General features: G+C 46.9%; 3 long non-coding RNA genes across 7 annotated transcripts; 1 reads left to right on the top strand and 2 right to left on the bottom strand.

Annotated features, from left to right (window-relative positions):
• Positions 1–12,567: 12,567 nt before the first annotated feature.
• LOC122215000 lies at positions 12,568–18,011 on the bottom strand. Its single transcript, XR_006200184.1, has 3 exons — positions 17,606–18,011; positions 17,117–17,202; positions 12,568–12,999 (listed from the first exon to the last, which is right to left on the bottom strand). It is a non-coding gene; the product is annotated as an uncharacterized LOC122215000 (long non-coding RNA).
• A 21,709-nt stretch (positions 18,012–39,720) lies between these two features.
• LOC122215919 lies at positions 39,721–40,748 on the bottom strand. The gene is made up of 2 exons (XR_006200612.1): positions 40,661–40,748; positions 39,721–40,550 (listed from the first exon to the last, which is right to left on the bottom strand). It is a non-coding gene; the product is annotated as an uncharacterized LOC122215919 (long non-coding RNA).
• Positions 40,749–41,511: 763 nt separating this feature from the next.
• LOC122215918 lies at positions 41,512–65,161 on the top strand. Of its 5 annotated transcripts, none has more exons than XR_006200608.1 (4): positions 41,512–42,163; positions 45,332–45,426; positions 53,729–53,887; positions 64,376–65,161. It is a non-coding gene; the product is annotated as an uncharacterized LOC122215918 (long non-coding RNA). The 5 variants fall into 5 exon arrangements; XR_006200609.1 differs by lacking the exons at positions 53,729–53,887; positions 64,376–65,161 and adding exons at positions 44,569–44,793; positions 46,081–47,501; XR_006200610.1 differs by lacking the exon at positions 45,332–45,426.
• Positions 65,162–66,042: the final 881 nt, after the last annotated feature.

The following is a 66,042-nucleotide window of genomic DNA, read 5'->3' as shown; positions in this document are numbered from 1 at the left end:
CTGATGCATTTATATATAATATTCACCTAGATGTGTAAAACACAAAAGTCAGTTTAGTTCCACAAATTTCTATTAAATATCCACTACTGCATAAGAAAAAATAAATATATAATATGCATGCATGCTGAGAGGACTTAATGGACATCAGAGGACAAGGTAAGTTTCAAATGTAGTTACCATTCACCAAGGAAGGTTTGTTGCAAGAGGTATATCTTTGAGTTATGAAAAATATAATTTCATGATGGAATGAGCCCATCACTCAGTTTCCACACTTAACTTCCTCATACTCTTCCAGATTCTTCTGTGCCATACCTGGAGGAAACTTTCAGTCTTTTTTTTTTTCCTGAGAAACTCAATCAGATATCATTTTGTATTTCCTCGTCCTTCCCTTCTCTCCCTTCCTCCATGCCAGGCAGTGTTCTTGGTACTGAGACCAAATCAGTAAACCAGGCAAGATTCCTCTCTCACAGAGCCTATATTTTAGTAGTGGAAATAAATCATCAATGCTTTAAATTTTTTTTAATGTTTCTTTATTTTTGAGAGAGAGAGAGAGAGAGAGCATGAGTGAGGGAGGGGTGGAGAGAGAGGGAGACACAGAATCAGAAGCAGGCTCCAGGCTCTGAGCTGTCAGCACCAAGCCCGATGCGGGGCTTGAACCCACAAACCGTGAGATCATGACTTGAGCCGAAGTCGGACGCCCAACCGACTGAGCCACCCAGGCGCCCCTCATCAGTGCTTTTTAAAAATAGCTCACAGGGGCGCCTGGGTGGCTCAGTCGGTTAAGCGGCCGACTTCAGCTCAGGTCACGATCTCGCAGTCCGTGAGGGCTGTGAGTTCGAGCCCTGCATCGGGCTCTGTGCTGACAGCTCAGAGCCTGGAGCCTGTTTCAGATTCTGTGTCTCCCTCTCTCTGACCCTCCCCTGTTCATGCTCTGTCTCTCTCTGTCTCAAAAATAAATAAATGTTAAAAAAAAATAAAAATAGCTCACAAATAAATGTAATTGCAAATAGTATTAAGTACTGTGATCGGTAGCTTTTCTGAAGATCTGGCATATCCTGGTGTGTTTTCTAACACTTCCAAGCAAGTCCCCAGTTTCCAGTGGCCACTGAATGGGTGTCTTACAAATTTAACTCAGTTCTGACACCAGCTACCCAAAGATACATTAGATCCCACAGGTAAAGGAGTCAGCCCCACAAGACTGCCCCTGCTTCAAACACAAATCTCAAGCCCAGGTTGCCACCTGTACTTCTTGTTTTTTTTTTTTTTGTTTTTTTTTTTTTTGTTTTTGTTTTTTGTTTTTTTTTAAGTAAGCTTCATGCCCAGTGCAGAGCCCAATGCGGGGCTTGAACTCACAGACTATGAGATCAAGACCTGAGCTGAGATCAAGAGTCAGGACGCTTAACAGACTGAGCCACCCAGGCGCTTTGTCACCTGCATGTTTAGACAACTGGTTGAAATCAGGGTTTTCATCACCCACCACCCCCCCATCTTGGGCCTGATAACTTTCTAGAATCGCTCAAAAAGCTCAAAGAAACACTTACTTACCTTTACCAGTTCTTTACAGAGGATGTTATAAAGGATACAGATGAGCAGCCGGATGAAGAGGTACACAGGGTGAGATCTAGAAAGGTCAAGAGCACAGGAGCTGCTGCCCCTGTGGAACTAGGCCATACCACTCTCCCAGCATGCAGATGCATTTAGCAGCCGGAAAGCTCAACAAATCACATTGTTCAGGAGTTTTTACAAAGCTTAATGTGGGGCCCCCAGCCCTTCCCAGAGGTTGGCGGGAAAAGCTGGAAGTTCCAACCCTCCAACGAGTTGGTCTTTCTAGTGACCAGCCCCATCCTGAGGAGATCTTGGGGCCCTACCCTGTCACCTCATTAACGTAAACTCAGGTGTGCTCAAAAGGGGGCTCCTTACAGACAACAGAAGACCCCTTTGTCACTTAGAAAACCCCATGGGTTTTAGGAGCTCTGCACCAGACACAGGGAGAAGACCATGTATATTTAGTATAATTCACAGGATCACGTGTGTCCCAGAGGAGGCGGTGCAGGCTGGAGTAGAGGCCGCAGAACGAAGTGACGGCCTGGAGAGATGATCTAGAAGGTAGAGTCTGTCAATCCTGGCACTTTGATTAGAAGTTAGAGTGGCAGAAAGAAAGATGGAGGTCACTTGCCAAGCCATCCACGGGCAGGCGTCTGATGAGCAGAGAGGGAAGGGTCTGGAGCACCGGAGAAGGGATAGAGCTAGATACCTGGATTGGGGTGGGGAGGGCATGCAGGTGGTATCTGAAGCCATGAGGGAGAATGATATCTCTCAGGAGAGGGGAGTACGTTGAGTGAAAAAGAAAAGACCTATGAGGTCCAGTGACATTTAAAGGACAAGGAAGGGGGGGGGGGAGGAGGAAGGGTCTGAAGGACCAGCCAGAGAGACAGAATAAGGATAGGTAGATCCTATCCCCAGAGGTCAAGGATAGGTAGTCCTCCATGGGAAGGGAGAGGGGGGATCAGCAGGGTCAACTCAGGGCAGAAGAGAAGTAAAGACTGAAGAGTGTCAGCTGGATTTGGTATAAGTGAGATCGTTGGTGACCTTGGCCAGAACAGGTGCATTGGGTGGGGGGAAGGAAGCCACGGTGGGGGGAGGGAAAGGATCTGAGTAGGGGGCCAGGCAGTGGGAAACAAGAGGGAAAGGTGTGGCCGAAGAGGACGTGGGGCCCCAGGATGGTTTGGTTTTGCATTGAGATGGGGAGGCCTGGGCGCAGTTGACTTCTAATGGGATGGGGGAGTAAGTGAAGACAGAGGAGAAAGCGTAGATGTTGGGGAAGGTGATGCTAAAGATGCTGAAAAGAAGCCCTGGGGATGTAAGAGATGAGAAGACAGGAAGAGGAAACGATTCGTTTCTTCTGTTGTAACAGGAGGGACCCAAGAACACATCGGTGTCCATGCAGATCGATAGGTCCATTTGATGGTAGGAAAGCTGTAGATAGAATGGTGCCTCTTAACAGGGGTAGTACCTACTGATGGAAAATGTGCAGGGGCTTTCTCAGTGTGTCTGTGTGTGTGTGTGTGTGTGTGCGCTCATGACTGGGAGATGACCCTGGCATTTATTGCATGGAAGCCAGGGATGCAGGGTGACCTACAACGGTTGGGACAAAGGGAAACGGTATTTCAGATAAAACTATGCCACCAGAAGCGACGCTGTTACCGGTACGGCCGTTGCCCATGCAGCGCACTGCTGCTAGCAATCAGCGTGCTCAGCTCCTGATCCTGATTGCCAAATACTGCTCTTTGCCGGCAAGGAATCTGGACTCACTGGAGAAATGGCTGCTTTGCCGGGAACGGACAAGATGAACTTGGGTCCCCTTGTGCCAGTGGCTTATTGGCCAAAGACGCAAGCCAGCAATCCCGTGCCTGAGTTTTTACCCAAGAGAAATGAAAATTACATCCAAAGCAAGACTTTTGGGTATGCAAACTTCATAGAGCTTCATTCTCCCGAAGCCCAGACTGGAAACAACCCGAGTCAACAGGTGAACAGGTGAACAAACTGTGGTGTATCCGACAAGGCAGTGCTGCGCAGAAATAATAAGGAATCAACCACGAGTTCACCCAGCAATGGGAATAAATCTCCAACACCCTATGCGGAGTGGAAAGATAACAGACGCAGAAGAACCCGCACTGGATTCCAACATTTATGTGAAACTCGAGAAAGACAAAACTGACCAATGCTGATCAAAGCAGATAATGCGGGCGCGAGAGAAGTTTGTGGGTGCCAGAAACTGTCTCTGTGATGGTGGCAGAGGCCACACAGATATACACCTTTGTCAAAGCTGCTGGACTCCACAGGTACCATGGATGCATTTCATTTTCTGTAAATACTATTACGGTGAGGTTGGTTTTTTAAAGACCAAACCGGGAAGTTAAAAGGACAGAAAAGGCACCTGATGGGCTTTCTCTGGTCAAACTGGGACCATTTGAGCGTGTGTGTATGTGTGTGTGTGTGTGTGTGTGTGAGAGAGAGAGAGAGAGAGAGAGACAAAGAGAGAGAGAGAAGCTTATCTTTATTTAGGGATCCATATGTAGGATGGAAACATACAAAGAAATGTAAGGACATGCCTGTCAGTGAAGTCAGTGGTTGTGGGTGAAGGAGGGAGCCCAGGGTGGGGGGCTTTGGGGGTGCTGATAAAGCTCCACTTCTTGATCCAGGTGGTGATTATATCTGCTCTTTACTTTAGAAGGATCTGTTAAACGGCACACATCTGTACGGATGTTATATTTCACAATACAAACTGCAACCTCCGGGTTCCGAGAAGCAGCCACAATCCAAGTGACCCTTCTAAAAATACTTTCAGGCCATTGATTCCATTTCTCTAATCAAAGCGCCTATTAAGTCTAACAAGGAGAGATGCGTGCATAGTTAAAAATAGAACTGATTCTTCCACAAATGTTATGGAGAAAGCCATTTTCAAAAATAGAGATAGGGCCTCTTAAATAACCCGAGATGAAAAATACCAAGTTGCTGAAAGAGCATAAGTGCTGAAAGATAATAAGTGCTCTCTCCTCATTCGAGCAGGCTTCCCAAATTCCTCCAGCTGTAAAATGTCTACTCTTTTCTAAGAATGGAAGGATGAAAGGGAATGGAGGGCCTCCCTCGTCTGCATGAGCATCCCCCTCACTTGGGGTCTTCAGCGGGTTGCTTCCTCAAGCTCCCTCTGAAAGTACTGATTAAGTTATCAGAAGAAATTTGATTTTCATAAAAAAGGAATCTGATTAGAACCTCGAGGAGAACTGATTAGGGTCTAATACTTTCCGAGGGTGGTGGCAGGGGCTCCGGCGGCCCCTGCTTGGGGCTAATTGATGAGCAGCCCCGTTCGTTCCTTGTGGCTTCCTTTTCTCCCCCTCAGGGCTGTTCTTGTACTCCCCTATCATTACCTTGATAATAAAAGGCCGAGTGATCAAAATTGAAAATAACAGGCAGATCCGATCTCTTCCAGCTCAATCTTGGGTGAAAACCTTTTCATCTTCCGGTGTTTCCTGCCCCTCCCCCGTTCATTTTAATACATTTATTCCGCTTTGCCCAGAAATATTTTGGTCTCAGACAACTCCTATTTATTCATTCTCATGGATGAAAGCAGAAGCCTGGATAATGCAAAATGATACAAATCCAGAAACTTTTTATATTTGACTTTCAAATGTGGGCTTGTACTTACATTTGATTATGTGTATGTTTAATATTCGGGGGATTTAATTCAGACAAAATAAATGAGTCACAGGATAAGCATCTAGCTGGAAAAAGTGTTCCAAGCCCCGTTCCTTAGCCAAAATCTAGCCCCAGGGGACAGGTGGTCTGACTTCTGACAGAAGACAGATGGAGAGCCGTTCACACGCACAGACTTTCTAGCCTGAAGCTGGGTTCGGGGAGTGCTGGCTTCCTCGGACATCCCCAGTGTCCTGCTCACTCCCCCATGCTGTTCATTGTCTTAGGTCAAGTATAATACGTGCTGCTAATATCTAGAAAGGAGGCTTCACCGCCAGAGAGATTGCTTTACATGGGTGCAAAGAATTGCTTTTCTAATCTTTCCTTCCCAGCCGACCCTGAGTTTCAGTTCTTGGCACGGGTCCCACTCCCACTCAAGGGGGGCAAATTATACACCACGAGGCAAGGATCGTGGGGGGCCCATCCTAGAGTTTGATCACCGCAACGATTATATGTATAACCAGTCTGTCCACCATAGTGGGCAAATTATTACCAAGTGGCTAAAGCGTGCACAGTTCCAACGGTCACACCGTTGGAAGCCACCTGCCCCGAGGGGCATCTCTGGGTCTTCCCTCCTGAAGTCTAACTGCATTGTATGTCCTCGACCTGACTTGGTAAACTGGGATCTCTGTGAAGACGCTCACCATGGTCCTTCCCAGCTTCCTTCTCCCCTGTGCACCTTCCTTTATAGACGTCCCAGAGCCAATGGGCACTTTCTTTGGAGCAAATGTTTGTGTTGGGGTTTTACCACTGGCAGAGAACGCGGGGACCCTGGCGGGAAAGTGACATGATCAGAAGTGGTCCAGAGAAGGGTCAGATTTTACATGATAAACTGAAATTTGAAGGGGGGGGGGATAAAAAAAGGGAAAGGAGGAGGGAGGGGGAGAGAGAGAGAGAGAGAAACAGGGAGGAGACAGAGGGAAGGAGGGGACAGGGGAGAAGAAGGGAGGGAGAGAGAGAAGAAACGATGGAAGCAGGGAGAAAGGACATTTTCTGTAAACAACTACCTGTTGTGTCTTCTCTTCTCACTGATGGAGAGACCACAGGGGAGGGGAGGAGGCAGATTCTGCCTGACCAAGTTGAAAATGTCCTTCTAGCAGTTTCTATCCTTTGAGGGCATCTCCCTCATCCCTCCGAGTTCTGAAGACAGTGTCTGGGCCCAGGGAGCAGCCAAGGTCCCCTCCCCAGGGTTGCCAGGAGAAGCCTGGGGTCCACACACTTCCCTCTGTGGCTTCGCTAGCATGTCACTCCTCAGTGTGACCCAGGCTGCTGGTCACTGAGGCAGGCCCTCCGGTCTACACTCCGGGTGTTGGCCAGCAGCAGCTGCCCAAATTCATGGCCTGATTCAGCCTCCTCTCTGACACCCTGGCACTCGGAGACTTTCTCCTCTCAGCCCTGGGGCTCGTTCCTTCCGGGGTCCTCAGTTCCCTCAGGCCTCTCCTCTTCCCACAAACTATGAATAGGGACCAGGGGCCAACCCTTGCCCGGACTCCTGCCTTCCCAGGCTGTGCTCAGTGGACAGAAGAGAGATCTCCCCCGTCCAGTAGTTTCCTCCAAAGCTGTCGAGAAGTTTTAGGTGTGGGTGAATTAACTCCAGTCTTACCCAGAATCTCGACTTTTGAACCCCTGCCCTGCCCTCTCTCCTATGAGCTCCCCTTCCGGCTCCAGAAGGACTCCTCTGGAGCCCCCCAGTGGGAAAAATCTCATGTCCCAGTCTGCCCCTACTCTATGTCCTCAGCAAACCCTGCTCACAACTCTCGATTGGCTCTTGGTTTGCAAGGGAATAGAATTTTGAAACATAGAAGGAAATAAAAAACAAATAACATTTTTCTTTCTCCCTTCAGCCAGGTTTATAAGAATATATTCTTGCCACATATTTAAAATATCTCATTTGTCATGCAGACCCGAGCACGTACCCCTTTTCTAGGGAGTTTTTAGCCTCCCTCTCAAGCTCTGAATGCCACTGATTCAATGGAAGGAAAGCCTACATCACCTACGTGAAAGGAAAAATGCATCTATTTAATATCACGCAGAGATTATGCCTGCAGAATTCTTCAGGAAGATCACTCAGGATGCAGTACAAGAAATGAATTAAACATGGGCAAGATAGGAGACAGGCCATTTAGGATGTTATTGCAAAAACCTAGGCTAAGAATGACAATGGATTTAACCCAGGCAGTAGTCACGGAATGGAGGAGACACATTAAATAAGTATTAAGACATTAACATTAAGATCAACATAGCAAGGCTTCATCTGTGACTGTTTGTTCCGGGAGGAGGTAGTTTTTATATGGAAAGAGGGAAGGGGAGAGAGCAGGAGCATGGCTGGTGCACTACAAGGGCAGTAGACCAAATGGAAGGAATCAAAGATTCCATCAGGCTAAGCCGATTAACATGGGGAATTAGGGCTTAATGTGTCAGCTAGGTGTCCCAGGCTGGATTTTCTAGAAACAGATGCTGATGGGGCTTGGGGCGCAAGACGTTCAACCGAGATTTTCATTGGCTGAACTGTGTCGTCCCTTCCCCCTCAAATCCAATTCCTATGTTGAAGCCTTAACTCCTGGTACCACAAACTTGACCTGTATTTGGAGTTAGGGTCTCAAAAGAGGTGATTAAGTTACAGTGAAGTTATTAGGGTGCCATCTAATCCAATATGACTGGTGTCCCTGTAAGAAAAGGAGATTAGGACACAGACACACATGGAGGGGAGACAATATGAAGACACAGGAAGACCACCATCTATAGCCAAGGAGAGAGGCCTCCTGAGAAACCATCCCCGCTGACACCTTGATCTTGGACTTCCACCCTAGAGGACTGTCAGAAAACTTATTTCTGTCACTTAAGCCATTCAGTCTGTGGTATTTTGTTATGACAGCCCAAGCTGACTGATAGTGGTCAACACCTGTGAAGGGGAGGAAAAAGTATCGGGCAGAGGAGAAGCCCAACCACCATGCGAACCCCCCACAAGTCTTAGCTAAGCTGACAGGGAGCTTTGGGGCAAGAACAATTCACCAGAATCACAGAATACCCGTACTTTCGTGCTCCACCTCATTCAGTCGCCAGATGAGGGCTCTCATCTGTATGGCTGTGACCTCAGGCTAGGTGGCTTTCTGCAGCTGAGGTGGACTATCAAGGAGCTGATTGATGAGCAAAGGCTGTCTGCACCCCGTGCTCCTCACACTGGGCACAGATGGTCCCATGTAGGAAGAGTCATTCCCCATGTCTATCACAGTCCACCCCTTGCCCTGCCCAGAAAACATGCTCTCCATGTATATTCAGGGAGGAGTGTCTTGCCAGATTCTACTGGGCCTCTGTCTCTGTGAGAAAAAGTACACTCAGAACCACACTAATACTTCCCACCATCATCCCTTTCCTCCACGGACTCAGTAACGCCTACAGTTAGTAAGGGTAAAGTCTCAGAATGCCCGGATGGCCCATAGTAAAAGAAGTTCATAGGCTCAGGGAAGTGACTAAGTTTGAAAGCATGGATTCCGTGCAACCCACACATCCATCTTTTTAGCACACTCCCTGGGAGGGTCTAAGGGACACTCTCCTCGCCACAGCGTAAAGAAATGGGCCGTCAGCACCCCTGGAGGACTCTGTGGTGGTGTCCTCTGTAGGCTAAAGGTCAGGGTGGGAGATACTGCAATAGAATAGGTTTCCCGATCTTAATGGGAATAATTGGGAGCTGGACAGTTAGAGGCAGATGACACTGCAGTCACACTCAGGGATGGTCCTAAAAATCACCGGTGAAGGGAATCGCCCCACAGTGGGCAAAACTTGCTGCTGTCCATCGGTGCGGAAGAAGAGATCTGGATCTACACTGACTCGTGAGCTGTGACTCACAGAGGAGTTGCCGGTGGGGGTTGGGAAAGAGGAAAATTGAAGAACCGGTGGAAGGAGCTCTTACAAGAATGTGGTAACCTCTTGGAACGTGGCCAACCTCCATGGAATGTGGAGCGATTTAAGTTCTCTGCAAATCCTCACAAGAGTCATTCACCCAAAGTAAGGTTCTCCACGATCAGTTGTACAAGATGACGTGCTCTGTAGCTGCCAGCCCTTTCCCCACCACCCCATACAATGACCATGTGGCCGGGTGGCAGGAATGGGGATTATGTAGCATTCAGCCAGAGGGTCTTCTCTTCACCGACAAGGATCTGGCTACTTCCAACATCAGAGGCCAACATGGAGCCCCTGATATGTCACTTGTTCTCCAGAGAAGCTACCTTTGAAGAGATTCATTACACTGGCTTCTTTCACGATGGAGGAGGCAGTGATCTGTCTTCAAAATGATAACCTACACTCTGAGTATGGATTTGCCCTTTCTGTCTTCAGTGCTCTGCCAGAGCCCCAAATGTGGACTTGAAGAACTCCTCATTTGTAGTCATAATAACCCTTACAACTTTTACTCCACCCAGGGCACATTTTCCGATGATGGCGGTTCATGAAGTGGGCTAGTCTTACCCCATGGCCCACCACCACCCAGAAGCGGCATCAATAGAACAGTGGAATGGCCTCTTGAAGGCTCAGTCATGGTAACAGATGGGAGGAATACCCTGAAAATTATTGGAAGCCGTCCTATAGGATTTAGCATGTGCTTCTGACCTATGGCTAATGTTTGGTGGCTTCTCCCATTATCCAGATCCATGTGTCTAGGGATCAAAGGTTGGAGATGGCAGTGTCCCTGAGTCTCTTATACCTAATCCCCCCAAAACCCATTCGGAGACTTTTCCATCTTATCCTGTGATCTTGAAACTGGTGAGGCTGGAAGTCCTAGAACCCAACAGAGGACCATGTCACCAGGGAACAGTCATAGCACTGTTAAATTAGAATCCAAGATTGCCCCCTGGCCACTTGAATCTCCTCATGCTATTGAGTCAAAAGCCTACAAGAGGTCACTGGGCTGAGCAGAGTGACGGATCTCAATTACCAGGGAAAAATTGGATCATCGCTACACAGCGGGTCAGGGAGGTTTAGGGGGTTCGCCCAAGGGATTCCTGGAGATATAGCCTCTTGGTACTTCTCCCCAGCTGTCCTCATCCAAGGAAAGCTGCAGTGAAGTCAAGGACTCCGGTCATTCAGGTATGAGGGTTTGGGTCACTATCACTTATCAGAGAACCTCCTCATCCAGCTGACCCACTGGTGGAGAGGAAGAGGGACATAGTGTGGGAAGACAGGCAAGTCGCGTAATAATGCCACTTACACCTCATCATCACAGCCACGGAAAAGGATTATGCAGCAGATCTGTTTCTGTTCATTGTTTTCCTTCTCCCTCTTCCCCATCACCTACGTTTCAGTATAGGAAGAGCACTGTTAGGGCGAAAATGTTAGGTTTCCCATTGGTATATGGCTGAATTGACTTCACCTACGGTGATAACACAACTGATAAAATTGTGCATGTCCCCTCTGCAGAAACCATGATTTTTCTTTTACACAAATGACAGACAAGAGGGGATGGACTGTCTAGGATATTTTCCTTTGGCCGTCTAGACCCACTTTGCAACTCTCTCCACCCTGCTCTGCGTTGGGGAGGCGTCAACCAGGCCCTGTGCTCTGGCTTCTAGGTGGGATCGGCCAATGGGAGGCAGCCACAGGGACTGGCCAGTGGGCTGAAACTCTCCCCTCCCTCCTCCACTGAGAGGTCCCTCCCCCGACGGCTCCTGTCTGGCAGTCTTCTCCACAAAGCTGCTCCTCTCAGGCTCTGGAGCATCCTTCTCCTTCGCCTCTTCCAGCCCCGTGGTGATGGCTTCCCTCCATTGCTAGCCTCAGGCCAGTGTGCTGGCCTTTGTTTCCTTCTCTAACCTTGGCCACAACGTGGTAACTATCGGCTTCTGTAAACTCTCCTCAATGACCCAGTATGAGGGTCTCTTCTATTTTCTGCTAGATCCCAGCTTTTTCCAAGTAAAAAAGCCACTGGAACTATGTTTAACTTATGAAATGTAACTTACATGAAGAAAAAGATACATGGCATTTATCTAACATTGAACACGGAGTTATAAATTGAATACCTATTTGTCTGGGTTCCCCCAACCCAAATCAAGAACTCAGGAGGAGGCCATTCCCCCCAGAAGCCCACCTGACCTTGTATACTTCTTGCCCATGACAGTCCCCTTCCTCCATTGACAGATTAGTTTTTGCTGTAACAAGTTACCATGACTTTAGTGGCTTAAAACAACACCAATTTATTACTGTATAGTTCTGACCATCAAAGGTCTAAAAATGCATCTCACAGGCTAAAATCGAGCTGTTGACAGGGCTGCATTCCTTCTGGAGGCTCTAAGGAGACGATGGATTTCCAGCTCCTAGACGCTGCTTGCAGCCCTGCGCCCGTGGCTCTACATCACTCCAACCTCTGCTTCTGTCTTCACATCCCCTTCCCTGATTCTGACCCCCGGATTAAAAGGACTCTTGTGGTGACATGGTGTCCACCTGGATAACCCAGGGCTATCGCTCCGTCCCCAGACCCTTAACTTACCCACGTCTGTAAATATAATATATTCACAAATTCAAGGGATTAGGATATGAATATATCTGGGGACTGTTATTCTGTCTGCCACACCCACTGTCTGGACTTTTGGGGCACTCATTTCTTTGAATAAAACTATTTTTTAAATTACTTGATTGGGGCTATTCATCACTATCTAGTGACTTTTTTAGTCAGGCCATGCCATGGCCACTGGCCAGACTATGGTGAGCTTTTCTCACGGTGCTGAGAGGTATATTATTATCTGCATTATTAGTCCCATTTTACAGACAAGGGAAATGAGGCTCAAAGATCTGAAGCTTCTAATTGCTCAGTTAATGAATGTCAGAGCTGTAAGCCAACACCCTAGTCTGTGTGAAACCAAACCCCACCTGCTCTCTACTCCATCATGGGCTCCCCGGGAAGAGAAGGTAATTCCTTTTATCTGCAGATAAAAGGAGATTAAGGTGGGACACGCCTGTGCAAAAGCAATCTCATTTTGTCAACACGGCAGCCCCAAGAGTGGACAAAAACGTTTCATGCTATAAGCCATACGTAGATACCCCATGAAGGATCGGTAGCTCTGATGTACATTTCCCTGAAATTTCCATTTGCCCATTTTATTGTGTGTCACCGGGTTCTGCAGAAGGAAAAAAAAAAAAAAACAACAAAGAACAAAATACAAAAGGAAAAAAAAATCTACCCACCAAGTCACCTTAGCAGATGCACGGCTTGTTTCATGTGAGCGGAACGGTCTGTTGGGTTAATGGCTCTAGTAACAAAACGCACGCCAGGGTCATTATTTATAATGGGCAGCGACGAAAAGCAGTAGCAAAGCTGGCACGTAGCGACAGGCAGTGTAAAATTTTAATTGCGAGGCATTTTCTGGAATTTGATTTGAAACATCCTGTGGTTATAAAGCGAAAACAGCTTTCAGGGAAGACGGGCATTGAGACCAGGCTAAGGTTTGAGAACCGTGTGCATGTTTGCTTGGAACATCTGAGAAAGGGCTGCCAGCCAAGTCTCTTCTCCCTGACACTTACAGTGCATTACCAGCAACCTAGAAATCATCTGAGAACTAAGTGCTTAGCCCACTTAAAACCTGAGCAGAAAAACAGAGTTAGAATCCCTGTTCTAAACTCAGTTCAAAAATCCTTGTCCGACACGTGCTACATTCTGTGCCGGGACCGGTGGGTCCGGCTTCATCGTGGCCGCCCATCAGGCCAGGGAGGCAGTAGACCGGTCGTCCTGGACAAGCGAGACTTCCAGAAAGTGGAGAAGAGCTGGGCGACAAAGCGAAAAACAGTGAAAAGGTTAGGGCGAGGAAGCCATGTAAAAGTCGTTTACAGAAGGCACCGCTTTTCAAGTTGTAGATTTTGACCCATTTAATGGGCTAGGGGATCGACTTAGTAGATTTTGAAAAATGAAATAAGACAGAATCGAAAATACCAGAGTGTGTTGCCCAGTGAAGATGTTTATATGCTTTGATTGGGGGGGGGGGGGGGGGGGATTCTTGTGTGTATCAGGTCACAACGGGAAATGTATTTCTTAGCGTGGGTCATAGTCCAAAAAAGATTGTAAAGCCCTGATTTAAAGGAAGCGGCTGTGAGTTGGTTATAAAACTATAGGGCCTATTAATCAAATCCATTATACACATCTGCTTTTCTTGAAAAAGAAATCACCTGATGATGTGAGCAGGTCCGGGAGCCCTTTCTCTGCTTTGCGTCACAGAGTGTGTCCCGGGACACGATAACCTTAACAACGGCTGCCATCTATGGGATACTGACCATGTTCTATATGCCTCATGTGTATTCACTCTTCACAACTGTTTGACTTTACGGGGGGAGGGACACCGGGCACAGAGACGACCACTTTCCCACGTAGCCAGGAAGGGCAGAGTACAGCCCGGAATTCAGTGAGACCCCCAACCTTCTGGTCCAGTTTATATCCCGCTGATCTCTGCTGAGACTGTAAACCCTTTGCAGGCAAAACCTCCTAAGTCACCTGGCGTATTTTTGTTTGCTCTTGGATATGCACCGGCATCATCTGGAAGCTCTGGGTAGGCCTACCCCAAGAGGGAGCACCGGAGGGCAAGCCTTCCAACGGAGCCGGAAGGAAACTGCATGCCTTTGATGATCTGCCCCCAGAAGATCACCTATACGGACTCCGCCTTGCCCTGTTGGCGAAGCAGAACCAAGCCCATCCAGACTGGGTGGGAGGGGACACAGACCGCACCTCTTGAGGGTTTAAAACCACCCCCACGTGACGTTCTCAGTCGTCTTAGTTTCCAACTAGCGTACGAAGAAGGCTTCCTTCTCGACCAAGTGGATTTTCTGGGACGTGGGGGAGCAAGTGGCTCCAATTCCCTGTGATGCACAGGGCCCTTTGTGGTTAATAATCTGTCTCTCATTATAATGATCTGTAGTCTCTATCATAACAAATGGGCTGGAACCACAGATATATTTACTGCCTTAATTTAGTTGCGAGCATTAGGCTTCTTTTGAAGCATTCTCTCTCCATTTGGACTGAATGCCTTTTATCTAGGCTTATCTTCAATGTCAATAAGTTTAGCATTCATCAACAGCTGGAAGCCCCGATATTATCCATCTCTCCTTCTATTAATCTTCTGTAAGTTCATCTTTATTGCCGTGAATCCATTCATCACCCCAAGCCGTCCTTCGCATTTGTCTGGTGTTCCATTTAGCTAAGCCAAACTCTATTTCTTTAGCAGGACTGAAGTTCTTTGTCATTTTAATAGTTTATAGAGCTTTTTCTTAGAGCTGGCACAGAGTGTCGGATTGTCCACAAAGACCAAACGGATGGCAATAATATTCTTTGTTGGGTTCTGTGTTAACCCGAGGGCTCTCGGGTACATTTATTCCCAAGAAGACCCACCAGGTCTGAGTATCCCTAAAATATTCTACATTCTGTAAGAAGACCTCCACGGGAACACATCTCCCCGGAGCACAACTAGACGCTACCTTTCATCTGTTCGTATCATTCTATGTAAACTTCAGTCCAGATTCTCCTCACCTACCTTCTCCCTAATTGATGCAGGCCAAGTACGGGTGGCTCAGTTCGTGAAGCCTCTAACTCTTGATTTCAGCTCAGTTCATGATCTCACGGTTTGTGAGATCAAGCCCCGTGTGGGGCTCTGCGCTGACGGTGCGGAACCTGCTCAGGAATCTCTCTCTCCCTCTCTCTGCCCCTCCCCAGCTTGTGCTCTCTCACTCCCTCTCAAAATAAGTAAATGAACTTAACAAAGAAAAAGAAAAAGAAAGAGAAATCAATACGATCCATATTACGAGCTAGGAAAGGAAGAGATTTGTAAGTGAGGGAAGGGAAGGGGTGCAGAGATGGGAGAAGATACAGAGAGAAGCAAAAGGTTGGTTCTCTCCAGAAAATGGTCACCGAAATCCAGAGCCACACCAGGGAAGCAGACAATGCTCTCCAGGTCAGGACCTAGATTCTAGAGCAAGCAGGAGATGAAGATTAGGAATCAGAGTGTCATAATCAGGGTGACTGGGATGCCCCAGCCCAGGGACACGCCCCTTCATCCTCAGACCCAGCCCTGCCCTGGGGCAGGGCTGGCAGGTGAGCAGATTTGAGCTACTCGGCTAGTTGCTGGGCTGGCCACGGGACATGGAAATCCTGGCCTAGGTGGAACCCTCTTGGGAGAACGATAATCTGCATACATTACAGGAAGCATTCTTTGCTCCGATGCTGGGTTGGGCAAGGAACAGGGTATTATGGGCAGTGCTGGGGCAGCTGATGACAGTCTCTGCTCTCAACACCGTCGAGGCAGACCCACGCAACAGGCATAGCAACTGACAGCGCGAATCACTAACGCAGGACAGGCCCAAGAGCTCAGATGGGGGAGATTTTCTGCTGCCTGAGGTCGTCAGACTTCACAGCGAAAGTAAGGCTTGGAGAAGCAGGAGAGGGCACGTCAGGTTCCACTGACCAAGACCAGTCCGACCGGGGTGGGCGGAGTGAGACTGCACGCGCCCCTTTGGCATCTCAGAGATCATTTCCTGGACCCAGGTCCCTAGGGAAACCCGCAGTGTTCAGGAACTCCGCCGAGGCCTGCCAGTAATCGAGAGAAGAGCCACTTTGTCACAGGTGCTTCTGCTGCCCTGGAAAGCAGCCGTGGGCCCTTTCTGTCGGCTTCAGTTGTGGCTGTGAATCCTTTGTGGCAAATTTTATTTATTTTGAGAGAGGGAGGGAGGGAGAGAGAGAGAATCCCAAGCAGACTCCACACTCAGCATAGAGCCTGACATGGGGCTTGACCCCACAAACTGTGAGGCCATGACCTGAGCTGAAATCAAGAGCTGGATGCTTAACCGGCTGAGCCACCCAGGTGCCCCACGGCCGTGTATCCTTCGGGGCAGCAGAGGTCCTTCTGGGTCTCAGTCACCGGCTCTCCCACTTAGAGGGCACAAGGCAGCACGAATGCTCTGAGCACCTTTTCAACCCTTCTGAACCAGGCACTGAACCTGCGTAAACACCCCCCCCTTCCGGCAGCCCAACGAGGCAGGTCTGAACGACGGCCCTATTTCTTTCTCCCAATAAGAAAACAGGCCCAGAGATGTCCAGTAATTTGCCCGAGGTCACAAGGCTAGCAAGAGGTACTGACTTCAAAGCCGGGCAGAGTCCAGAACGTGCACCCTGACTGCTCCGATGTGCCTACCGCTTAACAACCCCTCCCTGCAAAGCCCGGCACCCAGGGGCGGACTCCGGCTTTGCCACCGGGGAGGTTAGATCAGCCAAGTGTTTAGACGCCCTTGGCACAACTCAGGTCTCTTCATCCTCGAAAGACGCTCTCCTGAGCGACAGCTGAGAATCCACTTCCATGCCGCACTCGCATAGGACTTAAATACTGAGGCTTCTCCCAGGGGGAAAAGGCCCCCAACCGAGTCGTGACTCCCTTGCTGTCCTTGGGCCCCAGAACTCTCAGCAAACAAGAGGGGAACCCAGCAGAACCCTCAGAATCCCATCTACGGGGCTCCCGGGGGTTGCAAGGAACACTTCAGCCCAGCTCTGTAGTTTGTAACCCGTACTGGGGTTCAGGCGGCCGGTGAGAAGTGAGATCAAACCCCCAGAATCCTGTGGGCGCATTTTCCTGGAAGGGACAGGCTTCAATCACAGTTTTCCAGGGGCCTGGGACCGGTAAGGAGTATCTGGCCCTTGCTAGATCCGCAGTGCCTTGTTCCTGCTCCATCAGTCACTGCAGGCCTGCAACAAGGTAGACAACCTTCTCTACCACCGGCTTTGGGGACACTTAGGGCCCACGCCCCAGCCAAGCAGCATTGGTAAGGCCCTTCCACACAGACCTGGCAATAACCATTACTTCACGAATAACCATGAGCTGGTAACAAGCCACAGGCAGATGATACTTACGGAATTATTCTCAATTCGGTAAGGTGGGGTAAGGGTATCGTGATCACGTTCTTTTCAAGTCCTTAGTCTCTGGGATGGGGGAAGAGCTGGGGGATAAATGAAAGAAGAATGGAGAGAGTAGTACCATCTTTGAAGCTGGAGCTGACCACTTAGGGGTTCCTTAGAGCATTTTACTTTTGATTTTTTTTTTTATTCCATAATGAAAAGTTTTTAAAATAAAACTAAATCAAAGCCACTGTTCTTGACAAGATGTAGATGCCTGAGCCAAGCGAAAGTGGTACTTCTCCCAGAAAGGGAAGCCTACCGACTCCCCCGCAGGAGCATGGAGGGGAGCACTCTTGCCTACCCTCCAGCCTGTCCGGTCCCTGGGGCGGGGGGCTCAAGCAATTGGCGCTAAACTAAGCCCGGGAAAGGAAACCAAGTGAGACGTGGGTCCCGAAGGGTTCGCGAGGCTGGCATTCTCCCACCTGGCGTCTTTGGGCACCTCACCTTCCAGGTCTCAGTTTTGCGCTCCACAAAATGGTTGGACGTCCGGCGGGCAGGTGCGTGGACGGAAAGGAGGTCCGTGGGCGCGCCCCTAGAGTTGTACAGGGGAGGCAGAGTCTGGCATTTTCCTGAGATGGCTCGGGGCCGCGGGGGTGGATGGAGGAAATCAGGAGTGGAAAGAAGGAACACGCGCGCGCGCGCACACACACACACACACACACACACATACACACCCCTCCTTCTTCTTCTTCCCCCACCCCCCCTCAAGGGGCGGTCCCCTGGTCCCCTGGGGGAGGTTTTCGGGCCCACGACCCGGGGAGGACGGCGCCCTGGAGAGCTGCGGGCCGGGTTCGCAGGACTGGGGTCTGGGCCGCTGCAGCCGGGTGGCCGGCGCCGCGGCGGCCCCTCCCCGCCGTCCCCTCCTCCTCGCCTCCTCCGCCCCCCCACCCCCCTCCTCCGGGTCCCCGGCAGCGGCGGCTGGAGGAGCAGCCGGCGGCGCAGCGGCCGCGCAGCCTTTGTCTCGGGGCCGCGGGGCGGCGGGGCCCGGCGCAGGCGTAAGTGACCGGTGGCCGGGCCGCCGGGGGCTCGGCGGGGAGCGGGCCGGGGGGCGCGGGCGCTCCCGGCGCGGGTGTCGGGCCAGACGGGCGGTGCGGGCGCGCGGGCGGGGAGCCGGGGCCGGTGCGCGCCCCGCGAGGCGGTGCGGGCGGCGGAGCGCGGCGCGCGGGGGGCGCGGGGGGCGCGGGGCTCGGGGCGCCGCAGCCTTGTGCCCGAGGCCGTGCGGCGTGGGTGCAAATCCTGGCGGCTGTGTTTCTCCGGGCAGAGGCCACGCGGGGACGGAGGAGGCAGAGAGGACAGGCAGTGATGGAGAAACGGGAGAGGAGCCGGCCAGCGTCACCATCACCATCACCGCCACCATCGCCTCCACCATCACCATCACCACCATCACCATCCCCATCCTTGCCCGTCGCCCATCCCAGCTGCCCCGGACCTCCCCTCCCTTCTCATCTCCCCCCTGTCACGTCAACTTTACCAGATTATTTCCTTTTCCTGGGTGATACTTTGAAACGGCGACAGCGTGCTCCAAATTAGGAATAAGTACCTCTGCTGTGGGACATTCGGGCGCCTCTCCTTTGCCCGCTCGCGACCTCAGTTTTCCCATCAGGAAAAGGACCACAGGGGTGCTCCGTTCCTCCCAGTCAGCCTGTGATGGCCGGCAAGCTTTCGGTTTTTCTAATCTGGTGCCGGAAAGGGTTTTAGAGATTACATTTTTTCTCTCTCATATGGTGAGAGATGTTCATATGGTAAAGTGGTATTTTCACTGGGTTAAATAACCCGGAGTTTTCAGTTCTTCTCTCCTTTGATTATTGAATGGCAAAATGCCAGTAGCAAATAGAAGCTAAGGAAAATGAAACTTCGACTAAAATCATACCAAGAATAGAAGCAAAACAGGTATGTCTGTAGGAAAATCACCCAAGACGGCCGAACGCAATGACTTTCGTCTCAAGTGCAGAAAGTGCCCTTTTCGTGGGTAGCGGTTGTAGATGTCCTTATTCGGGATGCATGTAGTGGCCCCTAAGTGCTTTGCACCCTACCGGAAGAATGTTTAAATTGCTGTGTTTCAAAGCTGGCACTCACCTGGTCCAAGGGACTGCTGAGCCGTGGGAGCAAATATCAACCCAGCCAGAGGGATTGTTAGGAAGCCCAGCCCGACAGAGCACAGGGATCTTCTTGTGAAAAGCACCTTACAGAACACAAGATCCTAAACGCTCTGCATTTTGGCCCACTAGGGCGAAAAATGAGTCTTGACCTTTCCGTGTCTTACATTCTAGTCCGAGAAAGGCAGCTAGACGGTCCTAAGTTGCTTGGTAGGCTTGGACAGTCAGCGTGGCAAGGTTCCTGTTAAACAGGGTGATGAACCACATGTATGGTTTGCCCTGGGTCCTCTCCTACTCAGAGAAAAAGAAAAGTGACCGTCTTAGCAATAATGTGGACCCAACTGAGCAGTTTTCGTGGCCCGAGTTAAAATACCTCAAATGTTGAAATATAATTGTACGTCATTAACTTAAACCTGTCTAATTGGTGAAATGGGGCTTTTAGTATATGTGATTCTGTGGAGAGTGACTTTGAAGTTATCTGCCTTTCTAAAAATACTTCAGGGCCTCAAACTTAAGTAAGGCGGAGTCGATTGAAAGCAGTGACATTTTTAGAACAAAGACTTAAAGAACTCCTTCACCATGTTTTTAGTGCTGGATCTTTGGGAAATATTAGCATCCTAAGGAACTTCGATGCCTTGGGTTGTTGCTGAATTCTGGTCTTACACCCACGTGAGCTGTTTTAACCCCTGTGAATTTTGATATCCCCATATGAATTATACCACAATTTTAAAATAATTCATTTCTTTTATTGAAGTCTGATTTACGTATGTGCAATGCATCGCTCTTTACTGTACAGCTTGGTGAATTTTTATCTATGTTTACCCTGTATTATATATGTTTATCTATGTTTACCTTATATTACCTCTGACCTGAACAAAATACAAAATATTTTCACCATCCCGGAGTGTCCCCTCATGTCCCTCCCAGACATAACTGCTTGTCTGACTGCTCTCAACATACAAAAAATAATTTCTTTTAAATTTCCCGCTGTTAAATCTGGTTGGCCTCTTCCTTCAGCAGTGATGACCAAATCCAGGCCCTGGGCCCAGCACTGTGTAGGCATGAGCCTTCTCCTGGAGAGCAAAGAAGGCAAATAATTAAACGAGCAGGGGTAATACTGTATATGCAGATGCAGAAGGTCATAGAAACTTAAGGCAAGCCATAGCCCAGTTTTGGGGCCTGTTCTATTTTGTTTTGTTTTTATGAGAGGAACAGGGAAGGCTTTTTGGAGGATGTGATATTTAAGTTGGGAACTGAGAAATGAGTAGAAGGTAGTCAGCTAAAACATGTAGGGGGAAGAAAAGGAAAGAGTATTCCAGATGGAAGGAAGTATCATGAGCCATGGCTCAGAAATGAGAACGCATGGCGTATTCAAGGAACAAAAACAAGTCGGAGAGGACGGAAGTACAGGGTTGGGGAGAAGCATGGGAGATATAGCTGGAGAGGCAGTAGGGAGCCAGTCGGAAAAACTAAGGCCATGGGGAGGGGTGGGGCTTTGCTCTAAGGTCAAGGAGAGTCGCTGGATAGGCTTTAGTCACAGGTGTGCAGAATGAGATCTGATCTCTCAGCTGACTGTGTGGTGCGGAGATTATAGGAGGGGCCCGGTGGGAGGCTGCCATGGGCATCCAGGTGAGAGGGTGCGGTGGCCTTGACTAGGCAGTGGCAATGAGACTGGGGGGAAATGGATGGACCTGACACACAAGGGTTCAAGGATGACCTTTGGGTTTCTTAGATCTCACAGAATGGGTGGATGATGGTACCATCAGAAATACGGGGAAAGACTCTAGCTTGTGTAATACTCTTCTTTGATATATTTCTTTCCAAATACATTTAATTTCAGTTGCTAGTGAGCCTGTGGAACTTTCAGGTAGAAATATCTACTAGGAAGTTGTAACAGATATTTATCGGGCACTTTCTACATGCCAGACACACTCTGGTCACTTGGGATGCACTGTGAGCACGACAAGGCACCGTGCCCTTGCAAAGCTCACATTATATCAGGCCCGAGCTGCAGCCCGGGGTCTAGCAGATGTATGTAGTTAACTGAAGGCTTTGGAGTCAAAGAGGTTGCTCAGGAAGATTTCAGTGAAAGGACAGAAGCCTGGCATAGCATCCTGAGGAACACTAGGATTCTAAAAAGGAGAAGGCGAGATGGCAGGCATTCAGAGTTCTGGGGAGTGGTCCCCGGCATCACACACAGCTAAGAAGGAAGACAAGGACTAGAGGTGTTCTGTTGTGGTGCTTCTCAAAGTGGGGTCCCCAGACTAACCACAGCAGCAGCAGCACCCAGGAATTTAGAAATGCACATTCTTGGGTTCCACCCCAGACCTACTGAATCTGAATCTGAAACTCTGAGAGTGGGTGCCAGCCATCTGTGGTTTAACCGGCCTTCCAGGTGGTCCTGATGTACATTGGAGTTTGAGAACCGTCGCTCTGTTGCATTCGTCGATATGGAAATCATTGGTGACTGGAGAGCGTGGCGAAAACAATTTCGTTGAAGTTATAGCCTGTTTGGGGTAAATTTTAAAAAAATGTACCAAGAGTGTTAAACCTTGCCTTATTTTTTATTTCAAATTTCCAGTGTTTCACTGACTTATTTTTTGTGTGTTTGAATGTGTTTCTTTTATGTATTAGTTGATAATGGATTCCTCTTTTGTCTCACTCTCTTCTACATGATTTCTGAAGTTCTGTTTTTATCTACTTTGAGACACATCCTTTTATGGGCGCTCAATATGTTAGGCCACCTGCATCATTGATAATTGGTTTGCTGCCCTCAACTCTGAAATGGAGGAATTAAAATACCAAAAACAGAGTGCAATCATGAAGATAAGTGAGTCTCGACTCTGAATGGCAGCCGAAAAAACACCTAGATGCTTAAATTAGCTCTTCCAAAAAGTTCCAAGGCTCTGTCAGGGATATATGTCTAATTATTTGAACTTGTTACTCATGTGAAGTAATTGGAAGTGTGCCCTTTTCATCTAAAGTGATCCAACAACATAACCATAATTATTGTACTTCCAACGCACTTAAGAAGGAGAGGACTCTTATTAACTGGGTCTTTTCCTGCTTCTTTTGTTGTTATACTCCTGAGTATTTTGTTTCATTTGACAGGAGGAAGTAGAGCACATTACTATGTTTTGCTACCATCAGGGAAAATCTGTGTAGATTTTCAAATCAGAGGAAATAGATGTAGACATTACTCTTATTGCTACCTCAGTTCACAGGGAACACTTTTCATTTTATAAGAATAAAAACTGGTGGTTTTTATTCCAGTGCTCTGTATAGTGAGTAAGGAGCACAGAGGAGGTCTCCAAATATTGACTGGGTGGATGAATGGATGGGGAAGTGGCTAAGTGGTTGGATGGATCAGTGGATGGATGGGTAGATGAATGCATGGACATGGATACATGTTTGGAAGGGCAGATAAAAGAATACATGAGTAGAACAGTGGATGGATGGATGGATGGATGGATGGACGGATGGATGGGTGGGTGGACGGATGGGTGGGTGGGTGAATGGATGGACAGATGGATAGACGGATGGGTGGGTGGGTGAACGGATAGGTGGATGGTGGATGGATGGACGGGTGGACAGATGGATGGATGGGTGGATGGATGAATGAACGGACAGACGGACAGATGGATAGATGGATGGGTGGGTGGATGGATGGGTGGGTGGGTGGACGGATGGGTGGATGGTGGACTGATGGATGGATGGATGGACGGGTGGACGGATGGATGGATGGGTGGATGGATGGATGGATGGATGCACAGATGGATGGATGGGTGGGTGGGTGGGTAGATGAATGAACAGATGGACGGATGGACGGATGGATGGATGGATGGATGGATGGGTGGACGGATGGACGGATGGACGGATGGATGGATGGATGGATGGATGGATGGATGGATGGGTGGACGGATGGGTGGATGGTGGACAGACGGACGGATGGATGGATGGATGGGTGGACAGATGGATGGGTGGGTGGATTGATGAATGAATGGATGGATGGACAGATGGATGGATGGGTGGATGGATGGGTAGATGGATGAATGAACAGATGGACAGACAGATGGATGGATGGATGGACGGATGGATGGACGGACGGATGGATGGGTGGACGGACGGATGGGTGGGTGGACGGATGGGGGGGTGGGTGGACGGATGGGTGGATGGTGGACTGATGGATGGACGGGTGGATGGGTGGAGGGATGGATGGATGGATGGATAGATGGATGGGTGGATGGATGGATGGATGGATGGACGGATGGATGGATGGGTGGGTGGGTGGATGGATGGATGGGTGGGTGGGTGGGTGGATGGATGGGTGGATGGTGGACTGATGGATGGATGGATGGACGGACGGACAGGTGGATGGATGGATGGATGGATGGATGGATGGGTGGAGGGATGGGTGGAGGGATGGGTGGATGGATGGGTGGATGGATGAATGGATGGACGGATGGATGGATGGGTGGGTGAGTGGGTGGGTGGATGGACGGGTGGATGGTGGACTGATGGAAGGACAGGTGGACGGATGGACGGGTGGACGGATGGATGGATGGATGGACGGGTGGACAGATGGTTGGACGGGTGGACGGATGGATGGATGGATTGGTGGATGGATGGATAACTGGATGTGCAGGTGAAAGAGTAGATGGATACAAAGTGGCATGAAAGAGTTGTCCTGTCTAAAGAGGGAAAAGCAATCCTTGTAAAAATACTCCCCCCTCCCCGAGGAGGGTACAGTGAAAGGATCTGAAGACAGAGGTGTTAATGGTGCTGCTCCTTATTTCTAACATGATCTCATATAGCCTTGTGCAAAAGGATGGTATTGGCCACCCCACCTGCTGCCAGATTTGGGGTCAAGACCCCTTGTAAAATGAAAATGAATGTGTTGTTAAAACTGTAAAGTGCTATAGGAAGGCAAGTAATTCTTACTGTATGTAGATAGACACTGGATTATAGTTTCAGGTGGCTTTTTCAGCGTGTTAGGACTGCTCTTTTGCTCCGCTCTGGAGACATCCAAGTCATCCCTTGTGCCAACCCACAAAAAGTTTCGGCGGGCTCCCTTTCCTACACCTGTCTGGATAGGCAATGTAGTGATCTTTCGCTTAATACAGTGTTTCCCCATATGTGGTAAGCACCACAGGAGCGCATGTTACTTGGCATGTCAAACCTGTGCTTTATTGATTAAAATGAGATGAAACTGTGTAGAAATAAAACACCTAAATCTGATGTGAGAAGAAATACTAGGTAAATTATAACCTAGGCGAGACTCAGCTGTCTATGGCCAAAATTTGTGAAGATGGCAGGTACCCAAATGGCCAACTGTAGGGTGACTCCAGCTCAGTATATCTGAGAGTGGGGTGCATAAACGCAATCTGAAGTTGCTAGCGTTGAGAGTATATCAGGAGCTATTTTTCCTTCCAAGTCTGTCCCTCTGTTGGTGGTAATGGTCTTTGGTGATGGGCCAGCTTCTTTGTTGTTTATGAAGCGCTTTCACAAACTTTTTCTGGGCACAGAAGTTCTGTTTCGTTGGCCACTTTTATAGATAAGGGGGGAGGAGAAACGTTCCCTGCTGCATCCACAGAGCCAAGACTGTGACTCAGGTGTTCCAACGACAGCAGGTGCTTCCCACCGGAGAATTTGTCAGTAGTGGAGCTCCCCGCAGAGCTTCCCCGTGTCGTGTTGCAGAGATGTCAGCCTGCAGATCTTGTGAATATGTGGATTCTTTTGAAGAACCATCAGGTGGGTGGAAATGGGATCAGAACTGGCCAGTCGCCAGCAAATGGCACATAATGGCGATGACACCAAAGGAAGGTATGCTCCCTGCCTATGCTGTGGGTCCTGGCACGAGCGTGGGAGCCTCCTACTTAAGTTCAGGTTGAATGCTTGCAAAGCAGCTGTGAGCGCTGGCTGCACTGGCCCACCCATGAGGTGGCCACATTCGTGGGGGATATCCTTGCATCCGGGGCATTGAAAACATAAAGACAGTAATGCTTTTCAGCGAAGCATTACTGGGCACTCATCTCAGGGATGTAGTTTTTTGTCAGCCCCTGTAAGATTGGCCCTTGGAGCCAATTCACAAGAAGAAAATAGATGCATTCATTCACATTCAGTTTATCCATACATCGTGCAAGCATTTGTGGAATGCGCACTACACGCAAGAAGCCATAGATATAAGAAAGGGTTTTTCCCCCCCAATTACCTTTTTTATAGCTCCTCAACATTTTACCAAAAACAGGAAGTGAGTTGGAAATTAGGTAATAAAGACAAAGAATTTGTGAAATCGTGGGAATGCGGATGAGAACATTCTTTCGACTTGCATATTCGTTACTGGCCTCAGACATCCAACTGGGCTTCAGAACTGCTTAGTTCCTCTGCGGGCTCTGATAAGAGCTTCTTTGTTGATGTCATCAAAGTCTTCATGGAACATGAATGATGGCCTGGGTTTTTGTGTGAATGATGGCAAATTGCGTATTTTCTAAGACGGAAGGCTTTGTGTTTGCTTGTCGAACCAGGTCACAGCACTTTCGGTAGGAGACTGTCTCAAATCGGGATGAACAGGTCCGTGAAAGTGCGTGGAACTTGGGAACAGGCAGCCTGAGTTCTGGAATGTCTGTGTTCTTGAGTGGACAGGTTTTGGAGTCATACAGATCTACGTCTGAGGCCTAACATGCTGGTTAATTGAGTGAGTCACTTTCCTGACTGTGCCCTACTCTCCCGATTTATAAGGTGGAGATCATAATAGACACTGGTAAGGATATTATAGGGATCTGCTAACAAACTGAAGACTTCCTGTGTCAAGCACCAAGCCAGACATTTCTGCTGTGTTATTTCCTTTAATTCCTACCACACTCTATGAGGGAGATGCCATTCTTAGACCCATTTTACAGACAAGAAGACCAATTAGGTCAGGCACTAAGTGTCCGGAACAGAGCAGCCTTTCGGAAATTTAGCATACATTATTCTAGTCTCTTCTATCCCCTCCCTGTGTGCCAGCCTCCCTGTGCTTCAGTCTCCTCACAAGTGAGTGAAGACAATGGTACCTACACTACCACTGGGCAGTCAACAAAGTTTTGACTGAGAAAGCACCTTATGATGGGAAAGTATTCTGGAAATGCATATGGCCGCAGTAAGTCACCTGGGCACTTCCACATCCTATAGTGGGCCGTGTGCTGGTGGCACCGTCCGGTGACCCTAAGGAGAAGGCAGAGGTGCCCACGAAGAGGGGTCTTCCCATGTTTATGTCCTCCCTCTCAGTGGCCATCTTGACATCTTCGTAATCTCGCCTTGACATCTGAATGACTGTTAATCAAGACACAGGAGCGCCAGCTGCTGTTTCAAGGTTCAGGGAGGGTTGGAATTGGAGCAAGGAAGAACATAGAGGACGTTACCTTTTATGAGAAATTCGCTTTTCAGTGTTGTCTGTGTCTCTCCGTGGACGTAATGGCGTGGACCTTACTTCTGTAGAGAATGTTTCCCAATTGCATTGCTGCTTCCTGCCGAGTGACCACTACCGGCTTTGCTCTTTCCAGGGTGGCGCCGAGTCCCATCATGGGCAGAATTGGATTTTCCATGTCCACCTTGTTCAGGTTGGGCTTAGCTTCTGGCAGCGGTGGGGCAAGAGTGTCGTTGGATGGCTACTGGACAGGGTGGGAAGGAGGGAGACCGCTTACCCCAGGCCCTAGGTGTGGCTATCCTGGAGTTGAGGAGCAAATGACAGAGTCAGTTGGGATTAGTGGCAGAGATGAGCTCATGCCTTTCTCGCCGGCTGAATCAGTCTCTCCTTTTCTATAGGATGGAGAAGGAGATGAGAGGGAGAGCCTATGGGTGACTTTGGCCGTGATTGTGTTTCTGCTCATGGGTTCATGAGTTCGTGGGTTACGTTCATGTCCCAACGGTGCACGTTTGTGTCATTCGGAACCTGTTTTACGCATCTGTAGGCTGGAGTCCATTTCCTTATTATTCCATGAGGACCCTTAGCTTGTTTTCACGGGAAACCCTTGTGCCTTCAGTACAAAAAGCGTTGCCTTTTCCTGAATTTCTTACATGGAAATGTAAAGAGATGTAGGCATTCTTATGAGAAAGTTTACTATTTATCTGATGTTCTCAATGTAATAACAGAAATAAAATCTAACCAAAAATAAACAATTAGCCTCATCAAGAGTAAGCTAAACAAAATCTTAATTTGTATGCTTGCTAATTTTTCCTCTCCATTCCATCAAAGGCAGAAAAGGGATAGAACAAAAAAATGTTTCAAATGTTCAGTGCTGACTTGCGTTGATGTTCAGTAGCCATGACTTTCAGGGTCCAGAGATGATGAAAAGACAGACAAGAGCCTAAGTCACAGAAACGTTGTCTTCTACCTCAGCAGGTGTGGGGAGCAAAGCCTCCTTGCCATGTAGAAAGCTTTCTAGAATAGTCTGCCTTAAGTTGTTTCCCAGAGACATGTGAGTTGAAAAGACCATTGAACAGGAGAGAGGAACCCGGGTTTTAGCTCTGACTCCACTCCGTCTAAGCGTCTCACATTTGCAACCTCTGCGTCTCTTTTGTTTCCTCTTTTGAAAGGGTGGGGATGTTAGGTACCAATTGCCAGGATGCCTCCCAGCTCTGCAATGCTACAATTCTGTGCTCCTATCCCTTGTGTTTCCCCAAATCTCTTTTCTTACATTCTGAACTCAACCACTAACTGTATGCTGTTACCATAATTACCCAATCACTGAACACCACATGATGGAGAATAAAGTCACTACTATTTATTTCAAATGGTTTCATTATTTTGGAGGGAGGGCGGGAGAGAGCTCTATGCATGAAGCTCTAATTACAGTAATATAGTACATTAGATTATAGCTCTCTTCTGCCCTATTTTATTGATGATCATAGCCTGGGAAATACTAGCCAAGATTTTTATCTCTGTGCCCACATTGCTTACATTTCACATATCCAACAAGGGGCCAATTCTCCCGAATGAGGAAAGATGGCCTGACGCTCTGATTCTTAGTTTAGGGAGGGTCCGTAGAGGAGGGCATAGGGGCTGGATGAACCCCACACAGAACTCATCAGTGAGAAATACTTTGCAGTGCTGGCCTCGGCTTCAGTCTTCTGTGTCTTTGGCTCAAGCAAGGCCCGCTGGGACTGTGTGTGTCAAACGATAGGAGTATGTCACCGAGAGGCTCTGCCCCATGCCAAGGGTAGCACATAGAATGATTTTTCTAGAGTGTACACTTTTCTTAAATACATCTGCAAAAGAAACAGTCAGATACTAAAACAAACTCAACAAACAAACTACCTAATTGAGTAGACTGCAACATTTGCATAAATATTTTTTTAATTTTTTTTTTTTACATTTATTTATTTTTGATAGAGAGAGACAGAGCACAAATGGGGGAGGGGAAGAGAGAAAAGGAGACGTAGAATCCAAAGCAGGCTCCAGGCTCTGAGCTGTCAGCACAGAGCCCGACGCAGGGCTCGAACTCACAAACCTCAAGATCATGACCTGAACCAAAGTCAGGTGCTCACCCGACTCAGCCACACAGGCGCCCTTATTTGCATAAATATTTAATGGGAAATAGAATACCTAAAAGAAATTTCAAGCCAATAGGGGCTACTTTGGGGCATTGTCCCGAGCCTCACAAATACTCTACTCTTTCAGGCACGTTGGTGGAAAACATTGAAAATGGTCATTGCTAGCACTTATGGAGTGCCCAAAACTGTTCGAAGCATTTTTATGTGATTTTCTGTAGGTTCTATAATTATCCCCATTTTGCAGACGAGGAATCTGAGGTACAAAGAAGTTAAAGAATAGGTCCAGAATTTACACAGCTAGGAAGGGGCAGAGCTCAGACTTAAATCCAAGTATCTCCTCTTTTCACCTGTTCCTTTTGCTGCCTCCACCCCCTGTACAGAGAAAACACCAGCACCCCAAAGGGTAAACTGTCCATACTACAGATATGACAGGTAGAGCTAATGAAGGGCAAGGGACCTTTGATCTGGAATGTCTCCAAAAGTGACTTCGTGACAAGCATGGTGGCTCTATCTCGAAAGTTTCCTTTCCCGGCTCTTCAGAGGAGCCCAGGACAGAACAGAGTCTCCTGAAAGCACGTTTTCTAGAAGTAAGCAAATGTTTCCCCGACATACCTCCTGTTTCCTGATGAAGCCAGCTCCAGTCTCGCCACCCACTGACAGGCCTGCTCTGCTCCCTGGACCACTAAGCCAAGAAGGCCTGGTTTTATACAAAAGGAGAGACCCTGCAAAAACCATACATTCTGTCTTGTCTCTGTGAAATGGATGGAAAATACGTTTAAAGAGAGCTGTGAGCAAAGGGCTGTGGTTGTTGATGGGAGGCGGTATTGGTTCTGATTTGGGTGGCCAAGGAAGGTTTCCTTGAGGCGACGGACCCCGACCCAAGTGGGTGAGGGGGTGCATTCCAAGCAGAGGGAAGGCATGAATGGAAGCTTAGGGTCAAACTGCACAGCAGGTATCTGGGGTCTGGAAGTGATCCTTTTGTGTTGCAGCATCAGATCATGTGTGAGAGCAGAGGATGATCGGGCTGTCAACAGGAAGAGGAGCCATAATAGTGATGGCTTTGAACCCCAAGCTAAGGAGTTTGAGTTTTACTAAGTAGCCAGTGGTCTAAGATCATGGAGGAAGAGAAAGAAAGCACAGTGATTTATGCCTAAGGAAATAAACCTGGCCGCAATCTGTAGAACAGTAGAGACTGGAAGAAAGGGAGAGACTGTCGGTTTAGAGACCAACTGGGGAGCCATTTAAATAATTCCAGCAAGAGCTAATGAACAGTTTCTGAACAGGACAAAGGCGTGAAACATGGAAAGGGACATACCTTTAACTCCAGGAGTATTGAGGGGGTGGAATCTTCAAATGTTGTTCCAAAATCGGGAATGGAGGGAAATGAAGGAGCCAGATATGACTCCTAAAACAAGGGGAAATATGGTTTAATTAAAAGAAAAATGACTTTCTGCTTCCAGAAAGATAGAGTGTAAGTAATTATCCTTGTCTTTTCTGCTAAGTAGAGATAAAACTCACTGAGAGTTGGGTATAAAACAAACATAAAACTGAAAAGTGGAGAGATGGAGGGAGATCCACTAGAAACCTCAAAGCTTGAAGAAGGACATGGTGGCGAGTTCCCTGAATTTTATCTTGCCTTTTGTATCCCAGAGCCTCATAGCATAGCACTCAAAACATCTAGGCTTCAATCAAAACTCACTCGTAACAAGAAGAATCAAAAAAATCTCAACTTGAGTGAAAGAAATCAAGCCAACAGATGCCAACACTAAGATGATACGTATCTTAGAATCACCTGACGAGGATTTTCAACCAGTCCTCATAACAATGGTCTGAACAATTCTGAACACATTTGATACAAATGGAGGAGAGAATCTCAAGGGAGAAATAGAAGATAAAAATAAAATGGAAATTTTAGAACTAAAAAACACGAGAAGTAAAAGACAAATCTCAGTGGATACACTTAACATCAAAATGAAGGAAAGGGAGGAGAAAATCAGTGAACTTGAAATAGGTTAATAGATATTACCCAGTCTGAATACTGGACAAAATAGAGAAGAAAGGAAGAAAAGCAAGCAAGCAAGAAAGAAAGAAAAGAAAGAGAAAGAACAAAAGAAAGAAAGAAAGAAAAGAGAAAGAAAGAAAGAAAGAAAGAAAAAGAAAGAAAGAGAAAGAAAGAGAGAAAGAAAAGAAGGAAGAGAGAGGAAGGAGGGGAGACTTAGACACAAATATATTCCAGAAAACAGAAGAGAAAGGAACATTTCCCAATTATTTTTATAAATTTATTATTACCCCGATATCAAAACCAGAAAACAGCAGTACAAAAAGGAAAAACAAACCCTATGAATACAGGTGCGTAATCCCTTTATGAAGTATTAGCAAATAGAAATCCACTATATATAAAAAGAATTGTATCATCTCTAAGTGGGTTTATACCAGGTATGCAAAGCTAGTTCACTATATGAAAACCAGTCAATGTGATCTGCCATATTAACAGGTTAAAGAAGAAAAATCGCATAATGGTATCAATTAATGCAGAAAAGGTGTTTGACGAAGTCTAATACCCATTCACAATTAAAACTCTCAGAAAACAAGCAGTAGAAGAGAACTTCTTCAACCTGACAAAGACATCTACAAAAACTCTACAGCTAACATTGAACTTAATGGTGAAAGTGCTTTTACCCTAAGAACGGGAGCAAGGACGTCCACTTTCATCACCCCTGTTCAACACAGTAGTGAGAGTTCCAGCCAAGGTAATAGGGAAAGAAAGGGAAACACAAGACACACAGATCATAGAGGAAGGAATAAAATTGTCCCTGTTTGCAGATGACATCAATTTTCCACATAAAAAATCCCAAGGTATTCCCAAAAACTTTTCTGGGACTAATAAGTGACATCACAGGACATAAAATTAACAAACCAAAGTCATTTATGTTTCTAGACATTAGTGAAGAACATTTGGAAACTAAAACAAAAAATAGAACACTATAGTCACTAAAAAAATAAAATACTTAGGTATAAATCTTAAAAATGTATATACAACAGTTACATGCTAAAAACTGCAAAACCCATGAAAGAAATGAAAGAAAATCTAATAACTGGAGAGACGTACTGTGTTAGACTAGAAGATACAACTTCGTAACAATGTCTATTTTTTCCAAGTTGATATGCATGTTTAATATAATTTCTGTCAAAACCCCAGGAAGATTTTTTGTGGATATAGACAGAATTATTCTAAAATTTATACAGAAAAGAAAAGGAACTACAATAACTAAAACAATTTTGGGGGGAAAAAGACAATAAAATGGGTGGAATTAGTGTACCCAATTTGAAGATAGTATACAGGTGTGACTATTTAAGTCTTTGTGGTATTCACAGAAGAATGGATACATAGATCAGTGGTACAGAATAGAACCCCCAGAAAGTGCGACACAAGTCTAGCACTGATTTTTGACAGAGATTCAAAATTAATTCAATGAAGGATAGTCCTTTCAGCAAATGGTGCTAGGGCAATTGAGTATCTATGGGTTAAAAAAAAAAGAGAGAGAGAGAGAGAGAGCCTTGGCTTAAAACTCATACCTTATCCAAAATTTATCTCGGGGCGCCTGGGTGGCTCAGTTGGTTAAGCGTCCGACTTCGGCTCAGGTCATGATCTCGTGGTCCGTGGGTTCGAGCCCCGTGTCGGGCTCTGTGCTGACAGCTTAGAGCCTGGAGCCTGTTTCAGATTCTGCGTCTCCCTCTTTCTCTGACCCTCCCCTGTTCATGCTCTCTCTCTGTCTCAAAAATAAATAAATGTTAAAAAAAATTTTTTTTAAAAACCAAAAAAACAAAATTTATCTCAATATGGATCACAGATTTCAATGTGAAACACCAAACTATATAAAACTTTTAGAGGAAAACATAGGAGTGCTTGGTGAAGCATTCTTAGACATGACACCAAAAGCATAATTCATAAGACAAAAATCAATAAATTGGACTACATCAAAATTTGAAATGTTTGCTTTGTAAAAGACCTTGTTGAAAAGTTAAAAAGACAGGATACAGACAGGAAAAAAAAATATTTGCAACCACATATTTGACAAAGGACTCTTATCTAGAATGCATAAAGATCTCTCAAAAGTCAACAGTATAAAAACAATCTTGCTAGAAAACAAGTTGCCTGAAGAGACATTTCACTGAAGAGGCTATATTTATGGCAGATAAGCACATGAAAAAATATTCAGCATCACAAACCATCAAGGAAATGCAAATTAAGACCCTGATGAGCTATCACCACACACTTATCAAAACAGATAAATAAAATATATGAACAGTATCAAATTCTAGCAAGAGGTGGAAAAAAATGTATCTCTCATACATTGCGGATGGGAATGTGAAATGTTACACTCAGGAAAATAGTTTTGCAGTCTGTGTAACAACTAAATGTAAATGGAATAAACTAGAGAAGGACTATGAAAAGAAATACTGTATGATCTAACATATGGATGGATAGATAGATGATAGATAGATAGATATTTTTGTATATCTTTGTATATCTTTGTATATTTTCATATATACACCAGAAAAAAGATCAGATTTGTGATTATCAGAGGTAGGGGTTTGAAGGGTGAGGGAACTGGATGAGGTGGTCAAAATGTACCAACTTCCAGTTATAAGAGAAATAACTACAAAGAATGTAATGTACAAAATGATGACTATAGTTAACACTTCTGTTTGGTATAATTGAAAGTTGCTAAGAGAATAAATCCTAAGAGTTCTCATCACAAGGAAAAAACTTGGTGTTTTTTTTTAATCTATATGAGATGAAGAATTTTTTTTAAGTTCATTTATCTGTTTTGAGAGAGAAAGAGAGAATGAGTGGAGGAAGGGCAGAGAGAGAAAAGAAGAGAGACAATCTTAAGCAGGCTCCACGCTGTCAGCATAGAGCCTGATACAGGGCTCAATCTCACAAATCGTGAGATCATGACCTGAACCAAAATCAAGAGTCCGATGCTCAACCAACTGAGCCACCCAGGCACCCCAAAGAATGTTAACTAAATTTATCATGAGAATTATTTCATGATACATGTAAGTTAAGTTATTATGCTGTACACCTTAAACTTACACAGTGCTGTAGGACAATTATATCTCAATAAAACTGAAAGAAAAAAATTTTAATGTTTCTTTATTTTTGAGAGACAGAGAGACAGATGTGGGGGGGGGGGGCGGGCAGAGACAGAGGGAGACACAGAATCCGAAGCAGGCTCTAGGCTCTGAGCGGTCAGCACAGAGCCTGATCCGGGGCTCGAACTCACAAACCATGATATCATGACCTGAGCCGAAGTCAGACACTTAACCAACTGAGCCACCCAGGTGCTCCGTGAAAGAAAAAAAAAACAAAACACAAAAAAATTTAACATATGCTTAACATATATCCCAGCAATCTCATCGTGGGCCTTTATCTCAGAGTGATGAAAACCTGTCCACAGAAAAACCTGTACACCATTGTTCATAGCAGCTTTGTTTGCAACCGTCTAAAACTGGAAACAAAATGTCTTACAATAGGTGAATAGTTAAATAAACTGAGGTATGTCCATACCATGGAATACTACTCAGCAATAATAAGAAATGAACTAATGATGCAAAAAACAAATTGGCTGGTTGCTAAGGGCATTATTCTAGGCGACTCGTATGGCAAAAAAAAAAAAAAAAAAAAAAATCCAACCTCCAAAGATCATGTAATATATGATTTCGTTTGAATACTATTCTCAACAAATTACAGAAATGGGAATCATTTAATGGCTGCCAGGTTAGGGATGGAGGGAAGGGAGGAAGGCGGGTGTGATTATAAAGGAGGAACACGGGGCAGAGCTTTGTGCTGGTGGAATAGCTCTTTATCTTGATTGTGGTAGTGGCTACATGAATCCACACGTGACAAAATGACACGGAACTATATACATCCACCGTTCCAATGTCAGTTTCCTGGGTCTGACACCAGCCACACAAGATGTAACCACCGGGGGAGGCTGGGTAAAGGGTACAAAGGAATTCTCTGGGCTCTCTTTGTCACTTCTTGCGAACCTATACATAATTACTTCAAAAGTAAAAAGCGAAAAAATATCGTAAAGAAATGTACAAGTCTGGAGAAGAGCCGTTTGGGGAAGAAGACACAGAACTGGGAGAGCTGGCGTGATCACTGGATGGATATGTGAACAGACAGCCTGCAATACTGGTCTGAATTTTGAGAGCATCTGAACCCGAGATGAGGCTAAATTAAGCCGCAGGCCGTAGTGTGGTTGCTAAGGGAGGGAGGGGAAAGAAAGGAGAAAATAAGGATATTTATGAGGTAGGAAGAGGAGGACAAATTGTTGGCAGGAAGAATGCGGACTCTGGGTTGTCAATGGAGCAGAACTGATATTAACATACAGCTCCCCGGAGTCTTTTCATTTCACCAGAGAAAACAAGTGTTTTCCAACTATTGGGAGGCACATCAAGACTACTGGATTCTAGAATGAGATCTTCCGTTAATTAGTTAGACATGTTATGTCCGATAAACCACTTCATTTCTGAGCCTCATTTCTGTAGCAGAACAGCATAAAGTCAATGTTCTTAATCAGGTCATTTGGGGTTTGGATCTGCCCCACCTGTGTTCATCGGGGCGGGGGGTGGGGCCCAGGCTGAGGGCCGTAGGTGCTTAGGCCACATCTCAAGGCAGATTTCCAGAGCATTTTTTTCCAGACTCTGCTTGCTCAGATCAGCTAACATTCCCTCGCAAAGCAAAAGAATAACACAGAGGTTGGGGAGGAGTGCCCCACCCATAGTGAATGGGGATAGAAAATGAATATTTGCTGAAAAGTCCAATCTTCATGTGGTTTGAGCTTTGTGTTCGGCCAAAGTTTGGTTCAGGATACCTGAAACTATGTAACTCTGTCTGCTCAGACAGATACTAAAATTGTGTTGGTCTCTTCATCAAATCTCAGCCGAGCTTGATTTCCTGCGGTGGCTTCAAGCTGGGAAAATTCCCAGATTCCCCTTGGGTCGGCATGGCCTGCTTCCCAGGAGACTGCCTGGCCTGGCGTTAGCTTTCGGGAGCTGAGGCCCAGGATGGTCACCAACCTTGTTTTCTTCACAACGTAGAATACCTTTTGTCTGCCCGTCCAGACCCACCCTCCCCATTTGCTGAGTTTGGACTCTACAGAAAAGGGTTCTCGTGCATTGTGTCATCTGCTTGGGTTTAGCCCCTTAAGGAACTAGCAGGGGATGAGAGTAGAGAGGAGAGTGAGGTTGAGTATTTACTCCCTGTAGGATAGTCTTGGGGCAACTGTGGGTACCCTTGGGCTGACAATGGGTTAGCCTTGGGGAACTGTGGATAGCCTGGGACTAACGTAGCCCTGAACGAACTGCGGGGTAGCTTCGGGTGACCGTACGGTAGCCTTGGGTGACTGTGGGATAGTCTTGAATAACGGTGGGGTAGCCTTGGGTGACTGTGGGATAGTCTTGGGTAACAATGGGGTAGCCTTGGGTGACCGTGGGGTAGTCTTGGGTGACTGTGGGGTAGTCTTAGGTGACTGTGGGATAGTCTTAGGTAACCTTGGGGTAGCCTTGGGTGACTGTGGGATAGTCTTGGGTGACTATGGGGTAGTCTCGGGTGATTGTGGGGTAGTCTTGGGTGACTGTGGGATAGTCTTAGGTAACCATGGGGTAGCCTTGGGTGGCCGTGGGGTAGCCTTGGGTGACTGTGGGATAGTCTTGGGTGACTATGGTGTAGTCTCGGGTGATTGTGGGGTAGTCTTGGGTGACTGTGGGATAGTCTTAGGTAGCCATGGGGTAGCCTTGGGTGGCCGTGGGGTAGCCTTGGGTGACTGTGGGATAGTCTTCGGTGACTATGGGGTAGTCTCGGGTGACCGTGGGGTAGCCTTGGGTGACTGTGTCCCTCCACCAAATTCACTGTTGCTCCCATGACAGCCTTCCTTACCATTTTCTTCCCCCCTTAAGTTCCAGTATCTACTTTCTCCTCCCTTCTGCTATTCTGCCTGTAAGTGGGAACTAGAGGTCTATGATTTCTGGGCTTCTGAACCTTCCCCGTGTGGTTTCCCTATATCTGTGCATATCATTGGAAAGAGGCCTTTTCCTAACCTCTCCTGACATGACCCTAACTTGAGGACCTGTATTTTCTGCTTGGGATGCTGATACGACCTTCAATTTCAGACTGGTCCCCAGGAGTGCAGGGATTTCTGCCAGTTTTTGTTCACCTCACTGTCATAACCCCAGTGCCTAGAAAAGCACCAGGCACATAGAAGGTGCTCAAAAAATATTCAGATAATTCTTGAATGAATGAAGATAAATGAACACTACATCTCTCACAGAATTTGTTTGCCTTTGTTTATCTAAATGAGAAAAGAATGCTGTGCTCTTCAATGGGAGAAAGGGGAAAATAACTAAGAAGGGTGCTATCTCTGACATGGAGAGTCTTTTCTAATTTTTTAAATTGTGGGGTGCCTGGGTGGCTCAGTCAGGTTAAGCACCTGACTTCAGTTCAGGTCATGATCTCACAGTTCATGAGTTCGAGCCCCGCACAGGGATCTCTGCTGTCAGTGTAGAGCCTGCTTCAGATCCTCTGTCCCCCCACCCCCTCTCTCTGCCCCTCCCCTGCTTGTTTTCTCTCTCAAAAATAAATAAATATTAAAAAAATATTTTAAGGGGCGCCTGGGTGGCTAAGTTGGTTGAGCATCCGACTTCAGCTCAGGTCATGATCTCATGGTTCATGAGTTTGAGCCCTGCATCGGGCTCTGTACTGATAGCTCGGAGCCTGGATCCTGCCTCGGATTCTGTGTCTCCCTCTCCCTCTGCCCCTCCCCTGCTCATTCTCTGTCTCTCTCTGTCTCTCAAAAACAAATAAATGTTAAAAATTTTTCTTTAATGTATTAAAAAAAATAAATTGTGGCAAAACATAAAATTTAGCACAAAACACCAAAGATAAAATTTAGCAGTCTAACTGTTTTGAAGTCTACAGTTCAGTGGCACTGAGTACACTCACATTGTTGTGCAACCATCATCACCATCCATCACTAGGACTATCGTATCTTCTCGGCCTGAACCTGTACCTATTAAACACCAATTCCCCATTCTACAGCCTTTGCCAACCATCATTCAACTTTTTTGCCTCAATGACCTAGACTACTTCAGGGATCTCATAGGTAAATTCAGACGATTTTTTTCTTTTGTCTGACTTATTTCGCTTAGCATAATGCGCCCAAGGTTCACCCATGTTGTAGCACGTGTCAGAACCCCCTTCCTTTTTCAGGCCGAGTAATATTCTGTTGTATGGATATGCCACATTTTGCTTGTCTGCTCATGCACCAGTGGACACTTGGCTTCTTCCACCTTTGGGCTACTGTGAATAATGCTGCCATGAATGTGGGTTTCTGCTCTCAAATTTTGGGGATCTCTACCTACAAGTGGAATTGCCAAATCATATGATAATTCTAGGTTTAACTCTTTGCAGAACCACCGTACGGCTTTCCACAGCGGCTGTACCTTTTCATGTCCCATCAGCCATGCACAAGCTTCCATTCTCTCCAAATCCTTCCCAAAACTTGCTCTGTTCATTCTCTTTCTTTCTCTTTCCTCCTTTCCCTTCCTTCCTTCTACCTTCCTTCCCTTCCTTCCCTCCCTTCTTTCCTTTCTTCTTTCTTTTCTTTTTCTTTCTTTCTTGATCATAGCCATCCTAATGGGTGTGAAGTGGCATCTCATTGTGGTTTTTATTTTCATGTTGCTAATGGTTAGTGACGTTGAGCACATTTTCATAGGTTTGTTGTCCATTTGTGTACCTTCTTTAGAGAAATGTCTATTCAAGTCCATGGCCTATTTTTGAATCAGGTTGCTTGTTTTTATGGTTGAGTTGTGGGAGTTCTTTACATATTCAAGATATTAATTCCTCGTTTGATATATGTTTTACAAACGTTTTCCATCGGTGGCCTTTTCACTCTGTTGATAGGGTCCTTTGATGCACAAAAGTTTTAAATTTTGATGAAGTCCAATCTATCTGTTTTTCTTTTGTTGCTTGTGTGAAATCTTGAGATTTGGGGGAGCATCACTACTATGTGGAAATACGACCTCTTTTCTCAATGAGATGACACTCTTTTGTGCCCCTCCACCCCCAGCACTCTTTACCCACTTAGCAGAGCCTGGGGGACACAGTGTTGTGTAAATTCTCTTTACCACTCTTGTATCCCACCAGACTACAGAATTCCTGATGGTAGGATGTTTCTATTCATCCTGGAACCAAGTAAAGTACTACACAGCACAGTGAGGGGCTGAAAGAATGTTGGATAAGTAAATATCGAGGTAACTGAATAAATGGCTGTAGGAAGGAAGAAATTGGCTTCTCAGCAGGACTACAGAGCCTCAGACCTGACTGTTTTCAAAAGCTCTTTATTTCTTTCCTTTCTTATTGTCCTGGGAGGTTGCTTCTCAGTGGGACCTGGCTTTTTATATAATTGTTTGCAGCATAACAATACTGTTATATAGCTGTAAGGCAATGGCCTAATTTCCCTCCTTTGTTAATGAAAGAGACATGTCTTCTGTGGGAAATCGGTGATTTATTGAGTGACCGAAGACTCTTTCTGTTCCTAATAGAAACCGGTGTAGATAAGCTACTTGCTGAAGGTGAGGAAGGAACATGACCAGCTATTTTTGACTAGGAAATTAATTTCATCGCCCCTGGTGTGTCCTTGCTAATTTGGAGCTGGGTTCATCCTGATGTTCTCCCTCAGATGGACAGCCCTCCTCGGGACATCCAATCCAAACACCTTTTTAATGAACTTTGTGCATGTAACTCTCCCGTGTGCCCCCAAGGCCCTTGGAACACAAATTCAATATAAAAATCAAAATTGGGAGAATTCATTCCAAATTAAAAGAAAACCCACCGAATGAAGCATGAATAGTTGTTAATTATCCTTTTCTAATTTTTTATTCCTTTTAGGATTGCTGATGCCATTCTCAGATAAGGGGGTATAAGCAGGCACCCAGGCTTGGGAAATTAGTAGGAGAAAAACACGGAATTAAGAAAATTCTCTCAATTAGCTTTTTATGCAAATTGGATAAAGGCTATCATTATAAATTATTACTATTATTGGTTTTTTTGTTGTTTTTTTTTTTTTTTTCAGCGAAACATCAGTCAAGCTTAGGCCTTTCTTGTCCTGCTGGAGCACGTTTGAAAAGTCATGACATTCTAAAAAGAGCAGGGCTTTGAACTCAGACCATTATGTAACCAGTTTTAGCCTCTATTTGCTCATCTGTAGAAGAGGGAAAAAACGGAAAGTGCCTTACAGAGCTGCTAGAAGACTAAATGAAACAGCATGTGTAAAACACGTAGCACGTTCTCAATAAATAACCCCTTCTGTCCCCCTCCTACTGTATGAGACCTTTGCTGTGGACAGAGCAGTTTCAAGGGTGGAGTTACTTGTTAGGAGGTTACTAATTTAAACAACAGACTAGTGGTAGACCACATGGCCAAGACCCTGTGGACAGAAAAACCACTTCTGCTTTTTGTACGACATCATCTGCTTTCTCCACGTCTTTTTTCGTCAAACACTCACATGCACCTTGAGAAAGGAGCTGGTGGCAGGGCAGGACTGAAAACCGGGCTTGTTTGCCCTTGGAAGCTCGGCCCGATTTGTAGTTCGCCTTTTCTTCCATGACTTATTTCCAAATGTCACAGCGTGAGGGGCCGTTTTTCGATGCACTGGAAGCCGAACACTGACACCGGTTCTGCCTCCCGGAGGCTAAGGGGAAGCAGAGTATTTATGGGATTTTACGAGGGGGGCGGGGAGCTGGAAGGTGGATGGAGGTGATTGGAAGTTGGGAAGTGGGGAGGTACAGGGGAGGCCCTCACCGTTTCTGCGCAGGCGCCGCCCGGCGACCCAGGCTTTTATTTCCTATGTGCCAAGGGTGGAGGCGCTGGCGTGACCGTGGTGGGGAGGTCTCGCCTGTGTGGTCGCAGAGGTTACTTTTGTTCTCTCTCGGTCCATTCTTCGCAGCTGCCAGACTTCTTCCCGGTTGGTTCCTGTCTTCCTTGGTCTTGTGACCATCGGTCAAGTTTCTGCAAAACAGGCTCCTAAGTTAATTAGGTGGAACAGAGTGTGCTTGGGGTCCAACGGTCAGGCGCGTGTTCATGTGTCAGTTTCACAGATCGTCCCCAGATCCCGGGGTCGGTCTGGGAGAGCTGTTGTAGCCACATTGGTCAGTGCCTGTATTCCCCGTGTTACTCTGAGCTCCAAGGAGTTTCCGTGGGTTTCTTTGAGGGCTGCGTCCCAGCGCCCAGGGCGCCACCAAGAGAGCCCTCGCCAGTCACAACTGGCCACTGACCTGCTTCCAGGAAATAACGTTTTTGCCTCATCTGATTCGATATAATCTCCTCTTTCTCAAGTTCCCAATCTGAGAAGAGAGTGAGACAAGGCCTGGCACGTTTGGTCACTTAGTTTTTCTCTTGCCTTTCAGTTGGTCAGGAAGTGAATGGAGTGGCTTCCTCTGGGTGCTGTTTCCACCCCCCATGAAAGGGCAGCGGCTCGTGGCAACATCTGTGGGAGGAACTTTGCAGACTTAAAGGATTTATGGGAAATTACAAACAGACTGGCCCGTGGAGCCCAGAGGCAAGTGAGGATAATTGGAATCCTGTTCACCGAAGAGATATGAGGCGCTTCCATATTTGTTAATCACAAATTTCTCCATTTTTATTCCCCACAGAGCAATCTGTCTCCATAGATATTTATAGTTCAGACTCCCAGAGGGTGCTAGCCTCCCATCCTTGCTGCTGGGTAGTTTTCTTCTGCTGACGGAACAGACTAGAGGTGCTAACCCCTGTCTGGAGGGCTCTCATTAAAGAGGGCAGACAGTCCACCTGCCTGTTAGGTGGCCCAGAGCCACCTGGGGCTTCCAGGAGGAGGGGAAGCATCTAGTCTCCATGTTGGAAAAAAACAAATTCGTAGCAGAGACGTTTTCCCGGTCTGCTCTCCTCACTTTGGAAGAAGTTTGGCAACCCAGGTTAGTGTCTTTTTTAAAACGATGCCGTCCCCACTGTTAAAACCCCCAATTCCACTAAGTGAAAGTTAAAATATCTTATTGGCTTTCTGGAACAATTCATGAAGAGGGCAGCATTCCACCCAGCAGACAGAAAGAAGATCTGAGGGCCTCTACAGTTTGAAGGACGTTTACAGGCAGAAGGGGGCAGCAACAAGGAAGTTATGCAGCAAAAAAACAGATTGGCTGTGCCAAGTCATTTTCCTGTAGGGGACAACTGTGGTCTATCAGGCAGATGACCTCACCAGTGGTGACCAGATGATTCCCGATGGACCGGTTTCAGATCACACTTCTGGAAGAGGCTGAGACCATAACGAAGGTAAATCCTGGTTTGGTGACGTGGAGCTTAGCGTGAGTGACTCCATTTGGGGCCTGTTGTCTTCTTTTTAACGCCAGGTTGGAACTCTTCCCCCTACTTTGGGATGACCAGAGGTGGTTCACTTACAACCAGGAAGCCCTCCTCTAGCTTGTTGCCCTGCATTTCTTCAAGGCTTGTTGCCCTGCATTTCTTCACGGGCGCTTACCCGTGGTTGAAGTGACGGCTCACTTGGCTTAGCCTTTTGCCCCTGAACTCATTCTGTTCCTGCCCTGAACACCCGGCGTACTCTGAGACACTGTTAGCCCTCTGGGGACACTCTTCAGAGGCCATAATTGCCACCTCCAAGGAACTGCAGCTGTAGAAGGAGAGACAGCAGAAAGCAAAGGGACTCAGAACTGTGTGGAGGGGGTTGCCTTTGAGGTGTTGTTGGGCCACTCTGGAAGGAGAGGATGGGGCTCTAAACAATGTGGAGGTGATGGGGGTGGGGTGGGGTGGGTCGTGGAAAGGCACACAGGGCCCAACAGAGCCATTGAGGGAGCAGGGGAGAGCAGGCAGGAAAGAATGTTTCTAGTAGGTACGAGAATGTTTGCAAAGTCCTGGGAGAAGCAGTGGGCTCCGCAAGGCTGGAGGCCCAGATGGGTAGGGGGAGTGACGGGCGTCCGGACGGCAGTGGTTAGGGATGAAGACTGGCAGCCTGCAACGCTTGCAGGGCACCCTCAGTACTTGACCGTGAAGGCAGTAGATTTCATTGCACACTTGCTTTTTTAATTTCAAAAATGTACTATGGAAATGTTAAAACACATGAAAAATAGAATAGTATAACGAACCGTCCTCATACCCGTTGCTGACATTGAACTGTATCAATATATAGCCAGTCTTGCCTCGTTGATATTTTTCCAGTGCCCCCTCCCCCACCCCCCCGGATTATTTTGAACCAAACCCCAGATATATCGTTTGAGTCAGTATTCAGTATGTATCTCTAAGAGAAAAGACTCTTTTTGAACATGCCATCATACCATTATTACAATTGAAAAATTAACACGAACTCCAAATATCATCGAATATTCAGCCAGGTTTCAAATTTCCCCAACTGCCTCAGAGACATCTTTTAACAGCGGTGTGTTGGGTCCAAACAGAATCTACCCATGGCACTTAGTTGATATGCCCTTGGGTCTCGTTAAATCAGTAAGAGTTGCTCCTCTCTCGTCTTGCCACCCCCCACCCCCCCACCCCAGCGCTCATTTGTCGAGAACAGGTGATTTGTCCTGCATAATGGGTTTGGTCATTGAGGGGATTTGAGCGGAGGTGAGTCATGGCCCGGGTGCCTACCCACATGAAACACACACATACCCAGCGACCCCCAAAATATGGCTCCTTGACATACTGCATATTTCAAGCATAAATTAAGTTGAGAAATGACGTGTACAAGGGCTGTCTGACCTTTCCCTGAAACGGGTCATAAAACCCTCGTGTGAGAAGTGCCCTCTCTATGCTCAGAGAAAAAGAGCATCTTATCTTGGACAGCCCCAGGAATCGGAATGAACGGGCCTTGCTAAGTGTCCCCCAGTTTAGCACACTTGGCTCATACCCTTCATCCGATCATATTTTTTTCCCCGACCTTCCACTCTTCATCAAACCCAGCATAAAAACACTCAGAGTTAACCATTTCTTTGGGTCTTCTTTTCCCCGTGAAAGCTCCGTGTCATGTAAAACTTAGGTTAAATAAATTTGTATGCTCGCCTCTTGTCAACCTGTCTTTCGTTTTAGGAGTCCCAGTCAAGAGCTTAGAAGGGTTGGGAAAAAAAAAATATATTTCCCACCCCTACAAGACACAGACGAAATGACTTAGAAGGGAAGCTTATTTATTTTCCACGCAGATGTGGAAGCATTAGCAGTTTAGCTCCATTGTGTTGGGACACAGGCTCCTTCTCCTTTGTTCGGTCATCTACGTGATCCACGATGGCTCACCACCAAAGTCCACCTGGCTCCAGTGAAATAGGAGACAGCATACCTCTTTCCTGAAGGCCATGACCCCAGGGTTCCCAGATCCCTTTTGCTCACATCTTTTTGGCTAGACCTGAGTCCCATGGCTGTACCTCACTGCAGGGAAAATGGGAAATGTTGTCTCGTGCCCAGCTAACACTCCACAGACAAAAAAAATGGGGCAATGGATAGGGTGAAGGGAATCTTTGCCGTGGAAGATGTGGTTCGGTTTGAGGCATATTGAGTTTTGGGTGCCCGTGGATGAATGCCAGAGGACATACCTGCTACCCAGAAGAGAGGTCTCAGGGGAAAATGAGACTTAGGATTCGTGATTTTCATTAGGAAGCCATAGGCCCTTGAGCGAGGGAGGAACCCAACAGACCCAGCCATTTGGGAGGGCAAACATTGCATGTCATTTGCAGGATCAGTCGGAGAAAAACGAGGCCGAGAGTGGGTCGCATGGGAGCTGTTACAATGATCTAGAAGACTTTGCAAGGGGATAGTCACAGAACTCAGAAAGTGATTACACGGGATGGAGGAGGCAGGGAGAGAGCCAAAGATGAATCAAGGTGACAAGTCGAAGTGGCGGAGAGAGTAAAGATGCCATTGTACAGAGAAGACAGAAAGAGGGACAGATCTCTGATAGGGTGAGTGGATGAGAGGAGAAAGAAGAGCTTGCTTTTAGGCATTTTAATATTTTAATATGAGATGCCCAGGGCCATCCAGGTGGCCATGGAATGGAGGGTAGTCCAGGGCCCAGACTTGGTATCAGAGCTCAGAGTTCAAATTTGGATTCTGCTACTCCTAAGTCTTGTGACAAAGATCAAGTAGTGTAAAAACTTGCACTTTAGTGTCCTCAAAAATGGGGCGCCTGGGTGGCTCAGTCGGTTGAGTGTCCGACTTTGGCTCAGGTCATGATCTCACAGTTCGTGAGTTCGAACCCCACGTCAGGCTCTGTGCTGACAGCTCGGAGCCTGGAGCCTGCTTCGGATTCTGGGTCTCCCTGTCTCTCTGCCCCTCCCCCGCTCATGCTCTGTCTCTGTCTCTCTCAAAAATAAACATTCAAAAAAAAATTTAAAAATAAAATAAGTAAAACGAACAAGAGGACTTATAAGAATTGCATAAATATATGTAAAACATGCACATAGGAAATGCTTGATATCTGTTTGATTTTATTATTACAAGGGATTGGAAAATGCAAGCTGGGGGTCGCCTCGGTGGCTCAAGTCGGTTAAAGTGTCCAACTCTTGATTTCGGCTCTGGTCAGGATCTCACGGTTGGTGAGTTCGAGCTCCACATCAGGCTCTGCTTGGGATTCTGTCTCCCTCTCTCTCTGCCGCCCTCCTTGGTCTCTCTCTCTCTCTATCTCTTTCTAAATAAATAAATAACAACTTACAAAAGAAAATGCAAGCCGGAAGCTCCGATAGGAGTTAGGGGTAAAGATTTGGGAATCCTTGCAACGAGGTGGGAATGTGTAAGATCCCCAGGGGAGAAGCGGGAAAGTGTAAGCACACGCTTGGAGAACATGCACGTGGGGAGAGGGAGCCCTCCCCTGACCCCACCGCACGCCCGTGCAGCTGTGGTCTCTGCACCATAGATATCACTTTCTCAGGTCTTACCATCCTTGTCACTTTTCATTAGTTAGCTGACTGTTCCATTAAAAGTCTGTTTCCCATCATCCTCTGTGAGGGTAGACCCCATGCTGCACCCTAGCACCTAATAACAGAGCCCAGCGCAAAGTAGGTGCTCAGTAATTACTTGTTGTTTAAAGGAGTCCTGCGCGGGAGTAAGATCTGTTGGGGGAGGAGTCTGCAAATATTTGTGTTGCCATGGAAGAGCGCTTGATGGAGAAGAAAACGCTACAAAGGGGTTGAAGGAAGGGTCAAGTTTAACTTGGCTTCTTACGATTTACAGCAGCCATCCTCTCCCCTTAGGCTTATTAAATGGCAGACCGGTTTTAGTGAGAATGAAGCTTTAAAATGCAGTCAGCCAAGCAGATCTAATCACATAAAGCAAGTGAAAAATAAACAGCCAATGTCTGGAATGGCTAATCAGAAGCCGGAAAAAAAAAAAAAAAATGAATGTATGCGATTTCCTCCGAGGTCTGCCAGTCACCTTCTGGGTGCATTTCCATGAAGCTTCATGGGGACATCCAACGATTCTGAGTACGTATTTATTTGTGAGGGACTGCCGACTGTTTTATGAACATAATAAATGATTCTCAGGGCAGAGAAACAATCCTATCTCTCTTCCAAGAAGGAAAAAGGCACGGCTGGGCACTTGGTGCCCTCCTCCAAATAATCCATCATTGTCACGACAAATCCAGTGTCAGACTCTACAATGTGACTGTATAAAAGTCTTTCAGTCTATCATAGAATGGGAGCAGGAGCAGCCCTTGGAGACCATCCAGTCCAAGCTCATGACCTCATTTTAATGATGAAGAAACCAAGGCCTTGGAGGGAACCAGCACGTCAGAGAATGTTTTCACTGGGCACCTACTATGTGCTTCCCCATATGTCTTTCATTGAAGCCTCATAAATATTTTCTATAGCTTATTGGAAGCGTGATATGTACATCTTACTCAGCGAGGGCAACTAACTTGCTCAAACCCCCAGTTGGTGGTAGAGGTTTGGCCCTGAGTCCACGCCTGCTGTAGCAGTAAGGTGGGGCAAGGTTATGCTGTGGCTAACAACCCCGTAGAGCAACAAAGCGTTACTGCTGTTCATCCCCCATGTTGGCCATGGACTGGCCAGGGGTCTTCCTTTTATCACGTTTCATCCAGGGATGAATGAGAGACCCAGACTGTGGGAGGCTCCACTGCCAAGGGCCAAGGGGGAAGAAGGAGTATATCAACCCACATTGCCCTTCAAATCAGCCCAGAAGGGTACAACTCACAGTCCGCTGGCCAACACAAGTTGCTTGCCATTCCCAACCTCAAGGGAGCAGAGAAGGCAGTCTTACAGTGCACTGGAGACCCACAGAAAATACCTGGTGAGCTCCACCAATAACCACCACCCATTCTCTGTCCACAAACCCTCTCTGCCCCCCAGGGAAGCACTGAAGGGTTCCCTGGATGGCAGAGCCCCTTCATGGAAGAGTCTTCCCATTCATTTCTTGCACACCTCACTTTCTGCTTCCCCAGGCTGCCTCCCTCCACCTGGCTAAGAAGGAGCAAGATGTTCATTCTTTCTTCTGTGGCGGTTTAAGTATGTTGGCAAACATTACCAGACCCCAGGGCAGGAAGATGATAGGCAAAGAGAACCAAAATTACAGACTGTAAGATGTAAGAAAACAGGGTTTCGGTTTCCTCAGATCCTAATGTTAATGTTTACTTTTCTGCATGATATGCGGCAGTGGAAGAACATTCTTTTCTAGTCTATTTCTTTTTCCTTGCCTCCAAAATGCAGATAAAACTTTTATATTACTTTAATTTGAAACTAATTTAAGGAAGCAAAGGGACTTCCCCAGTAGCATTTTATAAATCTCTGTTTGGGAGGGTGTGTGTGTGTGTGTGTGTGTGCGCGCACGCGTGCGTGCGTGTGTGTGTGTGTGTGTGTGTTATGATGGAAACATTTCGAACATACACAAAAGTAGAGACAATAGCATTGTGGTTGTTTAAAAACAGGTCCTCAAGTCATTTGACATTCCTCTCACTATCTGTGTCCCTCTCCTGTGTACCCGGCTGGACATTTGTGATTTCCCCTACTGAAGAGTGTGATGGAAATAATGCTGTGTGACTCAAGCTAGACTAGAGAAGGCAGTACACAGTCAGCGTGGGGATCTGTCTTGGGGCATGCACCTTGGGAGCCCTGGCTACTGTAAAAGGAATCTTAAGAGCTGTTGTAGAGGAGAGGAAAAATTAGTTTTCCCTCTACCCATCTAAGGTTCATTGGTTGGCGTCCTGTAAATTAGGCAGATTAACAAGAGCAAACAGAAGTTTATTAACATGTACAGCACACACACACATACACACACACACACGGAACAACTCTGTGATGAGTTGCTCAAAGGGTCGTTGAACTTGGACTTATATAGCATCCTAGTAAAGACCTATAATATTATAGAAAACTGACAAGACAAAGGAAAAGGATTTTGAACTTCTGAGGGCAGCAAATTGTGGAAAAGCAGATATATGAGGACACCAATGGTAAATAAGGGCTACTTTTAGCAAAGTTTATGTAGGGGCCCCTGGGTGGCTCAGTTGGTTGGGCCAGTGACTTCGGCTCAGGTCATGATCTTGCAGTTTGTGAGTTCAAGCCCCGCATCGTGCTCTGTGCTGACAGCTCGGAGCCTGGAGTCTACTTCAGATTCTATGTCTCCCCCTCTCTCTACCCCTACCCTGCTCACGCTCTGTGTCTCTCTGTCTCTCAATAATAAATAAATGTTTAAAAAAAGTTTATGTAGATTTCTCTCGTGCCATCTTTGAACCAATAAGGATCTAGAGCTGCCTCTGGTGATTACCTTCTGTCCTTCCTGTGAGAGAGCAGAGAAGGAAACGCCGTTACAAATTTCTGTCCTGCCTTTAGGGAAATAGGAGGAGGGCAGAGAGCTTTTTTTTTTTTTTTTTTGTATCTGCTTTTTCTTCATTGCTTTCAGCTCAAAATAAATTCTCATGCCAGAGTGGCATATTTTGGGGTGGCATAGTTTGCTATTGCTTCACTGTCATAGGAGAATCATACACACAGAGAAACAGAGAGAGACAGAGAGACAGAGAGACAGAAAGACAGAGTAGACAGAAGAACCCAAGGAGCTCCAGATGTTGGAGTCTTCCCAGCCCATGTACCAGGCAGGCACATTAGTGAACCTTGAGCTGTTTCCATCACGGCCGCCATCTGATAACTGTAATTGTATGAGAGACCCAAAGCAAGCCTCATCTTAGCTGAGCGCATTCAACCCTGAGCACCTTGAAAGAGAATAGTAAGCGTTGTTGTCCTAAGCCTCTAAATCTTGTGGATTTATGGATAACCACAACACGTATAACAAACCCCACGTATAACGACATCACTCACCTTCAACAATTACCAACTCCTGGCCAGGTTTGTTACAATCTAGACCCCCACCCGGTTGCCCCACTTCCAAATATTTAGAAGCAGACCCCCTGTGTCTCATCACAGTCTTTCATCTCTAAATAGTCCAGCATTTCTTGAAAAAGATAAAGACTCTACCAACAGTTGTGGGTTGAAATGTGTCCTCCAAAAATATGGGTTGAAGTCCTAACCCCAGTGCCTGTGAACATGATCTTACTTGGAAATAAGGTCTTTGCGGATATAATCAAGGTCAGATGAGGTATCCCTGGATTAGGGTGGCGTTGATCCTCTGACTGATGTCCTTATAAGCAGAGAGAAAATTTGGACACAGAGGCACACAGGCACAGAGCGAGAATGCCACATGATGGTGGAGGCAGCAATCGGAATGAGGTGTATACACGCCAGGGAACGCCGAGGATTACCAACGAGCACCAGAGGCTGGGAAAGAGGCACAGAAACAGATTTTTCCTCAGGACTCCAGAAGGCGCCAATGCTGGCGACAGCTTGATTTCAGACTTCCAGCCCCCGGAACCGTGAGAGACTACATTTCTGTTGTTTTGAGACACCCAGTTTGTGGGAACTTGTTCGGGCAGCCCTAGGAAATGAGCACCCCATCCAAGAAGCACTCTATTTTAAGATGAAAATTAGTTATTTCTTTTCCTCTCATGCATTAGCTCTCATCTTTCCGGAGCTTGTTGAAGCTTCTGGTCGTGTGTGGAGTTATGATTTTGTACCTCATAAATATAGACAGACCACCCTGGGTCTGTCATTCCAGTGTCCTTTTACCCTCAGATTACATAACCTCCTGTAAGCAGTTGTGGCCTGGACCCAGTCGTGAGAACTCAGCCGCCGTCATGTGTTCTGGAACAGGAAGTTGTACTTGTAGGGAAAGAGCCTATGAGCTTTGGCCCCAGTCAGACTGGGATTCCCTCTCGTGCTATGAGGCTTCAGCAGGTGCGTGTGGCTTCCAGAAAGTTTATTCTCATTCTGAGCCTTGTTCACCCGGTAGTAAAAAAAAATAAATAAATTAAAAAAAAATAAAAATTAACCCTTTAGATTCCAATTCCAAGCTATTACCATGCAAATAAACGGAAAGGTTGAACAAGCAAGCTGGCCCCACACCCGGCACATGGAAGTCTCGTTTCTGCTTTGAGTAACCAAAGTGGGAAGAGAGCCCAGGGTGCTGAGTCTCCTGGTTTCCTCAAAGTGTTTCAACAGCTGCCAAGTCTGTGCTCTGAAAGCACGAGATGGTTCCCGTCTTCTCCAACTTCAGGAAGAAAATGGACTGGCTTGAGAAGCTGCCCCTTGACCGGTGGTGGGCAGAATACCCGGGGCCTGATGTGGTGTGGTTTTAGGGGGATTAGGAAGGGATTCTAAACAAAGGTCCTGAAATTCCAGCGCAGGGAAGTTACTCCTTTTATTCTGAGCTGTGCACTTGAATCTTCCAAAGTGTAAGTGGTACCTCAGTAAGTCCCCACCACCCTAGAGAGAATTAATTTGCTACACCACTCTCCTCTAAGACTGGAGGGCCCCGCATGGTATAAAGGGCACCGAGGGAGCCGGAAGGAAGGGTCAGTTCAGACAGGCACATCCCCAGAGGCTTTCCTGTCCTCTGTGGTGGGCGGGGGCTTGGCTGGAGCCCAAAATGGACAGAATGGGTGGCTGGAATGGAGGTGCACAGCCTCTGCACCCCACACATGCAAAGGGTGGTTCTTCCTGCTGGCTCTTCCGTGCAAGGCACTCCATCTGCTCGACCTCAGGGTTCCTCACGCGTTAACTGAGGGTGTCAGGGTAGATAAACCAGAGACCCTTCAGGCTGTGGCGTCCTTGACATCACTAACTAGAGCTCTAACCATGCTTTTTCAGCTTGGTGTTGGCCTCTCTGTTACTTGTGTGCTTGGCTTCAAGGAAGACAAAACTGAGCCAAAGGTGGTTTTAGCAATACAGACACTTGATTAATGCAGGAACAAAAGGTCCAAGGCTTGACTGGCCACTTGTTAGCAACCCCCAGAACATCACATCCCTCTTCTCCTGAGTGCTTCTCTGGTTTTCCAGTCCTGTGTAGCCACAAGAGCACAAAGTAGCTTCATTCCTGCCTTTCCTGCCCTGGATGTTGATAGGAGGGCATATATGTTTCTCCACAAGCACCCCAGCCAATTCGCCTTATATCACATTGGCCAGGACTGGGTCATGTGTCCCCCAGACCAGGGTCCAGCTCACTTCCCAGATGCCCAGGTATGTCTGGACCAAACCTGAGCTCCGCCAGCAGAAGAACAGACACCTGGTGAGGACACTCCAGCTCAACTGGGTCGTACCCATGGCTTCTCTGAGACAGAATCACGGCCTGAACAAGAGCATAATTCTTGTGGAAAAGAAAATTCACTTTAGGATAACCTTTTACAAAACCACTCTGGGGAATTTCACTGGCAAATGTGGGGCTTGCCTCCGTTTTACTCCCTCTTCAAACAAGGACCACTTCATCGGGGGACCTGTTCCAATAGAGCCGTGGGTTCACTCAGGACAGTGGTCTTCACCGGACCTCGAAGGTGGATCTGGTGAGAGCCACTGCCCGGAGCTTTGCTGCAGGTGAGCGAGACAGAGAAAGCAGCAGACGTGTCTCCATAGAAACTTCCAGAGACTCAGCACACCAGCTGCCCTGAAAAAAAAAAAAAAAGGATCTGCTGTGGCCCCTCCAACCCCCGGGCTGCTGACAGAAAGCTTCTTCCTGTTTCCGCCATATTCTCTCAGAGGCCTCAGCTGCTCTTTTTGATTTTTCCCGAACAAAATAATTTCCCCATCACTAGCCTAGCGTTGACTCTAGAACCCAGGCAAAAGATGTGAGAAGGAAACGTGAGAAAGAAGTGAAGGGGATGTGCTTCATGACATCCTAGTAGACAGAAGAGACATGGATGGATAACAGAAGTTGGGGGATGACAATAATCTGTTAAAAAATTGTAGAGTGACAGCAAAGGGATCTGCCCAAGGCAGCCTGCTGTGTGGCCCAACCCTGGGTGAGGTCGCCAATAACCCTGGCTCTGGCATTTATTGCTTGTGTGAATTGGGCAACTTAGCCTAATTTCTCTGAGCCTCAGTTTGCTCATCTGTAAAATGGAGCTAACAGCACTTTTTATGTAGGGCTGTTATGAAGATTACAGATAATGCAAAAGCCCTGGGCATGTGCTATACCAAAATAAAGGACACATTTCCATCTTGAGAGTCGGTATACTGGACCAGAAAGAGCGCAGCTTTAGGGGAAGAGAGACCCCTACGTTACATCCTGTTCTGCTGCTTCCCTTGTGGTCACTCAACAAATGTCTCTGAGAATCTGTGGAATGCTGTCTCCCTTGAGAGGATTAGGGAGAATGGTATTAAAGTATTCAGAGTGGGCCAGGCAGATAATTCGTTCTTCGTAAGTGGTGCTTGCGGTTGCTTTTTAAAATTATTATTATTATTGCCGAATTTTGCGTTAAAATGTGCTCAATTCTTGGAGCACGTGGGTGGCTCAGTCGGTTAAGCATCCGACTTCGGCTCAGGTCATGATCTCGCGGTTTGTGAATTCAAGCCCCGCGTCGGGCTCTGTGCTGGCAGCTCAGAGCCTGGAGCCTGCTTCAGATTCTGTGTCTCCCTCTCTCTGTGCCCCTCCCCCACTCACACTCTGTGTGTGTGTGTGTGTCTCTCTCTCTCAGTAATAAATAAGCATTAAAAAAATAACATAAAATAAAATCTTTAAAAATTTGTTTAAAAAAATAAAAATAAAAATAAAATAAAATAAAATAAAATAAAATGCAGTCGAGTCCTTAACCTGATCTTTGGTATCACGTTCACCACTGTGCATAAAAAACCTCCTGGTATATAATCAATGCTCCCAAAGTATTTCTAAATGAATGAATGAATGAATGAACAATCGCTGAGATGAAATGTACAAAGCCCCCCCTTGCCAAGGGCCCGGAAGCAGCGGGCTCTCAATCAATGGCCACTCCCTTCCCCTGGGTGAGGCCACAAAATTTAAGGTGGCCAAAACAAAAACCCTCAGTAGCCAGCATAAATAATATTTTAATGCAAAATGTTTTGGGGAATCCAAATGTAAAAAGTCAGCAATGAGCAAAATATCAAAATGTTTAAATAAAGACAGGATCCTTGACAGTGTTGAGTCATATTGGAGCCTGAGGCAAAAGGACGAATCAGTCATTCTGATCCCGACTTTAGACATGAAGGCCTCAATCTCTTCCCCACAGTCCCCCCCCTCCCCCTCCTTCCCAGGTCTTCTGGGGTTCTGGTGGGTCCCTCCCCCACATTGGAAACAATTGTTGCTCTTTTTAAAAAAGACAATGCCCTGACTTACTCCGGGGGAGCAAACAGCGTGTCAGGGGGCGGGGCCTGAGTATCTGTATTTTTTTAATTCCTCAGATGGTTCTATTGTGCAGCCTGTGCTGGTAATCACTGTTACCACCAGAGCCTGGGGGGTTCCCTGGAAAGCCAGTCATCCCTCCTCTGGGGGCTCTCCTAGCAGAGAGAGGAGGAAGCAAGTAATTATAGTCTTATTTTTTCTGTGCAGACGTTGGAGAAAAGCCAAAATGCTAGGCGTCTTTCTGCCAATCCGAGATTCACTGGTTCCTGGAGAGCCTCGTTGCCGAAGCAGGCTGCCTGCCGGCTCATCCCCGGCTCCCTCTGCTGCCCACCTGGACAGTCCAGAGTCTCGCTTCTCAAATAGCAGGTCATTAAGATCGCTGGGTTTCAGTGGCCCGTTCTCTCCCAGAGACAGTATACCTCCCTAGTAAGGTGTTTGGGAGAAACAAATTCCCTGCTAACAGCATTCCTAGTGCCCGGTACCTGCTAAGTCCTCCACAGTTGGGGCTGTCATTCAATGCTAATTTTTATCAGAGTGATGGTGTAGATGAAGGAATATGTGCATTCCTTTAGATAAGTCAACAAATTCTGCAGAAGCATTTGTTATATGCTTGTGGATAGATTGACTGTGTTGTCCTCTGGGAAGCTGTGTTTATCTGGCCAGTCAATAAATACTTATTATTCCCACACTTCCAGCCAGACACTATTTTAGGCATGAGGGAAAATGGTGGGCAGTAAAAGATGAAGCCCCATCCCTTTCAGTGCCTGTGGAGAGACAGAGAATAAGTCAAAGAACAAACAAATGTATGATGTAGGGTTAAGTAGAGGTGTGTGCTTTAAGGAAAAAGGCAGCAGAGTAGAAGGAGAGAGAGTTCTTTTCACCAGGGCGTGAGGGAGGTGACATTTGAGCCGAGCTGTGAATAAGTGAACCATGGCATCATTTGGAGAAACTTCCCGGCAGGGAATGACAATGCAAAGGCCCTGGGGTAGAAACACTCTTGGCTGTTCTAGGAACCATAGGCTCACAGGGCGGCAGAGAAGTGAGGGGAAGCCGGGCTGAATATGACAGTGACATTGGGCTCTTGATGTTTATTCTAAGCATGGTTGGAAGCCTTGGAAGATTTTGAAGGAGGTCGAGGTAGCACAAAATGTTCTAGAGATAAAAAGGCCTAATAAAGCCTTGTGAACTGAGTTTGTGTCTGTGCATGTGAGGGGAGGATTCTGTAGAGGTCCCTGCAGAAGGTCACAGGGGTCTGCCTAAGCCACAGAAAGCTTCTGTGGGTCCCATTTGCATCCTCCAACCCCAGAAGGCAAACAGCTTCCTAGAACATTTTCCTGAACTTTGTAGGATCCGTGAGAGCACGGCTCACTGCTGTTAAGAATCGGGTTCGGGAGCAGCTCTCGGTGCCCTGAGGCAGGCCACCAACCAACGAGAGGCATCCCATGAGCCTCTTGGGGCCTTGAGCAAGCTGTAGCCAACACTCGCCTTTCTCCCAGCGATTCTTTTCACAGCAACCAGGTGAACGGCTGGGAATTCAGCTTTTCCGTTTTCTCTGTTACAAGAAAGACAAGAAGGCCAGAGGAGTTAGAGACAGAATTTCCAAACCAGTGGATTATTGAAATGACCTCAGTGTTCAAGGTATTCCCTTCTTCAAGGTTGCCTAAGCTTCAGGTCAGGGATGTCCTTCTCTTCTGTCAGTGGTGGACAGCGACTGAATACCTACCCCCTGTGGCTGGGGGGGCCTCCCGTCCTGTGTTGATTCTGGATTTTTGTTTTTTTGCCTTTCCTGAAATAGCGGCTCACTTTTCTGATGTTTGCCAGTCTGCATGCTCTGAAGACGTACATAGGCCAGGATAGCTGCAGGTGCCAGGGAAGCAGGGTGAGAGTCTCCAGAAGCTTGCCGCATGTGGGCCCAGGAAAGAGGGCTGGCATCTGGGGCAGAGGAGACACAAAATCACTTCACAGATACATCAGACTATGGTCCAAAAGTGTGTGTTCCCCCACAGCCCAAATTCATATGTTGAAATCCTAGCCCCCGACATGATGGTATCAGAAGATGGGCCCTTTAGGAGACGATTAGGTCATGAAGGAGGAATCCTCAAGAATGGGATTAGTCACTTTCAAATTTGGTTAAGTGTCCAGCTTCAGCTCAGGTCATGATCTCACAGTTCGTGAGTTTGAGCCCCGCGTCAGGCTCTGTGCTCACAGCTCAGAGCCTGGAGCCTCCTTCAGGTTCTGTGTGTCTCTCTCTCTCTGCCCCACCCCCATTCATGCTCTGTCTCTCTCTGTCTTAAAAATAAATAAAACATTAAAAAATTAAAAAAAGAGAGAGAGAGAGAACCCCCGACCGCTCTCTCCCCGTCTTTCTACTACATGAGGATTAAGGAAAAGTCTCTAATCTGGAAGGAGACTCCCAACATCCGGCCATGCTGAGACCTGATCTCAGACTTGCAGGCTCCAGAACAGGGAGGAAGAAATTTCTATCGTCCGTAACCCACCCAGTTCGTGGTACTTTGTTACCGCAGCTCAGAGGGGCTGAGACACGGGTTCAGCTTCCACTCTGTGTGAGACTATCCCAGGGCCATGGAGTGTAGGGAACTAGTCTGGCAGAGGTCCCTGCCTCTGGGGTACTTCTCCGCCAGGGGGAGACTCTTCGCCAAGCCCAGCGCCCATCCCTTCCTTCCCTGAGAGAGAGAGAGAGAGAGAGAGAGAGCTCAGAGATGTTTCACCAACAGCTTTGGCTGCAGCCTCTTCCTACATCTTTACCAAGTCAGTTCCAAGGCCTCTAATGATAAAATCACCCTCCGGCATTCATTCCATACATACGCAACAGGTGTCTGCTTTATCCTGGGCACTGGCAGGGGCAGAAAGTTTATTGCTCTTTCTTTGATTTTCTAAAATGTTAGCATTTGATCTATGTTGGATTTGTAGTTTTCTTGGGTTTTCTGGCTGTGTAAGAACCACAACACAAGTAGTTCACTCCAACATCAATATTGGTGCTCATTTAAATAAGTTCTAATTAAAGTAACTTAGGCCAAGGGGGTTCTGTACCTTCCTCTCGTCTAACGCTGTCTGAACTTGAAGAAAGGGCTTGAGGGAAACTGCAGACCGAAAGGGGACCTGGGCCAGATTTCTCACCCGGGGCACCTTTATGGCCCTTCAAGCAGACCTTGTGGTGAGACCCTATCTCAGCAAAGGCATAGACAACTTCAGTCTTGTGTGATGCACAGTAATGTGGACACCTCCATCCTTGTTTCCTTTCCTTTTCTTCCCTTCCTTTCTCTTCCCTTCCCTTCCCATCCCTCCCCTTTCCTTCCTTTCTCTTCCCTTTCCATTTCTTTCCTTTCCTTTCGCTCACTGAAGGGGCTTCCTCCAAGGGTCTTAAGTGACAAGGGCCAAGCCCCTTATAGCTCTGTCCCCAGAGCTCTTAACCTCAGGTTTTATGCACAGTTACTATTTGATGAGCACATGAAAACTGAATTTCACACACTTTTGTTTATTTGTTCTTAGCAGCCTTAAGAGAACTCAGCCTTCGGGGATGCTGCTGGAAAAGTAACCATTTGCTCTTTGAAGTGACATCATGTTTGCTTTTTTGTACCAGTAGGTGTGTTTTCCCCCGTCTCTTCCATTTTGGTCTATTTGGCCTCAAATCTTCTTATCGGGGAAATCAGTCAGAGGTTGCCTTTTCTAATCTTCCTCATTCTGGTTGATTTCGCTATTTATTGGACCATCTTTATTTCTTCCTAAAGTATTCAGATTTAATTACATGTTTTTCTGCTGCCTTTGGTTCAAGTGTGCTAATTATGCAGTATTTAGTCTGTCTCAAGTTTATTATTAGACTTTGCATTGTCCCTGCATTTGCGAAATTGCAGAGAATTTGTATTTTTAGGGCTCTTTCCATTCATGGTTGTTACTACTTGAGGAAACTAATATATACATATGAGATATATATATCAAGTATATCTCATATGTATATATAAGACCACGCTTAATATTTCCAGTTTCAAGGGTAGCATTCTACTGACTGAATCAAAGTTGGTTAATTCTGTTGGCCAGCTTATGAGCATTGCTTTAGTAAAGTCAACTCAGTGCTACAGCTTTTCCTTAGAATGAATGCTGGAAAAATCAGGGGAACTGAGATACTGAAATGTTGTTTCGTTGTTGGCTTTTGGTAACTTCCATGTGGCTCCTGCTTTAGAATTTTGCCTTGAAGATGAATGTAAAGTTATCTACGTGTATAGCTGAGGGCTTACTTCAAAATCCTACTGTGGGTTTCCGGAATAAGGAGGCAGTTGGCCATCAGGTGTGGCAGTGCCCCATCTCTTCCGCATCAAGGGAGCCCCAGCTGCCTGCCTCTCCCCTCTTTTTGGCCATTAAACACCTTATTGGCAGCTGTACCATGGAATGGTGAGAGCTATGACTACATCACTGCTGTTCCTACTTGGCTAATGCATTCAGTCATTCACACACTCAGTTGACAGATACCTGTCCTCATTAAATGCATGGTAGAGGAGCAGAAAAAGTACTCAAGATAAAAACAAATCAAAACAGGGGCACCTGGGTGGCCCAGTCGGTTGGGCGTCCGACTTCGGCTCAGGTCGTGATCTCGCGGTCCGTGGGTTCAAGCCCCGCGTCGGGCTCTGTGCTGACAGCTCAGAGCCCGGAGCCTGCTCCGGGTTCTGTGTCTCTCTCTCTCTCTGCCCCTCCCCGCCTCATGCTCTGTCTCTCTCACTCTCAAAAATGAATAAATGTTAAAAAAAAATGTTTTTTAAAACAAAAAAAACAAAACAAACGAAAATACACTATGTCAAGTGGTGCACCAGATTGGCACATCATTTCGGAATTCTTCACGCCGTGCTCCTCTTAGAATTGCGCATCACACTTTGCCACTGACAGTGAAGGTTCTCTGACTGAAGGTAGATAACTTTCTCTCGATGTTGGCTTGGTCACGTGACTCACTTTGGCCGATGGGATATTTGTGGCCATGTTGTAAGCAGAGCCTGAAATCTGCCTGTGGGGTTTGGCCTGCTTCTTCTGCTTCTGCCGTTGCCAGGAGCACATGCCCTGAAGTAGTTTCTGGACTCAGAATAATGAGACACTGCAGAGCTGGCTTGAACCCAACCCACAGCCTGGAGGCAAGCCCAGAAGACTAAAGACGAAGCAGAGGCACTCAGCTGAGCCCCGCCGAGAGCCACCAGTCCAGCAGGCCTGCAGATCTGTGCGCATGAGAAGAAACGTTTGCTACAGGAAGTGACTTGAGTTTGAAGGGAGATTTGTTACAAAGCAGTATCACTGAAAGAGCTGACTGACAGAAGTGGTGGTAAAGGCTAAAAGAAAAACAGAACAGCATAAGGGACAGAAAGTACCCATGCAAGAAAAGAGGAGTAACATTTTCTTTGGGACAGCAGTGCCGACTCTCTGGATATGGTGACATTTGAGCAGGAACTTGTGGCACTCACATTTATGGAGCAGTTATGTGAGCCAGACATTGAGTTGTCTCACTTATTATTGTTCACACATCGTCTGGGGTGGGTACGGCTGAAGCTATCATTTTTTTAAGATAAGGGAACTGAGACACAGAGAGATTTTGGGACTTGCCCAAGGTCTCACACTTAGTAAGTGGGAGGTTTGAGATTCTCTTTTATGTCAACTGCATCTTGATCTATCGTAACACAATCTGGCACTAACCACCTGGAGTTAGCACAGACCCCAGAAGTTCAAGGGCACGGCCCCAACAACACTACCCTTATTTTAGATGCCAGCCACACTTTGGGTTATACAAACTGACTGGCTATACATCCAGGGGTTTTCATGACCCCCTCCAGGTTCAGTACTTTGCTAGAGTGACTCACTGAACTCAGGCAAGTGTTGCACTATGATTACAGTTTATTGTAAAGGATATAAGTGGGGCAGAGGATACAAATAAAGGGACACATACTAGGCACGTTCTGAGGGATACAGAGCTTCTGAACTCTCTCCCTTTGGTGTCAGGACACATCATCCTACCAGCACATCAGTGTGTTCACCAATTAGGAATCCTTGATGTCCGTGCACTTTTTTCAGGGGCTCGTAGGTAGGCATAGTTGACAGAATCATTGACCATGTCATTGGAGTCAATTTGCATCGCCCCTTTCCTTCCTGAATGCCAGCTGGCTGAAAGTTCCAACCCTTTCATCACAGGTTGGTCCTTCTGGTGACCGGCGCCCATCCTGGTCTCATTAGCCTAACAAAGACGCTCCCATCAGAAATTCCAAGGGGGATTAAAGCTCTCTGCCAGGAACATGTGAATGAAAACAAGTAATAACTGAAACTCCCTGGACAGATTCAAGAGCAGAATCGACTCAGCAAAAGAAAGACTTCACGAGTTGGAGGAAAAACCTGAAGAAGTCACTGGGGAAGTACAACTGGGAGATGATGAAATGGAATATAAGATGTTAGGAGACCAGAGAATAAAGAGAACTCCCCTCAAATGTCTAACTAAGGTGGCAGAAAGGAAAAAACAGAGAATGAGAGAGAAGGAACATTCAGTGACATAAATTCTTGAGAATTTCTAGAAATGATGGGAGAACTAGCTTCCTCAGTCTCAGAAAGCCCAACTAATGTCAAGTAGGATATTTAAAATGACAACTGGGGGCACCTGGGGGGCTCCGTCAGTTAAGCAACTGACTTCAGCTCAGGTCACGATCTCATGGTTTGTGGGTTCTAGCCCCACATCAGGCTCTGTGCTGACAGCTCAGAGCCTGGAGCCTGCTTCAGATTCTGTATCTCCCTCTCTCTCTGCTTCTTCCCCTCCTCGTGCTCTGTCTCTCTCGTCTCTCAAAAATAAATAAACATTTTTAAAAAATTAAAAAAAAAAAGACCACTGTATCTGGTCATAACAGAGAAATCCCAAAGATAAAAGATCTTAAAATCTTTTAAGAGCATGTGACTCTTGATCTCGGGGTTGTGAGTTCAAGGCCCATGTGGGGTGTAGAGCTTACTTAAAAGAAAAAAAACAACTTGGCACCTACGTGGCTCAGTTGGTTAAGCATCAACCCTTGATTTCAGCTCAAGTCATGATCTCAGGGTCCTGGGATTGAGCCCCACATCAGGCTCTGCACTGACAGCTCAGAGCCTGCTTGGATTCTCTCTCTCCCCCCTCTGTCTTTCTCCTACTCACTCTCTCTCTCTCTCTCTCTCTCTCAAAATAAATAAATAAACTCTTAAAAAAATAATGATATCTACAATTTTCCGTAGGCTGGTATTCTGTAGTATTTTTTTTTTTTTAAATAACGTAACACACGCCCATGGAAGAAAATGAAGAAATTACCAAAAAGCACCAAAGCAAAATTTAACCATTCATAACCAAAGGGTTAACTACCCTTCGGGATCATGACTACCTTCGTGTTGTGGTACCAGCAGAATACCCAGGCAGGCATTTAAAGTGTGGGGCGAGTGTAGATGCTGATTAATTTTTGATGGTTGACTGAGCATTTGTTTAATCTTTGGTTGAGATGTGTGCACTTCATGCCGAAGACGGAAAATGCATGAAACGATGTTCTCAGCACTTTTCCTGCATGCTATATGCCTACTGCAGTGAACCGGGGCTCACAAGGCAAATGTTAGTCATGAATGTATTAACCTCGTTTCCTTGGGAACCACTGAGCAGAGGGGAGAATGCTGGTCACATTTAGCAGCCTGCCATGTGTAAGGCAATTAGTTCCAGAATTTGTCAGATGACAGTTCTATTTTTGAGCACTTTCTTATCAATTAGGAGAAAAAATATCTGACAAGCAGGGATTTCTCAGCAGTTTGGGGGGCGAGTTAGTTTATAAGCAACAGGAAGGCGAGTTTAAACTGCCTCGTACCAAGATCGTTACCGTTTGTTCCTCTCTGTGGAAAGTCTTGATGGATGGGCTCAGGCTTAAGAGATACACAAGGAGTGAGAGGCTGATGTTCTGCTTGTGCTCTTCGGAATAAGATCGTGGCAGACATCCGGCTTCGTCCTCAGAGTCGGCGCACACAGTGCCTCATCATTTCGCCCTGGAAAGCACCGGTGGTGCGGATCGTGGGACAGTTCTTTGCTGTGAATCATGTAGGTTTGGGAAAGCTTTGAGCAAGCATCATAAAAGTAACCAGATCGATGCAGCCATTTATGGAGTACTGTGAGCCAGGCTGCGCGCTAAACCATCGGCCAACACCCCAACGAGGGTCAGAAGGTGGCAGATTGACCTGTCGTATGAGCGCTGTAAAGAGAAACAACGGAAGCTATAAAGAATTCACGATCTAGGAGTTCCATTTATGTATGTATCGTATATCTCGTACTTTCTTCCTATTTATATTATGATGTTTTGTTATCTTACAAGACTCTCCTGGCGGGAGAGGGCTGCCTCTCCCAGGGCCAGCCAATTCTTGGAGATGGCAAAGGGCCAGGCAGGAGCCGACCCTTGATATGCAAGCTGACCAGTCCAGAGCTGGACGTCCTCCATCTGGCCCCACACAGCCCGGGGCTGCGTGAATCGTCCCAGGGCTAGGTGTCAGGGACTAGAAACCACCCCGATAGCCCACAGTCTGCCAAAATTATTCAAACTAGCCATTCTACGATGTTCACCCAGCCCTGCTTGTCCTTCCTGTGGAAACGCCAATAAGGGTTGTGTCCTAAACCTTCGCTCCTGTCTTCTGCCTCCTGACCACCCTGGTGTTTTTCCTGTGAGGCTTTGATTGGTGTGCCTTCCGTCCCTAGGACCTGTGAGTGTAGTAAACTTTGTTCTCCTGAGCCTCCCTGTGTCTCCTCTTGTGGCCACACCTGGATGACTATCTCATAAAAGAATACCCGCTGGGACCCAGCAATTGCACTACTATGTATTTATCCAAGGGATAAAAAAAAGTGCTGATTCGAAGGGACACATGCACCTCAATGTTTAGAGCAGCACTAGCAACAATAGCCAAATTATGGAAAGAGCCCAAATGTCTATCAGCTGATGAATGGAAAAAGAAGATGTGGTATGTATACACACACTCACACACACACACACACACACACACACACACACACACTGGAATATTACTCAGTGTTCACAAAGAATGGCATCTTGCCCTTTGCAACAACGCGGATGGAGCTAGAATGTATTATGCTAAACAAAATAAGTCAGTCAGAGAAAGACAAATACCATATGACCCTACTCATATGTGGAATTTAGGAAACAAAACAGATGAACATAGAGGAAGGGAAAGAAAAATAAAATAAGATAAAAACAGAGAAGGAGGCCAACTATGAGAGACTCTATAAAATATAGAGAACAAACTGAGGGTTGCTGGAGGGGAGGTGGGTGGAGGGTTGGGCTACATGGATGATGGGCATTAAGGAGGACACTTGTTGGGATGAGCACTGGGTGTCATGTAAGGGATGAATCACTAAATTCTACTCCATTATTACACTCTATGTTAATTAATTGGATTTAAATAAAATTTTATTTTTTTATTTAAAAAAATTTTTTTATGTTTATTTATTTTTGAGAGAGACAGAGATAGAATGTGAGTGGGTTAGGGGCAGAGAGAGAGGGAGACACAGAATCCAAAGCAGGCTCCAGGCTCCCAGCTGTCAGCACAGAGCCCGACACAGGGCTCGAACTCACGGACGGCGAGATCATGACCTGAGCCGAAGTGGGATGTTCAACCGACTGAGCCACCCAGGCGCCCCAACACCCTTCTGGTTTTTTTTTAAGATTTTTTTTTAATCTTTATTTATTTTTGAGAGAGACAGAGACAGAGCAAGAGTGGGGGAGGGGCAGAGAGAGAGGGAGTCACAGAATCTGAAGCAGGCTCCAGGCTCTGAGCTGACTGTCAGCACAGAGCCCGACGCGGGGCTCAAACTCACGGGCCGTGAGATCATGACCTGAGCCGAAGTCGGACGCTCAACCAACTGAGCCCCCCAGGTGTCCCAAGCTTTAAATAAAATTTTGAAAAAAACATATGCAACACTGTGGAGAATAGCCATTATCCACAAACTTACCACGTGCATATGCCCATTTTAAATTAAGAAAATTGGGTTGTAAAGAGCTTAAGCCTGTATAGGTTGTTAAGGGGGAGAGTAGAATGTGAGCCTAGGTTCGTCTGTCTGCGGGCCACACTCAATCCCCTGCCCACTCAGTACTCAAAGCACGGGCTCTGACCAGCCACATGGGCTTCCCCTGGGAGCCTGGTGGCAGTGAAGAAACTCAGACCCCACTCCAGACCTAGTGAATGAGATTCTGCCTTGTAACCAGACCCCAGGTGGTTCCAAGGGAAGCTGGAGAGACTCCGTTCTCCACCCGCTCGGCCAAGCACCACTGAGGGGAGAAGTGCGAACCACAGGGCATTATGGGAGTGACACAAATGAAGCCGGATAGAGAGAGCCTGGGATTCTAGAGAAAGAAGCTGGTGTTGTGGGCTGGGATAGTCAGGGACATCTACCCACAGGAGGTCAAGCTGTAGGGAATTAGTTAAGATTCAGATCCATTAGCACTTAAAAAATTGTACAACATCCCTCTCACTCAACCACCCCACTGTCTCCATACGCAGAAGCCCCTGAGGTCTCTAAACTGCCCCAGGCGCTATGTTTTCCTGCAGCGCAACATTTTATCCGAGACATGGTGACTGCTAAAATAGGAAAGCAGCGGGGCGCCTGGGTGGCTCAGTCGGTTAAGCGGTCGACTTCCGCTCAGGTCACGATCTCGCGGTCCGTGGGTTCGAGCCCCGTGTCAGGCTCTGTGCTGACAGCTCAGAGCCTGGAGCCTGTTTCAGATTCTGTGTCCCCCTCTCTCTGACCCTCCCCCGTTCATGCTCTCTCTCTGTCTCAAAAATAAATAAACGTTAAAAAAATTTTTTTTTAAACAGGAAAGCAGTACCTGGTTGAGAAGACAGTCCAGGCAACACAAGGGAGATTCCCGGCCCTGGCCCCGCTGCCACAGAGGCCATCTGCGCCACAGTCTCAAATCCTACGTGGGAGTGGGTGTCCTGGGGAGTCGTTCGCCTCTCCGCTCCTGTGTCTCTCTCAGATCCGCCTGGTAGCCAAAGTTAGGAAAAGCTCGTCTCCAAGACGCACTTTCTCCATTTAGACTCACAGATGAGATCAACATCTCTTGAAATGCTTATTTCAAGAAAACAGGCACGTTTTTAGGCACGGGCAATGATTGCAATGTGTCTGCTAACACCGGCATTTTTTTTTAAGCACGTGCGTCCTTCTCTGGGCACGCGGAAGGGGGGCTGACCCACATGTGTTCACATGCTCATTTACAAAAGAAATAAAAGACGCTGCTACCGATGCCAGCTGACTGTTAAAAGGCCAATCCTAAAACCTTGGATGGTTTCCACGGCACCTGTGGTCCATTAGCCTACAGGGCCTCCGGTTCCCTCGTGAGATCCCAACCCCAGGCAACCGACCTACCCAGCCTTCCTGGACAACCCCCTGAATCAAAAGATCCAGGCCCTTCCCTCAGCCTGCAGCCCTCCTTTATTTTCCTTCGTAGCACCTAACACCCCGGGACTTTGTTTTCGTAGTTTTTGTTATTTCTCTGTTTATAGTCTATCTCCCTGCTACTTGAATGCAGGGGTTTCGATGATTTTGTTCAGCGCTGAGTTCCCAGCATCTAAAACAGTGCCTAGCACCATAGCCACTGGTTGAATAAACACATGTGTAAATAGACACCTAAATGAACGTGCTAGTTAACAATCGCCGAATGAGTGAATGTCGTTTAGAGATCGGAGCGCCAAAAATTACACGCAGAAGAATGTGGAGAGGGCCGGGACACCTCCCTGGCCTGGGGACTGGCGTGGGCCTTAGTAAATGTACCCCTACAAGAAAAAAAACAATGTAGGCATGGAGGGAAAGAAAATATAGACAGAAGCATCTGAGTAAATGGTCCAACAAGTGTTAGGAAGCCTGGAAGGGCACGTTTTCTCTTTTTGGCTACATGTCGCTGCTCGTACTGGCCAGAAAAGTGCTCAGGCCTGCTGTCTGAGCCTACAGAGAACTTCCTGGTGCCACTGCTGAAGGGCTGTTGATCAAAAACGACAAGAAGCTCCCAAACATTCGATGTGGCTCACATTCATCATGGCAAGAGTCCCCGGAATATGCTCCATGTGAGGGGCTCAATGACTTCATTCCTTCTCAAGGGGAGTGAAGGAAGTGTGCTAAGGCCAAGTGACACAGCTTCGGCACCAGCGGTAGGGTGGCCTCGCTCCTGATCAGGACAGAGTAGAAATGCAATAGGCCTGCCCGGAGAGCCCGGAGATATCTCCCCAAGAACATTCCATGGCACAGTCTTGGGAGATGGGGTGCAGATCAAACATGATTTAGAAGGCTTCAGTGAACCAAGTTACAAGATTTCCTTCTGTGCAGAACTCCTCGGAACTTTCATATGCTAATTCAGATTGTGATTGACCCCTTGGTGGTGGTCTGGAGAGAAATGGGCAGCAAAACAGTGACTGGGGAATATGAGCAACAGGCACTGGTGATGAGTTAGAAAGGAATATGGAATATGGTCCAGCCACCCCCCCAAGGT

The sequence above is a fragment of the Panthera leo genome, chromosome A3 (assembly GCF_018350215.1).
Source record: "Panthera leo isolate Ple1 chromosome A3, P.leo_Ple1_pat1.1, whole genome shotgun sequence".
NCBI classification, from domain to species: domain Eukaryota; kingdom Metazoa; phylum Chordata; class Mammalia; order Carnivora; family Felidae; genus Panthera; species Panthera leo.
Note: the sequence above shows the minus strand (reverse complement) of the source record. Positions and strands in the feature narration are given on the sequence as shown.